Genomic DNA, 72,089 nt, shown 5'->3' with positions numbered 1-72,089 from the left:
ATCAACCTGTAACAAGTATATAGCTAACTGTAACCATCCAGAATGTTACAAAATCAATACAGATTCAACATGTAACAAGTATACAGCTAACTGTAACCATCCAGAACGTTACAGAATCAATATAGAATCAACCTCTAACAAGTATATAGCTAACTGTAACCATCCAGAATGTTACAGAATCAATACAGAATCAACCTGTAACAAGTATACAGCTAACTGTAACCATCCAGAACGTTACAGAATCAATACAAAATCAACCTGTAACAAGTATACAGCTAACTGTAACCATCCAGAACGTTACAGAATCAATACAGAATCAACCTGTAACAAGTATATAGCTAATTGTAACCATACAAAATCAATACAAACATATTACAGACACAACCTATGACGCATATAGAGCTAACCAGATCTAAGTTGAACTAGTCTTGTCCATTGTGCTGTCCTAGCTGCATAAATGCGATCCCACCCTTCAACGCTATGTTCATGGTGTTGTTTCCACCATTGTATTACATGGGGGACTGGAAAATTAGGAGATAAATTTAAAAGAATATAGTGGCGACAGTGCGTACCCAAATGAGCTATGCAAATCTCTCGTTCTGGTCTTGTAGTGGTGGAAGGGGCATAAAGTGGTAAAATAGTACCACAAAAACTAGAGTTATTTCCACCCACGTAACCGAAAAACATTACAGCAGCATTGTATAATGTAGCAATCACAAACATGTCATCATAAGCGAGCATCCAATGCTCCTGCGAACAAGCTCCACCGTCCCAACTGATTCTATTAACTACTGCATCAACACCGTCAATTAACACAGATTCATACCGAGAACGGTTAGCAATTACTTCATTCCTAAGGTGATGCCTAATTGATTGCCACTTCTCTTCGGTGCCAAAAATGTAGGAAAAAACAACACGGAAGCCACAATTTCCATCACCGACTACGTCGCAATATGTTTCAACATAGGGCTTAATGATCCCGATTATTTTGTCAGAATGAACGAAATCATTAACTTCATAGTATTTCCATCTACATTGAATCAAAATAAGATATTATAAACCGCACATAACTTACGATAAGTGTAAATGGATTAGATATTGCAAAACTGTATTACCTGAGGAAGCAAAATTATGAACAGATGATGAAGAGCTTTTCCTACCACTTCTACCTCGGCTCCTAGACGAACTACTAGAACGAGCACGTCCACGCCGAGGTTCGTTGTACTCCCAGGCACTAGGCATTCGTTTTGTAGATTTACCCGCCTTCGGTCGACCTCGAACATTAATTTTCACATCAGGTTCGGTGTAATGTGCTTGATCAGGGTGTAGTTTATCATGTATAAGTATTGAAATGTTTCGCAGCAAGGCTGGGTCACCTTTAGAGACCTGGTCGACTAAGGAATTAAAATATCTCTGATCCTCTGTCTGATCATGACACCCTTCAGTTTCCTGAGTCTGACCATAATTAATCAAAAGTGTTCTCCAGAACACATAAACCCTCGCAACACTGATCATAACGCCAGACTCATAAGCTTGTTTGATCTCGCATGCACATGGTATCTGGTGAGAGGTTCTCAATACACATCCACAACGCGCATTCACTTCATGGCTCAAACTTCTCATGCGTTCTAACTCAACATTGATCAGTTGCATACAGTGGTGTGAAACGTTGCATACCAGGTAGTTAAATGGGAATCCGGAGTAAAAGACTCCTTTACGAAGCCTGGACTGCTCAAGCATGTACCTAATAAAAACATAAACATACTATCAGTTGACTGAGATTTACAAATACATGATAAGAATACAAACATCTTCCAATAGAACTTATTGAAAATACCTGATATTAGTTGATTGGGCTTCTATCTGCTTATGAACCTTCTGCCATACCGTATCCAGCGATCCTGTGGCTGTATTGAGCCATTGCTTTAAACTCGCATGCTCGCTCTCCACACGACAAGTGGTTGTGTTGCCAAAATGTAAGAAATTTTTCGTCCATGCAACAACAAACTTCTCCTTATGCACCAACCACGTCTCCTCAACGTACGAGATAAGAGTTTGGTACCTGCTCATCGAATCATGCAACTTGCCCAGATTTTCCTCGTACTCCTCAATGGATAAAGATTCAATTAATGTTCTCCATTTTCCATTCTTGAATTTACCGGCAATTGATTTGTCTCCCATAATTCTATACGCCCGATCTTCTACATCCTTGTTTATATGCCAGGTGCATAGCAAATGTGCTGTATGTGGGAAAACCTCCATAATCGGTTTCAACAACCCCAACTCCCTATCACTGGCGATAACAGTCGAGTTGAGATCAAACCCAATCAAAACCCTCAGCCGCTGCAGGACCCAACGGTAACTTCCTTCAGTCTCATCTTTAATGATGGCATATGCGATCTTGAAATTGTTATTGCAAGGCGTCATCCCAACAATTTCAACAAATGGCATTTTGTACTTGTTGGTTTTATACGTGGAATCAATGCCGATGTACCAGTGATAAGTCCTGAATAAATCTACTGATTCTGGATGTGCCATAAACACATGTGTAATGACGTTGGAATCACCCTCAGTTTGCGTATAATGAGCATACTTGTTCTCGAGAGCGACATGGTAGAACTGACTAGCCAAGTCTCTACCTTTAAACCCATCCTTCCTCATCTTATCTCTATAGTTGTAGACGTGTTTAATTGTTGTGTTGTCTTCAGGATGCTTTTCCTTAACGGCTGCTAAAATAGCACAAGGCTTTGCTTGAGCCGAACTCATATCACGAATGATTGATTTAGATGCGATACTAAGACCGCTCATCTGCCGACTTCCCTCTGGATACACACGCATCGAATGATTATGCTAACCAGCTAATCCAGCCTTAGCCTTTATCCCCCAACCAGTAAGGTCTGGCCGTTGATAGACTTTAATCTCAAATTTACACATGCACGCTTTAGTTTTAGTTTTTCGTATTAACCCTGCGTCATCTGTTTTCCCTCTGTAGCGTTCACCCCGTGAACATCTCAATTGCTTTTGCTTTCCACCATTTTTTCGAAGATATTATAATCTTAAACCCAAGTCGAATAGTTACCTGTTTTGCCCAAGTAACAACATCTTCACACGAAGGGAAAATAGTGTCCGTTATAAAACGAGAACTGTAATCAATGCCGTCGGGTTGCCAATCTTTTAACGGTTCCTGAATATATAAAAAATGTATAAAATGTATTAATAATACGCACAAAAATGTTAAAATATGGCATTCGGTTGCATAATAGGTATTAACAATACATGTAAAAATTTAAAAATATAAATTTAGGGCTAAGTCGGGTTAAAAATTACAATTCCGAGCTTATTCGGCCATCGTATAGGCTAAACGGACAGGCTGCCCGGTTAAAATATAAAAAATTGGGCAAATTATGCCTAAACGGGCAGGACACGCTGTTCGTCCGATGGCCGAACGAGTGGCATGCGCTGCTCGTTCCGCAGGCCGAACAGGCAGCGCGCTCTGCTCGTTCGGCTGGTGGAACGAGCGGCGCATGCCACTCGTTCCGTAGGTCGAACGAGCTGCGCATGCTGCTCGCCCGCACGGCCGAACGGACAGTTCGTCCGTTCGGCCGTGCGGGCGAGCAGCATGCGCCGCCCGTTTAGGCCAAATCGTGTTAAAAAAAATTTAAAAATTATAAAACGAAATTTTAATTAAAATGTTAGATGTAGGATTACCTCGTGTACGAAATCATGGTCTTCGGGAATGCTCGGGTCCATTTTCGTCCAATTTGAGTTTTTTGGCTTGGGAGAGAAAGAGAGGAAAAAAAATATTTTGGTTTTTGAGTTTAAATTATGAGAAGGGCATAATTGTCAAACTAGTGCGGTGGTTGGAAAAAATATTGCGGTATATAGCAATACTCTTTTGGAAATCGTTCAACTGCAGAACTAACAAACAGATCTCTCTTGAGTTCGCGGCTGAGCCGTTTCTTTGTCTCCTCTTTATCGAAACGTTTTCTCTTTGATCCTTATGCAAATTGGGCAATTTCATTTCTTTTTTTTTCTTTTTTTTTGTCAAACTTTCTATTAAATTCCAATATCAGAGGACTTCATTTCTTGTCCAGTCTATGACAAGTATGATTATTATTATTTTTTTAGAGAAGTATGCTTAATCTTTTTATTTTAAGAATATGATTAAGTTTTTTAAAAATTCAAATATTAGAAAGTTCCCATCTTGGATATTATTTTTTAGGGTAAAGTTCAAATAAAACCCATGTGGTTTCACTAATTTTCAGATAAATGACTGTGGTTTACTTTTTGTCAAAACGAGTATTGAGGTTTCGCACTTTTAATAATGCTATTAAAACTATCTTTAACAACCTGAAAATGAAAATTTTCAAGAATTAAAGTTGTTCAGTGTCATATTTTCTATGGAACTACATTTTCGATTTTAAAAAATCATCTTTTTTGGAACTTTCTCTCTCTGAACATTAACTTTCTCTCTTTACCAAACATCATCTAAATAATCTCGAAATAAAAAAATTGAAGAATTAAAATTGCTTAGAATATTAGTAGTTCTTAAAATATGTCATTTTTGAAATCGCCAAGGGTGATTTTAATAGTATCAATCGAAAAATTCCTTATTTTGCTAAAGTTGAAAACCTCATCCTCGTTTTGACAAAAAGTAAACCACGGTCCTTTATCTGAAAATTAGTGAAACCAGAGGGATTTTATTTGAACTTTACCCTATTTTTTATAAGCAAAAGTGTATCAAGGCTACATGACACAAAACCGGGACAAAAAAAACACCAGGAGCTCTTGCTTTAAATCTTCCCTACGTTCTGAGGCATCTCTTTGAGGATGTGCACTCCAGGGCAGAGAATCTGCATAGTTGGCTATCCAATTAGCACTTCTATTTCCTTCTCAGTAGACGTGACGAAGAGAAATCTCTCACTCCTTACCGATATAAGCTCCACAATGACCCTCACTAGAGAGGCGACCTCGTTGGGAGAATAAAATATTGAGAAATAAGGTCGATGCAGATCTTGCTATCAACTTCAAAATGACTCTTTTATACCCAACGACCAAGCAAGTCTCAAGCTACTCCGCCTTAACCACTGAGCAGACACCCATATTCTTAACAAATCCTTGAACCCAATCACTTTTGCTATCGCATATAAGACCGTCAGTCGCAGCTAAGAATTAGCTCCCTTTAACAACACCATCTATATTGAGCTTGACCTAAGTGGTTTCGGAGGACTCCGCCCAATCAAAACCTCTTCTTTAATGAGTTTGTGCGCAACCAAATCATTGGAGAAAGTCTAATTATTATGAATGATGTCATTAATAATCATCTTAATGCTTTCCTAAGAGCTAGGTGAGCGGATACGTAAACATGACCAGAAAGACCTGGTTTTTCTTCCTCATAAGCTAAGCCAGTTGAAGAAGAGAATCCTATCCTTATTAAAGTCAGAGGTTTAACTGTGTCGTGAATGGAGTCTTGCTAAGGATACGGATGCGTTAGTGGCAATTGGCCCTTCTTTGTGTGCAAGCCACTAAGTCAAGCGGAATGAGGAAAAGAAAAAGAAAAGAATTGACTAAAGAGAACGATAGAAATAAGGAGTTACCTAATATAAAGAAATGACTAAGGATAAGAAGTTACGAATAGAAAGATAAGTTGAAAGCAAGGATGTTAGTAACGAAAAGAAGAATACTACCTTCGTTTTTAGAAGTTCTTCCGAAGCGCTTTGAAAGAACTCAAGTTCAAGGCAAAATCTCTAGACATGATCCGAGGAAAGCCCTCCCCTCCCTTCAATATTTTTTGAATTCTTATCTCAATCGATGGATCATACATTGCACATCCTAAGAAGCGGAGCCTAGGGCTGCTCTCTCCCTCTCAATTAGAATTGTTATGAAGAGGAATTCTTCCCTAAAGCCGAGACCTAACTAACATATCTAGTTTATCCCGCGGATTCCTCACCCTCAGGAGCACGAAGTAAGGAATAAAGCAAGAGTTACAAAGTAAGGAATGAAGTCTGTGTAAGCCCTAGAGTCCCCATATGGTTCTTCTTCTGGTGTAAGAGGTTAGTTCTGGTTTAGTCAAGTTCCGTAAGCTTGATTGACTCATATACACTATTTATTACTCCATCTCTTTTGGTTTCGAGAGCCTCCCCCTCCCTGTCCTTACTCGTCTTTTGAAAGGTGTCATCCTGGATTCTTTTTTCGTATGCCGGGGAAAGTTCCGCACCTTTCTATAGAAATTTTTTCTAAAATTTTTCCTCGGGTCTCCCTATAAAATAGAATGAAAAGCCCGGGTGGAAGCACAAAAAAAAAGGAGGAAATATTTCATCGAATTTATAAATATTAATTTATAATTCTATTATTAAATCACAAAAAAAAATCTCTTTTTTAGAACTACTGATATGTGCAATTAGTATAGAATAAGAAATAAAATATCTATGTTTTCTAATAGTATCTAAAATCGACCCAACTTGTCAATGTTAGGGGTAAAATTGCCCTTAGCTACCAGCATTATGGGTAAATTTGCACTATTTTAGACGTTAATAGTAAAATTATTCATAGTTGTAAACGTTATGATCATTTTTTCACATTTTCCCTTTTATAATTTCATTGTTTATTAATTTAAAACATGTCAATTTTAGACATTTTAAATCCGAACAGCAACAGTTCAATATAATTTTACCAAACACTAGTAATTAAACAGCTAATAACAAACAGCTAACAACTTACTGCAACTGCAAATGCAAACAGCTAACAGCAATAACAACAACTATTAGCTAACAGCTGAACCAAACAGGCCCTTAATTGTCGTATGCATAAATTGGATTATTAGAAGATGATTAAATCTTGTTAGTTCAGCAGAGTGAGTAATGGAATTAAACTCAACTTATTCAAATTTTTATTTTATTTTATTTAAATTTAAACTATAAAAGAAAAAACAAATGCAGGCACGACCAGTGGAAATTATGCTCCGAATTCCGAAAATTATATACTCCCTCCTTCAGTATAATGAGAAATCCTTTGAATAGAAAATATCGACACACACAACACAACAACCACCATTTGGCGTACAGTTGAAGTTTATTTGGGAAATTCGAAAGTTTAACTTCCTTTCCAAAAATTTCATCATTTCTTCTTCATCTGTTCTACTTCATTCGTCTTTGCTCTTTCTGCTCAGGTATGTTTCTCTTTCTTCTTCTATTCTATCTGTAAGTACGCGTCAGATTAGCGTTTGTTTTTGTGTTTCTGGCTTCAAATTCTTGGTGTCATTTATTTTATTTCTGTTATCTGTAGATTTGATGGAGCTTAGTTTTAAAAGTGATAGATTATATGTCTCCGATTGTTGCGGTTTTTGATTTATCAATGCAACTTAGTTTCAGATTGAAGTTTGCTCTTGTTTATCTTTTCCTAAATTTTATTAACTATGGAGTTCAAAATTCCAAAGGAAGTAGGAAACCCTACTAGCTACTTAGTAATCGGCGTTTGTAACCGCTTGATCATGGCACATGCATTTTATGATTACAGAAATTTAAGGACTGAACTGAACGACTGTTAAATTTGATAAAATGTTGTGCATTCTCATCATTAAGTTAATGTATTTCTGTAGTTTGAATCTTTCGGTCTCAAATGAGTCGGATTGGTTGATTGGAAAACTTACACTTGATTTTGGTTCAGGTTAGGAGATTGTTGCTCAAGCTCAATGCATTTCCTATATACCCTCCTCTCTCCCTATTTATAGGCCTCTGATTTTTTAGAGACGCCTTTGGGAATGTAACCATCATTGATTTCAGCGAAGGTCAATTAAGCAAAAATGAAGAAAGGGCTTCTGAGTGTTCTTATTGTGTTTCTTTTTGTGCTGATGGTTCTAAGAGCATGTATGATGAAAAATCGTTTTAGGGAGAACATTGTTGAATCCGATTGGTATGAATTTATCTAATCCTCTTGAATTGACTGATCTTGGACCTTCACCTGCATTTTATAGCCCAAATTCTGCTAGTCATGTGGTTTCTACAGGAACGGTAGTATCTAGTCTCTTTATCAGAAGGAACTTTTCCTATGAAATTCAGAATTCATTACTGACATGGCACCATATGAGGCACTTGGTAAACTATTCACAAGGTCTTACTAATGCAATGGGGGTTATTACGAAAGCTCAAGGTGCCTGGGAAAGCCTCGTGGACTATTTTATGAAGAGGGAACAAGGAAATGCGAATAAAAGTTCGCTTCATGATGTGAAAGAGAAAAAATGCCCTTATTTTCTCAACATAATGAATGACACAGAATTTGGAGATGATGGTTATAAGTTACGGATTCCTTGTGGCTTTATTCAGGGTACTGCAATTACAATAATAGGCATTCCTAATGGTCTTCTTGGTAGTTTCCAGATTGACTTATTAGGGGAACCACTCTCAGGAGAGCCTCAGCCTCCCATTATTCTGCATTATAATGTTCGACTTCTAGGTGATAAGTTAACTGAGGATCCTGTGATTGTTCAAAACACATGGACAACAAACCATGATTGGGGGGAAGAGGAGCAGTGCCCTTCATCTGTTCCTGAAGATAACAAGAAAGGTATTGAATTTTTCATCTCTTCTTATTACCACTGCACCAAACATTAATGTTTTGTATCATTCTTTACCATCAAAGTATTCCAATTTCTCAAGTAGAAATGTTAATGTCTTTGGGCATATAGGAATTTTTAACTTGATGTTCTTGCTTCTCTCCTAGTCTTTTTCCTTATTCTTTCAGTGAAATACTACTAATACATGGGAAAATATTCAAGCTTCAATATTTGAAATGACATATATGGTAATGAATAGAAAATGAACTGAAACTTTTCATTTTAGTCTCCTTAAAGAAATTATGAGATTAAGAAGGAATTAATTGATATAGATTTATCTTACATTTGTAGCCTGCTCCTAGTTTTGAGCCATATATAATAAACTATGATCAAGGCATATTATTGGATATTTCTCTATTCCGGCCTATAAATGTAAAGAGGTATGCACTATTTTTATATATATTTCTCAGTTCTGAGCTTCCTTTTTCTCATGTAGAGCAGTTGATAAGTTGAACCAGTGCAATGAATTGGTGGGTAAAGATTATAAGTTTAGCGGATCCTCAAACATTTCTGTTATGACACTTAGTGTGGGAGAGGAAGGGATTCAGATGACAGTTGATGACACTTAGTGTGGGAGAGGAAGGGTACTTGTCTAAGAACAGATCTAGAGTTAGAAGGTATTTCCCATTTAAGCAAGGGTACTTGTCTGTTATGACACTTAGTGTGGGAGAGGAAGGGATTCAGATGACAGTTGATGGAAAGCACATAACATCTTTCGCTTATCGTGAAGTATTTCTACTGTTTTCCTCTTAGTTAGCATTTCTATCATTTTATTGGAATGTATACTTGCTTTTGCTCATTCTTTTCATGTGATGTCTATAGAGTTTGGACCCATGGCTCATTAGTGAAGTAAGGATATCTGGAGACTTGAAATTAATAGCGGTACTGGCGAGTGGATTACCCTCATTTGAGGAATCAGAACACATTGTTGATTTGGAGTCACTGAAATCAGCTCAACTGGTGCCGCACCAGCCACTAGATCTCTTTGTTGGTGCGTTTTCTTCTGCCAATAATTTTGAGCGCAGGATGGCTGTTCATAGAACATTGATGCAATACCCAGCAGTAAAGACAGGAGAGGTTGCAGTGCGCTTTTTTGTTGATCTGGTTAGTGCTATTATGGTTCATCTAATTTCATCATGCTAGACAAGATGTTCAAGTTGTTTTCATTGTTGATTGGGCTTCCTTCCATACATCATGTGCAATTTTCTTGGACTGATTATGATATCTATTCAGTTTTATCCTAAAAAGCTATAGTCTGAGTCTCATGATTAACCCAGATAAAGTATAAATTTGAATGAAATCATGTTTTGTAGCACAAGAACCAGATGGTCAATGAACAACTCGGAGATGAGCTACAAACATACGGAGACATTCAGCTGTTGCCTTTTGTCGACTATTATAGCCTTATAACATGGAAGACTATAGCAATCTGTATTTTTGGGGTAAGTTTTCACTTATTTGTGTATGTAGAATGTGGTTTTTTGTTTGCTCATTTTGTCTTTTTGACAGGCAGAAATTGTTTCGGCCAAGTATGTCATGAAAACAGACGATGATGCATTTGTTCGAGTAGATGAAGTTCTTGCTTCTTTGACTAAAACAAATGTGACAAATGGGCTTCTTTATGGTTTGATCACCTATAATTCCCAGCCTCACAGGAATGCTAACAGTAAATGGTACATCAGCCTGGAGGTAACTTTTTGCAAAATATCTGTTGATTTACTAGTTTTTTTTTTCACTTTTCTGTAGCATGTGTTGCCTTACGTGCTGCTTGTTCTTTAATTTCCCTTGAGTAAAGGAATGGCCTCATAATTATTACCCGCCATGGGCACATGGTCCTCGCTATGTGGTATCAAATGACATTGTGAAAGCTGTTTATAGGAGACACAAAAATGGTCATTTGAAGGTATGAATACATGAGACTATCATTTGATATACATCTCTAAATTTAATAAATTTTGAGCTGTTGTTTTCCTGTCCATTTCCTTGTAATCTTCACATAGAAAATACTTTCTTGAATCATTGAAAAGTCTTATTGTCGCAGTAGGACCATTCTCTTTTGATTACAGGGCCATTAGCATGTTAACGTATCTTTTGAAAATAAAATCACATTGTGCAAGCTCAAATAAATTAATTTCCTTCCCTTTTAAGTTATGATGGAAGCATAAATACTTCTGTTTCAATATTTAAAGTCAAATTCACATAATAACTTTGAACATCTCCCAATCACTCATCAGTTATTGCATTACATAATGTAGACCATGTCATGCATAACTTTATGATGGTGTTAAAGTGAATAGGCAATGATGAATGCAGATGTTCAAACTGGAGGATGTAGCAATGGGAATGTGGATAGAAGAGATGAAGAGAGAGAGTCTGCAGGTTATTTATGTGAATGAAGAGCGATTTTGCAGTGAGGGATGCAATGATGGTTATGTTGTTGCTCACTGCCAAAGCCCAAGAGAGATCCTTTGCCTACGGCAGAAATTGCAAGAAGAACATAAGCCTATCTGTTGTTCTGCCAAATAAACAGATAAGATCTTTATGGCTCGAGTACTAAATATGTACATGAAACACATATAGAAGGCATAGGTAAATTGAAAAAACAGCAAAGAATTAGGTAACTTGGACTTGTTACATGTTTTAGTTGTTAAGTTGTGAGGTAATCCTCCTTTTTGAAGTGCCTTTTATGGTGCTACTATAGGTCCAATTTTCTGAATATGGTATAGATCACTATTACTTGTAAATGTCCAATTTTGTATTAGGTATTCCATACAAATAGGTGTATCTCTTTTTTCTTCTTCGATAAAGTAGGTGCTTTTCATGACTTAATTGCTGGACTTTTGACATGCCATTCTACATGAACCTGAACCTGGACCTGAACAAAGCAAAATAGTATTAATTCTAGCATTTCATTCTCAACTACCATAATAGTGTGGCATTTCAGTTTCTTCCTTACAATATTTGTAATGCTTTTTCCATTTGGCAAACAATTTAAGACAGTAAATTGTAATTTCTCTCTAATAATGCAATTCTAGCATGAACTATAGTTTGCAAGTTCTTACCATATTCAGTTGTTCTGTTTCTCATCATATCTGCTGTTCTGTTTCTATATTAGGGAGGAACTGCTACGTTATTACAGTTTTTGTTAGCATAACAACTTAATAAAATGAGCAATTAAACAAACTTCATAAATTTTAAGTTGATAATTAATATTTAATAACATACAAAATTAACTAACTGTGGTGAAGCTCTTAGCCTAGTGGTTGAGAGCTTACATATGCCTTGGAGGTCATGGGTTCGAATCACATCCGGGTCTGGTGGGAATTTTTCTTTCTTCTTTAATGTAAGCGCATTGCGCAAATTTAAAAAAAAATACAAAATTAACTAACTAGAGTTAACTGTAAACATGATTTTAAATTTCACCGACCAAAGACAAAAACCAAAACTGTGTAGACCACCGGGTCAAATTGGTCGCTATCACTTTTAGCCCATTTTCTTTTCTTTTCTTCCATTCACATCTCACATTTTTCCTATAAATACCATACATTGACATAGATTTTGAGCACTCAAACAATTAATACTTAATTGCTAATTTGAGAGATATTCTCCCATAGATAGTTGTGAGGCTTTGGGTGTATTAAGGTTAAAGACTTTTTAGTGTTATTTCTCAATTCTTTTGTGCCATTTTCATTCCTCTAGTGAAATAATTTTCGGTCTCCTTCGCCCATCGAGCGGACACACTGTTGAACCACGTAATCTCTATGTCACCTGATTGTTCTCTTTTATTTTGTTGTCAATTTATTTACCCAAATTAAATATTTCGTTCCGCTGCCAGGTTTTCCCTAACAAATTAGTAACAGAGCCAATTAATACTTATTTTGGGATCTACAATGGCGACAACAAAATTTTATATCGAGGAGTTGATCGTACCATCAGTTTTACCTTATGGCAAGTTAAGATGAAAGCTATTTTGACACAAAATGGATTGCACTACTAGCTAGTAGACGAGTTACCTGCCACGGTAACAAAGGAGAAGAAACAAGAATTGGAGGAGAAAGCTTTAATTGCCATTTAGCTATGCTTGTCGAACGAGGTCCTGCGAGAAGTCATCCATGAGAAGACTCCTAAAGACTTATGGGAGAACTTGAACCTCTCTACATGTCCAAAAACCTCACCAGCAAGCTTGTTGTGAAGCATCATCGCCATATGCTCAATATGGCGGAAGGTACATCCCTAAAGTCACACCTTGATCATTTTAGTTCCATTTTGCTGGATCTGGAAAATTTAGATATTAAATATAAAGAAGAAGACAAAGCTCTTTTATTGTTATGCTCTCTACCTCTGTCTTTAAAAAAAACCGGGAGACCATGATCCACAGTAGAAACATTCTAACCATGGATGAGGTTAAAGGGTGTCTATTTTCAAAATAAACAAAGAGCCTTCTATGATAGAAATGACGCTGTAGAAAGTCTGGTCATTAGAGGAAGATCTACTACACGAGATCCTATCAGCAGAATCAACAACAATAACAATCGATCCAGATCTAAATCAAAATCTAAATACAATAATTTGACATGCAATTACTATAAAAAGTAAGGGTACATCAAAGCTTAATGTTTCAAACTGCAAAGGAAAAATAAAGAAAAAGTCCATAAAAAAGACAACCTTGTCGAAGCTAGTGTCGCTGAAGATAAAGTAGATTGTGAAGTCTGTGATGTGTCCGGCGATGGTGCTAGATCTGGACAATGATGGATCCTTGACTCTGCTTGCTCATTTCATATTTGTCTCCACAGAGATTGGTTCTTCTTTTATGAATCCGTAAACAGAGGAGTTGTATGGATAAGGATTCTCCTTGTATTCAAAGCAATAGTAATAGAAACCTTTATATTCCTATGTTATGACACATCTTGCTGCAGTTGATATAGTCCATCTATCAAGAATCCTGTAGCAAGAACTTTGCTAGAATCCAGGTCCTACAAAATACATTTCTCAACTCCAATTTGTACTCCATAATTACAATCTACTGATCACCTGCCTACAGAGAGTAGGTTAGGAATGTAGAAAGCATGTCGCAATTGTAGTGTCTCATTAACATCAATGACACCAGTATGTGTAACAGATTGTCTAACACCATATGGTAAATACACTTTTCTAGGTGTATGTTGTTGGGGTTTAGTGTCCTATAGATAATTGTTCTAGGATATAAACCAGCTGTAAATGAAATTATTCTTTATGTCATTTGTTTTAATAAGATATGGTTTCTAAACTGTATAAAGGCAATTAGTTTTAAGAACTAAATAAGTCTAAATAAAAGGAAATTCCTAAGTTTATTTAACGTGATTATAAAGTGTTCATACAAGCATGAAGTGAGACAAAACATTATAATAAACTAATAAACTTAAAACCACCCCAAGTCAAGTAATATGTTTTGAATAGGGATTGACATAATACTGTTGAAACTTGCATGTAACAATGTTTTGTGTCGAGACAGAGAGTTGATCTCACAAGCTTCAGATATACGGACAGTTACATGAATCCATTGAAAGAGTTCATTAGGATTGGGGACCCGACTTGAGATAACAGGATGGGTAGATTTATCCTTGTCACATGTTCATCTCATTGGTATTAATAGGTATAAGTAATCCTCAGACTCAAAGGAATGTTAATTAGTGATTATGGATTATGAAATGTGAGGCTTTGATCCTGTTCTAACACGATCCATAACAGAGATGACTCTGGGGTGTGTTAGGCAGACGTTGGGTTGTTGAAACACCTTTCCACATGATTTTGATTTGACAAAATTATTTAAGTATATGATTAAAAATATTCTAAACACACTAAGTTTAAATGCTTTGATTTAATTACACTAATGTGTTTGTTCAATGTTGAGTAAATTAATTTATAAGACATAAAAGATCAAAAGGGTAAAGCCCATTAGTGAAAGTTAAGCCCAAGTCAACAGATCAAGATCACCCGGCCCGTGTGAACAAAACGATGTCGTTCTGATTAAAACGCAGCTCAACATGAAGAAGGATCTAGAAGACTTCATTCTACTACTTCGAAACGAAGCTGCTGAGTTGAACAACAAGAAGTACAAGACAGCAGTTGAGCAGAAACAACTTCCAGACAAAGTATTTCCACTTCGGGTAAAGTTCAGAAGACACAGAAAGCTGTCTGGAAAACTTTTCCATAAATGGTGAAACATTCTGTTTGACTGACCAAAAGCTGCTCAGCACTGACCGAAGACAGAAGATGCAACAATCTGATTGGCCAATGACACTGAGCATGTACTGAGTGACAACGACAGGAAGCCGTTTCCCTCCAACGGTTATTTCGAAATTCGAAATCACTGATGCCTCAAGTGTCACTATAAATAGGTCTTCCAGTTGCTTCATTCGATGTAAATCTTCAACTAGCTATTACGCTGACCAAATTCACACTTGAAGTTCTGTGAGAAAAAGCAAAGCAAATACTTACACCAATTTCCATATTATTGTGTAAAAGTCTAGAGTGATTCTCCAATCATCTAAAGTGTCTTAGCAATTGTTGTTTAGGACAATCTCATTATCATTTCTAGAAGTATAGAAAGGAGAGACTGAGTACTCGGTTATAGTACTCAGCAGTAGTATAGGAGTGAGTAGAGGTATAGAGGAAGGTACTCTTGTCATACTCAGCTTCTAGTTGTAAAAGGTTTTGTGCTCTACCTTTAAAGAGCTCAGTAGAGAATTCAAAAAGCTCGGAACGAGTTCCGGGGACAAGATGTAGGCGTAGAGGCCAAACCTGGTGTTAGACGAGGTGCCGCGGCCTAATCTCCCGGGCGGACCGGGGGGTGGACAACCTCATGGCAACATAAGCGGTGATTGGCGCCGAAAGCAACCAATTGTGGAATCAAGCTGCTCGGCAGGACCGGAGCTCGGAGATATGGAAGAGTCGCCACCCACGAATGGGAAAATGAACACCGATCCCTTGCGGGAGACCGGTGTGGGTTCGGGAAACTTAGGTACGAGCCGAGAAGGCTAGCTCCTTTCCGGAGAAAGGCTACTAGGCACCCCGACATCGTCCGGTTATGAACCACCGGCCTCCTACTCAGCATGTTAGGCGATAACGAACTAATCGTATACTTCTTTAAGTTTAAAATTCATTTGAAACCCTTTTCTTTCTCTTTTTAGAAACCGTTTTGAGCATATGTTATTGAAAAGCCACGTCAGTAAAGAATCACCCATTTACGTTATACATACACAGAGAGGGGAAAGAAAGAAGTGATTTATTTACGACTTATTTACATGTCATGTTGTGTGTTTATTCTATGCTAACTTATTTCCCCAAAACGAGTTTATTTACATGGTTCGCATCTTAATCGCCGTTGGAACGATTTAGGTGCGTTTCAAAACCCCGTTTGATGAAGTTCACCCGAATCGCCGTTGGAACGACTCGAGCATTTTGAAAACGTTAAGATAAAAACCTTTTAACAAGAAAACGTGGTTAAACATACAAGTCAATTTTATTTTGTACAAATCCTTTGAGAAAATGGTTCAAAACTCTATTATTCGCAAAGAAAACGATTTTAATTACAATGTTCGCTCGATCCGTCGTTGGAACGGACTAAGGTTTTAAAACGTGGTGTTTTGAGAAACAATTTGAAATATTAACAAGAATAACTCTATTTATTTACATTAAAAACTCATTAGTTTAAATAATTCAATTGAAAACTCTCTTTTTGTGATTTATTTTCCCCACTTATTTAATGGACTCTTTACTAATTATAATTACCATAATAAACCCATTTAAACCACCATCTATACTCAAACAAAGTCCACTTGAAACATGTACCCATGATTAAGCCCAAAAGAATAAAGAAAGTAATTCTAACATATATATATATATTTAAATCAAAAATAGAATATGAAAATAAAAGTGAATACAAAAGGAACTATATGTATATAAAAATAATAGGTACAATATATCTATACTTTGAAAATGTGAAAATAGTAAATAAATCCTATAACTAAGAAAATAATACTTATCAAAAATGATTTCATTCGATAATCACTAAAATAACCCAAATATTCCAAAACTATACATATACATAACTAATATAGTTTTAAATACCAAAAATACCATATACTAATACATATTAATTATTTTCCAAAATACCAAATAACTAATATTTAAAACATAACCCAAATCAATGAAAAAGGAATACATATATATATACTCATACTTATATTGTAAAATAGAATAAAAATAATATACAAATATTCTAAAATAATTATATATGCTAAAGTTCTAAAATAATTTGAAAAACATATATTACATAACTATACATATATATACCAAGGATTAAAAGCTTAAAAGTTAAGAAAAATGAACTGAAATGGCATTTTTTACGTTTTGGCAGATTTACCGACGGAAAATCCGTCGGTAAACAGCATTTAGTGACAGAATAGGTAAATTACAGCAGCACTCCTAAATGTTTCCAGATTTATTCAAAAGCTTTAAATTAAATCTAATTCAATCGTTTTGGATTTCCGAACTACCAAAAATGGATCATAGTCGAAAACGGAAATTCCTAAAACGATGTTTTTATTTAAAACATTATTTGAAAATTTCTTTTAAATTAAAAACTTATAATTACAACGTTTTCGATACCCGAACTATCTTTTTATCGGATCACGGTTCGTATTGGGATATCAAAACGAGGTTTTTATTTTAAAACAAAACCGAATTTTATTCAACACGAAATGGAAATTAAATAAATACGCTAAGTAAATAAAATGTGACAAAATAAATAAATAACTAAATGAATAAAAACTATAGCATAAAAAAAAAATAGAAGAAGAGAATAAATTAAATAAAATAAAGAGTCTAGTCCTCGGATAATACCTCGAATTCGGTATCTGACAGTCGAAGCCGATTGATTCCACGAACCACGATCTTCCGTTTTTTATGAAAATTTAGTAAAAATTGAACTTTAGGAAATTTGGAATTTTTGAGAAAAAAAAATATTTTTCTCAAAAAAAATCACACTCTCTCTCTAAAAATGTTTAGAGTGAGAAAGTTCTCCAAAATTCCTTTTTCCTCTCTCTCCCTCCTCTTTTTTGCATGGGGATCCGTGCCTTTTATAGGCAAACGGGTCCCCGGACCAATGGGCGACGCCCAAAAGAAATTGGGCGTCGCCCATTGGGGTTGGGCGGCCGCCCAACAATCGTTGGGCGCTAGGTTGGGCGCTCGCGCCCAACCTCCGTCGGGCGTTCGCCCGACGTGGTTGGGCGCCCGCCCGACGACCCTCGGGGCGTGCCTCGAGCCATCGGGCGTGCGCACCCCGCGGCCGCCGAGCGCGCGTCCCGTGCCGCCGGACGCTCACATGTCGCGGCCGCCGAACGCGCGCTTCGCGCTACCGGGCACGTGCGCTCAGCGGCCCACAAGAGCGCGCCCCGTGCCACCGGACCCGGGCATTGCTCGGACATCGAGAGCGTGCCACTTGCGGTGCGTCCGACGGACGCCGAGCGCACGTCCCGCGCCGCCGAGCGGGCGTTCGACCATTGTCGTCCGCGTGTCGGATGCCGCTAAGCACCCGCGCCGTGCCGCTAATTTTCCTTCGCTTATTATTCTTTATATATTTTTTTTGTTTTTCAAAACTTCCGGAATCAATCACTTCAACCGTCTTGTTTTCAGGTTTTCGTCACAGGTCCTCCGACTCAGAGTCTACACCTGGATAAATCTGCTGAGTAATATCTTTCCAGGGACAGGACGTAGGCGTAGAGGCCAAACCTGGATAAATCTGCTGAGTAATATCTTGAAAACTGACTAAGTAAAGAAGTCACGTTGAGTTGTGTGAATTAAGTATCTGAGTTTAGGAATAGACTCAAGTGCTATCTCCTGACTCAAGGAAAGAAACTGACTTAGTCACCAATTGACTAAGCTAGTGTCTTAAATTCACCCAGCACGCTGTGTAAACCTTTTCTCTAAGAAAAGAAGTCAGCCTTAACGAACAAAATTTTAAATAGTTCCTCCCCCCCCCCCTTGGAACTATACTTATTACATTATAAGGGACCAACAAGTGTTATCAGAGCTTAAAAGCTCACTGAACAAGATATAACTATCTTGAGCTGATCCCCACAATGGCTGAGAACAGCACTCGGTTTCTCCCAGGAAATCAGACAACTCAGATTCTTCCTGAGAGACTGTCCATTACTCGACCCCCTCTATTCTTCGGGTCAAACTACACCTTTTGGAAGAACAGAATGAAAAACTTCATTCAGGCAACAAATATGAGTGCATGGCTTTCAATAGTCCAATGCCCATTTGTTCCTGTTGAAGTTGTGGCTGGCCAAACAGTTGTCAAAGCTGAGGCCAAATGGATAAAAGATGATTTAAAGAAACTGCAAAATCATGCTTCGGCTATAAACATGCTTCACTGTGCGTTAGATGCTGCAGAGTACAACAAAATTTCAGGTTGTGAGTCAGCACAGGAAATCTGGAAGAAACTAGAGGTCACCTATGAAGGAACCAGCAAGGTTAAGGAATCCAAGATGAACCAGCACATGAGGTTATACGAGCTATTTGAAATGAATGATGGTGAAGGAATCTCTGACATGAACTCAAGGTTCACCAACATAATCAACGAGCTCAAGAGACTTGGCAAGATCTTCACTGAGGAAGAGCAAGTCAAGAATATACTAAGGAGTCTTCCCAAAAGCTGGCAAGCCAAGAAAACTGCTGTTGAGGAAGCTCAAGACTTGACCACCTACAAGTATGATGAACTCATTGGCTCTCTGCTGACCCATGAGATCTCAATAAAGAACTTTGAGGTGAAGGAGAAGTCTGAAGACAAGAAGCAAAAGTGTCTTGTCATGAAAGCTGACTCCACTTATGGGAGCTCAACAAATGATGAAGAAATGGCTATGTTCACTAGAAAAATGAAAAGGCTGTTCAGAAAGAATGACAAATATTCTAAGAAGCCTTACAAGAAGTTTGATAAGTACAAAGCTGAGTACAGCGACAGCAAGTACAAGAAAGACAGCTCAAAGCTAATCACATGCTTTGAATGTCATCAAATTGGCCATATCAAGTCAAACTGTCCTGCCTTAAGGAAGGATAAGAAGAACGACAAAAAGGCTATGGTGGAAACCTGGAGTGACAGTGATGAGTCATCATCATCATCAGAAGCTGATGCCACTGATTCAGCAAAGATCTGTTTTATGGCAGATGAGCTATCTGAGCCGTGTACTTCTGAGCACGCTGACCCATCCATTTCATCTGACGATGAGGGACAATCAACTGAGGTAATATCACTACCACTGCTCAGAAATGAAATGATTAATGCCCTGAGTGATCTCTACACACTTGTGAAAAAGAGTAACAAGAAGGTTAGAGCACTCAGCAGGCGATGTGATGAGATCGAAGAGGTTAAGCTGAGTGACCTTCGATATCTCCTCCAAGACAACTCAACTTTGCACAACAACATAGAAACTATGCACAAGTTTGTCTCTGAGGTCCAGTTAGATTCTAAGAAACTAAGAAATGACATCACATCTATTCAGAACCAACTTAAGGTTCCGAATAAAAGAAATATTCCTCTGAACACTCAGTACCGAAGTACTGGTCAGCAGAGATGGAATCCTCAGCGGAATGTCCAGTGTGACTTCTGTGGGAAGAAAGGACACACCACAAAGGTGTGCTGGCATGCTCAGCATTGGGGAGCTGACCAGTCAGTAAAATTTCCTAAACGGAAGGTCAGTTGTGACTTCTGTGGAAAGACTGGACACACTGTCCAAGTATGCCGTCATAAAATGAAATATGATGCTTTACCTGTTGAACCTAACAAATAAGGACCCAAAAAGAATTGGGTACCTAAAAATAACTAGCTATATTGCAGGTAAGCCTGAGGTGTGCTGAGAAGTAAAAAATGTGGTATATTGACAGCGCATGCTCGAGGCATATGACTGGTGATGAAACTCAATTCATCACACTTGTACGTAAACGAGGTGTAAGCGTAAGCTTTGGAGACAACAAAAAGGGTAAGATAGTAGGGTCAGGAACCATTAGTGGTAATCCTACTATTGAGTCAGTCTCCCTAGTCAGCGGACTCAAATATAACTTACTCAGCATAGCTCAACTATGTGACAATGGGAGAAAAGTTATATTTGATAACACTGGATGTAAAATACTAGAGGGAAAAACAAATGAGTTAATCTTAACTGCCCCTCGTATTGATAATGTCTTTATGCTGAACCTAGAAAAGAAATTTTCAAAAACTGTGTGCTTAGTGTCAAAGGAAGAAAATTCCTGGCTATGGCACAGGAGACTTGGTCATGTGAGCATGGACCTCCTGGCCAAATTAGCAAGAAAACAATTGGTTGAGGGATTGTCAGAACTTAAATTTGAAAAAGATCAATTATGCAATGCTTGTCAGTATGGAAAACAAACTAGAAAATCTTTTCATAGTAAAACCATTGTCTCAACCAAGCGTCTATTAGAGTTACTACACTTGGATCTCTTCGGACCAATCCAGCCGCTGAGCTTGGGTGGTAGGAGATTTTCCTTAGTCATTGTAGATGACTTTTCTCGGTACACTTGGGTCATCCTGCTGAGTAGCAAAGATGAAACCTTTGAGACGTTTTCAACATTAGTAAGAAAACTTGAAAATGATAAAGACCTAAAATTAGCTCACATCCGAAGTGATAATGGTGGAGAATTCAGAAACCAACAGTTTATTGAATTCTGTGAAGCCAGCGGCATTGACCATAACTTTTCTGCTCCTAGAACTCCTCAACAGAATGGGGTAGTTGAAAGGAAAAACAGCACCTTGGTTGAAATAGCCAGGACAATGCTGAGTGAGAATAGGCTTCCAAAGTATTTTTGGGGAGAAGCTGTCAACACAGCGTGCTACATTCTTAATAGGGCTCTAGTTAGACCTATATTAAAGAAAACCCCCTATGAACTTTGGAAAGGACGAAAGCCCAATATTGGATACTTTCGTGCCTTTGGCTGTAAATGTTTTATTCTAAATACCAAAGGCAGCCTTGCTAAGTTTGATTCAAAAGCTGGCGAAGCTATCTTTTTGGGCTACTCAACAAACAGTAAAGCATACAGAGTTTTCAATAAACGAACTCAAGTCTTAGAAGAGTCAGTACATGTTGAGTTCGATGAAACTAACCCTGCAGGAAAAGACAAGGAGCTGACTAAGGATGATCCATACTCAGTATCCGCTGTCCAAGAAACAGCCGCTGAGTCACTGCCTCAAGGGCTCACCAAAGGTAAAAGTGAAACTCAAATTGTTTTCACTGACCAATCTACACCTGCAGATATTGTTGAAACACGAACAGCTCAAGACATCAATCTACCAAAAGAGATCAGAATACCAAGAGGACACTCAAAAAGTGCCATTCTTGATGCTGCTGAGAACACCCTGATGACAAGAAATCAACTCAGGAGATACCTCAGCAACGTAGCATTCGTCTCAGTTCAGGAACCAAAGAATTTCGCTGAAGCTGAGCACGATGAGTTCTGGATGAGTGCAAAAGACCATAGGAAAAAGACCATAGGAAAAAGATGGGTCTTCCGCAACAAGCTGGATGAACAAGGGAACGTAGTCAGGAACAAAGCAAGACTTGTAGCTCAGGGCTACAGTCAGCAAGAAGGTATTGACTATGGTGAGACTTTTGCCCCAGTGGCAAGGCTATAGGCTATTAGAATTTTATGTGCATATGCAAGTTATATGAACTTTAAATTATTCCAAATGGATGTTAAGAGTGCATTCCTTAATGGAGTTATAAACGAGGAAGTCTATGTTAATCAGCCTCCAGGGTTTGAGGATCCCAAGTTCCCAAACCACGTTTGTAAACTCAAAAAGGCTTTGTATGGCCTCAAGCAAGCACCACGTGCTTGGTATGAGAGGCTGACCAGTTTCCTGCTGACTAGAAATTATGTCAGAGGTAAAGCTGATACAACCTTATTCATTAAGAGAAAGGGTAAAGATACCATGCTGGCTCAAATCTATGTTGATGATATTATTTTTGGTGTCACTAACGAGTCAATGTGTAAGGAATTTAGTAAGCAGATGCAGACTGAGTTTGAAATTTCAATGATGGGAGAACTCAACTTCTTCCTTGGACTTCAAATCAAACAAGGGAAAAATGGCATCTTCATCAGTCAAACTAAGTATGCCAAGGAGATATTGAAGAAATATGAACTTGAAAATTGCAAGCCAATATCTACTCCTATGGGCACTGACACTATCCTCTGCGCTAACGAGAATGGTAAGTCAGTAGACAACAAATTATACCGAGGTATGATTGGCTCTTTACTCTACTTAACTGCCAGCAGACCGGACATTCAGTTCTCAGTATGTTATTGTGTTAGATATCAATCTAACCCTAAGGAATCTCATTACGTAGCTGTAAAAAGAATCCTTAGATATTTGAAAAGCTCAGTGAATGCAGGTTTATGGTATCCCAACACTTATGATTTCACACTCATTGGATACACTGACGCTGACTACGGACGAGACAAGCTTGAACGAAAAAGCACCTCAGGAGGTTGCCATTTCCTTGGAAGCTGTCTTGTGTCTTGGTTCAGTAAGAAGCAATCGTCAGTAGCCTTGTCAACCACTGAAGCTGAGTACATTACTGCTGGAAGCTGTGTTGCTCAAGTCCTTTGGATCAAGCAACAGTTAGAAGATTATGGTGTTCAAACTAAAACAATTGAAGTCAAATGTGACAACAAGAGTGCCATTGACCTATCAAAGAACCCAATCCAGCACAGCAGGATGAAACATGTCAGTATAAGATATCATTAAATCAGAGACCATGTACTCAAAGGGGAGATCAAGCTGACCTATGTTCCAACAGATGAACAGCTTGCTGACATCTTCACAAAGCCACTAACACGTGAGCAATTCAACATACTTAGAGAAGCCATTGGTATGTTTAATCCTCTTTCATAAATTCCAAAGTATAATGTGCGATATATGCATGCTGAGTTGATTATCATGCTGAGTGTTTTATGCTAAATGAATGAATATCACATGCTGAGTAAATATGCACACTGAGTGGTTATCTCAAACTGAGTAACCAAACACTCAAACTATCCTTTTGCATAAAAAACTGACTACTCGGAATATAGAACGGTTAGAATTCTAACATTGAGTAAAAGATCTGTTGCATTTAATGCCAAAGCACGCGAATAGCCACCTAGGGTTAATATTGGTAAAAGTTAGGGACCTTATCATGTGTTTTTCAAAATAGATGGACTAAACAGTGTGTTAGGTAAAAATTAGGGGACTAATAAATTATTTACCCAAAGAATTATGATAGTTTAAACAAATTAATGTTGCTTTTGGCAGCTCTAACTCTAGTTCAAACTTTTCATCTCTATTTTTTCTAACCATTACTTCATTTTCTAGACTCCAAAAATATATTCTCTAATTTATTTCAATTCACATAATATTTTTATTAATATTATATTAAAATCTTTCATAATATCCCACCTTAAAAAAAACTTTATTTGTTTTATTTTTTAAGAAATAGTAAAATACTCTCCAATACGATAGAGAGGTAAATAGTGATTCTCTATTTTTTCAAATCACTATTACAATCTCTGAAATGAAAAAAAAAATTGGCTATGCTTGGTTTTGAAAATGACATGAATATATTTTCTCAGTATTCATTCCCAAACTTTATAAAAATGGACTTTGAGATTTATCCGAAATTAATGGGCCAAAATCCTAATGAATAATTGATTTTTTTAGCTCAATTCACTGCCTTTACGGCCCACAAAAATAAAATAATAAAAAAAATAGGCAAATTATATGACACTAGAATCTTATCAGTAATTAATTAGGTGTGATTCTTTAAATTATATTAATGACAAATTAGTATGCGATTCACAAGAAAAATTAATAAAATTAATATATTGTTACTTCCAACGATAGTTTAGAGTTTAAAGTTTTAGGGTTTTGAATTTAGGATTTAAGACTTTGGGTTTAGGGTTTAGTCAAATTTTGTTTTTTTTCTAACAAAAAAGATAAAAAAAAAAGACTTAGGTGAGTTTGATAAAACTTAAAATTAACTGTTGAAAAAATAAATATTAAATTTTAAGTGTTGAATATTATAAATACTGAAAGTATTAAATAGTTTAATATATATTAAAAATAAATATTGAATTCAAAAATATTACTCCCTCTCTCGTTCATATTATTTGTTAAAAAAAAAGATTTTTTTAATTCATATTATTTGTCACTCTAGGTTTTCAATGTAAATTTTACTCATTTTACCTATATTAATAAGTTTAGCAATTAATTAAATTTTATATTTATTAAATTTATATAAAAAAATTAGGTTTAGTGTCTAAAATACAGGGCCAGACCCGATATTATCCTGATATTTCTCAGCTAGAAAATTCTACTCTATTTATATTTAGGCAAAAAGCATAATTAAACCCTTGAACTTTACCTATTTTAAGGATCAAGTCCCTGGTCAATTATTTTTTCATATTGAGTCCCTGATCATTAATTTTGTTATGGATTTGATCCTTATTTAACTTTTCCATCCAGTTTAGGAGATGAGAAGATCAATTTAGCGGTTCTAATTTTGAAAATCACAAAATGAGAGATGAGAAAATCGAGTTTGAAAAAATACACTGGAAGTTAAGTTCTATAAATTTCATTTTAATTTTTAATTTTTATCTCTCCTAGTTAAGGAATTCTTATTTTTATTTGTCCATGTCAACAAACCGAATCGCCTTAACGATGTATGCAGTCCAAACTCGACGAAAAAGTTAAATAATAGTCAAATCTATAAAAGAATCAATGATCAAGAGCTTAATATGAAAAAATAAATGATCAATAGCTTAATTTTTAAAACACCCAAAAGTTCGGCCAAAATTCTTAAATATATCATATTTATTTATTTACCTTTATGACAGAAAAACTGAAAATCGAAATTAAGATGACAATAATTTGAGAATTCAATTTCAAAGCTGAAACAGGAAGAAAATCAAACCACACCAAATCAATAATCTTCCATCTAATCCAACATCCTTCTAAAAGTTGGATTTGGTTTGGATTAAATCCTTACGGGTTGGTTAAAAGCAATCCAATAAATTAATAAATTAATTATTTTTGGATTAAACTAGATTGGTTTGACTTTTTTTAGTACCCTTAGATTAGATTTTAAGGATATCCAACCATGAGCTAGATCAGGCCCCTACTCCCGATATGAAAATAATTATACATCATTATTATATCAGTACATGTTAGCGCAGTTATACAGTGGAAGGGAAAGCCTAAATCAGACCCCTTCTTTCTTTCTTTTTTTCTTTGAAAAAAACCCTTGTTCAAATTTTTGGTAGCTAAAAATAAAATTCCGTCTGGAAGGGAAAGCCTAAATCAGACCCCTTCTTTCTTTCTTTTTTTCTTTGAAAAAAACCCTTGTTCAAATTTTTGGTAGCTAAAAATAAAATTCCGTCCGTAATTTAATTATTTTCAAAAAAATTGACACATTTGGTAGAACAATGGAATTAACCACGAATTAAAAAAATCGCATTTCTTGTAACAAAAAAAAAAATCGCATTTCTTACTAAATTTTTATCCATTAACCTCTCAAGTATTTGGTTATGTTCTTGTTGTGAAGATTTAGATTCCCATTAATCATGCTATTGATTTCTAAATCAATAGTTAAGTTTTAATTATTCAATAAATAAATAATTAAATTCTAACTATTAATAGTTCAGATTTTAAAAAGGGTAATTTTATGAAGAAAGTAGGTATAAAAAGGAGTTGGTGTCTAGCTTTCCCTTGCAAAGAAAGAATATATATGACCAATTTGTGGTTCTTCATTCATTGATTATCTCTTGCTCTATTACTCATTTATTTCAAAAAAGAAAATGACAACAAATCGGAGGCAGTCAACAACAGAAGATATAGAAATAGTGTCATCAGAATCTAGAATCTGGAAAAAACTCAATGAGTATTCAAATAGAATCATTTGAGAAGCATTATTCTCCTCGTTTTCTTCAGAAAGATAGCTGCTAAGTTAATAGCTACATATATTATGGTCTTTATCACTTGTGGAACATCATCCTTAACTCAACAAGGAACAATTTCTAAGTTAGCTGCTTCAATGTCAGGAGGACTTATAGTTACTGTTATGATTTATATTGTAGGACACGTCTCTGGTACTCACATGAATCCTGCTGTTACTCTTGCTTTTGCTTCCCTTGGACATTTTCCATGGAACCACGTCAGTCTATATTTATTTGTGCTAAAAGTTTTGAGTTTTGGATGTAATCAGGTATTATGAGATTTCTTTATTATTGTACCAACAATGTCGTAGAACTGAATAAAAAAAACATGGAATCATACAATAATGTTAACTGCTGATTGAATTTCATGAAATTTGTTTGTGTACATCAGGTGATTGCTACAAGACACTTACATAATGGTAACGTGGGGCCATTTTTGTAACTTTGAGTATGTGGAAAGTAGCAGCTTAACACCTTCCGGCCACACAACTGAACACATCACATTATCAAAATGTTTCAGATCAATCCAATAAATAATTTCCGACACAATTTATCAATAATAATGCTAAAAGATATATCATATACCTGCTGATGGCCACATTTTGAGGCCACCAGCAAATACCTATCTCTTCTAGCCACATGACATGTTCATGAGGCAATTCGACTGACACGACATAAAAACGCAAAATTAGCATAGCTTATGAACAGACGCAATGCATAATTCTTTTCAGTTCAGTTATTGGATTTTTTTTAATGCAGGTACCATTTTATGGAGCAGCACAAATAACAGGATCAATATACGCTTCATTTACATTAAAAGTTTTACTTGAACCTATAAAAGATGTTGGGACTACTTCACCTTCTGGTTCAGATGTTCAAGCTCTCATAATGGAAATGGTTGTAACATTTACTATGATGTTTGTAACTTCAGCTGTTGCAACTGACACTAAGGCTGTAAATATCTATTACTACCCTTCCAAATTCACCTTTTCCCAATACTGCACAATAAAAAATAATCTCTATTCAGTATTCATTCACAGAATGTTTTTGTAATTTTTGCAGATAGGAGAGTTAGCAGGCATAGCAGTTGGTTCTTCTGTATGCATAACCTCCATCCTTGCCGGGTAAGCCATAGATACTACTTATATATATATATATACATATATATATATATATATATATATATATAGCCAAAGCTATGTAACTAATGAGGTGTAGTGATGATGAGGCCAGTATCTGGAGGATCTATGAACCCAGCAAGGACACTCGGACCAGCAATTGCCAGTGGACACTACAAAAGTTTATGGGTCTACTTTGTTGGACCGGTGGTAGGAACATTGCTTGGAGAATGGTCTTATAATCTAATTAGAGTCACTGATAAAGCAGTCCAAGCAATTTCTCCTCGTTCTTTTTCACTCAAAGTTCGCAGAATGAGACGCAACGGTTAGCAAGCTACCAACAATGACCCTCTTGATACCCTGTGATGGCATTACATGTAAACAAAAGTAGTGCAAATGAATATAAAAGAAGCATGTTTTAAATAGGTTGCCAGCCAAGCGCTAATCTCTCTTTCCAGCTAAGATCATTCGAGCTTGATCATGATGCTTCTGAGCAAGCTAATGTATATTTCAAAGTAATAGTTAAGCGCCAAGACCTATACACAAGAAGGCAGTGTTTTAAAGTCATTCAATCCAAAACCATCTGTTTTCAAGATCAACAAATGGAAAAAGTGTGTCATGGCATCTACATAGTATTCCAAGGACACCTTATAATATGCACAATCCAGAGTACAATTTGCATGTATGCTATCGAACAATTTCTAATAAATATCAAGTTGATATTTGAAAGTTACAAGTACGTGCAAATCAGGCCTATACAAAATAAATAATAATGGAATTGCTCCTTACATTGATTCATACTGCGAAAAACCATGTTCAGAATCATGCTGCCTTTTGACACACCACAAAACTGCCTGGATTGATTGTTATGCTTTTGGTGCAGTTGTCTGTTTTGTATATTCCAACCAGTCGATCCGCCAACTCGAACATGTTATTTCTAAGGCTGCACATTGCAAGTCACTTGAATTACATTTAAAAAAGAAGTAACCGTGTAATTATAGCCTCAAAAAGGAAAAACTTGGAGCTGACCTTATGATAATAAATTGTGCATCCTTTGTCCGATCCTTCACATAATGCCCCACAATAGAAACATTCTTGAAATCTGACAATCCATATGAACTATGAGTAAGAGAAATAAAATAGTAAAAGAATGAGAATGTAAACATTCAAGAGTTCAATGAAAGTTACCCAAAGCAGCATCAATTTCATCCATCACATACAATGGCGTAGGCTTGTAATGATGAAGTGCAAAAACAAGAGCCAGGGAGCTAAGTGTCTGAAAATAGTTAAGAGATTCAATTTTACTATAATTCAAAATAAAATAAAATAAAAACACTATTTGATTTTTTTTAAAAAGCTGTTTAAATGAACAACTATTGTTAGCAATGTTTTTCCAGCTCTTCTTTGGTGGCCTCACGCTGAAAACAACTCCTTCAGAGAAAGGATCCAAAGAATCAACAAGTTCGAGTTCCGCATCACCTCCCAGCATAATCATCTATATCAAAGACATAAGTTCCAAAAACAGGTAAATTCAATCAAAGACAGCACCAAGCCACCAACCAACCAAAACATTCAGTAGTTTAACATAGTTTATAGTCATGCAAAAAGATGAAAGAAGATAGAATAGAACATGCATTTGACATACATGTATACAACCAGTTCTACACACTAAATGATAATTTCACCAACCTGATACATTTCCTTCAACTTTAATGATATTGTATTAAATCCTGCCATGAACTCATCCAACCTGAAAAAAGACCCAATTTGACTAACAATTGCCCACTGGGAAGAGATAAAACTGGAGTATGCATAAAACAGGAGATGTGCTTGCCTTTTCTTCCGCCATTCATCATGCTGCCTTTTGATATCATCGCGCTGTTGGGTGACCATGTTTAGCTCCTCCACTCGCTCGTTATACAAGGAGACTTTTTTACGATATCTGTTTTACCAGTGTTTTTTGGTGATGCAAATAGAAGTGAATTTTTTTTATGAAGTATCAAACAGATCTTAAACTTGTAAGCAACCATCAAGGTGGCCCAAAATGAACTTCATGTAATCCAGATTCACCAATCAAATTAAGGCATATATCCAATTTACCAAATTATTTGACCAAATATGACAAGTTGATGGAATTCATTTTGGGACATGTATATCATCGCGTACAAATTTAAGGACCAATTTGATACTTTATCCTAAAATTTTAGCATAGGAATATCCAAATACCAAGTTAAAATAAAAATTCGTACTCTGCAATTGAATCAAGATTTGGATTCATCTCTTTCAGTTGTGCTTCTATCAATGTTACCATTTCAAGAGCCCTTCTAAGATCACAAGCTTCAGCAAGAGTCTCATCTGCCAACGTCATTTGAAGCTTTTCAGGATCCACCAGATCCTTTTGAATTCTGCAAACAAAAATTAAGCATGCTTCGGTTTGATATAATGCTTCAAAAATAGACAACTAACAATTCAACATACTGTTCCATATGGTGTGTCAGAGCATTCTGCAAGTCATCAAGCTTTTTCTTGTAACCCTTTCCCTTCATATCCAACTCCTTGTAACCTTTCTTCATATCTGATAATTTGTAATCTGCATCAACCTGTCCTATGACAAGATGCAAACTAACTGATCCATTCCAGTCATTTGACCAAAAGAAAAGACATTAGCCAAAGAATTTGATGTGGCAAAGTACCTCTGATGCCCGCAGCTCATCCACAACTTTTTTCACATTTTCATACTCAGTTTTGGCTTTATCCAGCACTTCCGTATGTTCATCAATCAGCTGCAGAAAAGCCAAGGCATGTATCAGCAGGCAAAACTTATCCTGATAAGTCAGACCTTGTTGAAACTTAATTTAAGGAAAAAGTCAAACCTTCTGTGTCTTTTCATGATTCTCCTGAACTGCAAATGCCCGTTCTTCTATTTCTTTGAAAACATTTCTCAGTTTTTCCTTCTCTTCAACAAGCCTATCCTTCTCCTTCTTTGAGTCCTCAATGCCCTTTGTTAACTTCTTTATCATTTTCTGATTTGTCTCAATTTGTACCATGTGACGGTTGATATCCGTGCTAGTCTTATCAATATCCTGGTGGTAAGTAGCTTAAATTAGAACAAACAAAATTGGAGCAATTTAGAGATTATGAAGTCATGTTAGTTCTTACCAGCTGAATTTTGTTGACCTTTGTTTTCTGTGCTTTCAATACTTCACCACCAGCATTCTCTATTTTATTCTGGAGTTCCACAGCCTATAAAAAAAATAAATATATGTATATATATATATATATATATATATATATATTATTTAATGAATTAAATTCGACAGTAGCAAAACTAAATGATATATGGAATTTTGGTTCAAGTCAATTGCAAGTCAGGAATAAATTCAAAGATTTAAGAGAGTCAAAAAATTAAGCACAAATCAGTAATAAAACAGACAAGGTTTGTTATCTTGGTTTCCAGAATGTTTAGACTCTGCATATTTCATATACCTTCTCCTTCAAATCTTTAGACCCCTTTGTCAGTCTATCGATCTCCTTTTCCTCTGAAGATATCATTTCCTTAAGCTGCCCTAGCCTGTCAAGTTCATCCTTATTTGGCTGAGATGCTGCCTTTAGGGAACCAAGTTGTTTTTCCAGATAACCATGTTCTGAATGTAAACTGTCAATCTGTTTGAGAGTTAGTTTAAAAAAACTAAGTTCTATCAGCAACAGCTAAAGCAAACTCATGTAAACTTAACCAGAAAAGCTACCTCTTTCTGACATTTGGCTAATTCCATTTCTAAGTGCGTAATTGCTTTCTCTGACGCCTGGTAACTTCTTACTGCATCAACAATTAATTGACGGATGCCATTTAATTTATCAACCATAATAGAAAGCTCCTTCTCTGCACTTGCAACAGCTTCACCAGAAACACTCACAGCTCGGATAGATGAGCCCATTTTACCACCACGCGGCTTACTTCCTCCACCACTCATCGTACCAGATTTTTCGAAAAGGGCCCCGTCAAGTGTAACTACACGTCGAAACTCCATATTTCCACCATAGGCAATCCGTGTAGCCTATAAATTCAGAATCAATAAAGTTGAGCTTTCTTCTCCAGATTAAGCTTAAACAGTATATCTGAAGACAACATAATTATGCTCTCAAAATACCTTCAAAGACTATGGAAACTATTCATAACATGAGATGAAGCATATTAGAATTCATTACATTTTGTATCGTTAACAAGGGATTCTATTTGTAGTTTACTTATGGAAGTACCTAGAAGCTCATGCATAAAAGGTTATTCTTACCTAGCAGATTAAAGTGCGTCAGTATTATTCATTAACAAGGGATTCCATTTGTAGTTTACTTGAGAAAGTACCTAGAAGTTAGTGGCATAAAAGTTCATTCTTAATAGCATATAACATCTTGTTGAGTAAATTAGTGTATTTCATGCAGGCTCAGCAGAGACTTGGTTACAGTTGACTTGTCCTGTGTTTCAATAATCTTTAGTTTTTGAAGTAATTAAAAGAAAGCCAGAAAATAAGTTAATAACTTAATATATAGACTCAGTAAGCAGTATTCTATTTTGACAGGCCAGCTTCTATAGCCGCAACCAATGCAAAACAATTCAGATCAATCAAAAAAAGCTTTCACCCCTTTACAGATTGTCAGCCATATAAAATTTCTTTTTCTCCATTCCCTTCATCTATAGATGACATCAAAAAAAGTTCTTCTTAGGGCTGAAACAATTCAAGCCAGTGACAAGGCCTGATAGTTACTCATTCAAGCTTGTAGATGATTATACACAACAAAATGTCAAGCAAAATTGAGGCTTTTTCCATAAACATGTCAAACTTGAATAATGAGCAGCTTGTTATATGATTACTTTAATCATTGCAATTTTTAATCATTATATTCGAGGTTTAAAGATGATACTTATCTAAAAAATTCTTCTCTAACCATGCCCTTTTTCATCAAAATACTGTTGTGAAAACCATAGTAATAATTTGTATGCCCGTATCAATAATATATTTTTAAATAAACCTACACCTAACTTAGAATTTAAATGTATTGATAAAGATTTTGACTCGTTTAGACATGTGAACCATATATGGATATAGATATGTTCAACTCAGCTTAGCTCAACTTATTCTAAGTACTTAGCTATAGGGCTGAGATTAGAACAACTTATTCTAATTCAAAACCCTAAAAAAATCCTATCCATGCGCCTAGGTGCACTTCAGACAAGGCGCACCGCCGCCACAGGCCTGCTGAACATCGTCTGCCTCTCTGCTACAGAGGTGCTAAGACCTGGGCCTAGGGTCAGGCGTGCCTTTAACAACTATGAGATTAACCATGTTAAAGCGATTAGACATGTATTTTGGAACTTTTCTAGCAATCATACAAAAAGAAAATAATTAGTATGAGCTTGCATAAAGAAGCTTGAATACCTGATCTAGATCGTTTGCTACGACAGTGTTACCCAAAGCAGCATAAAATGCAAGCTTCATTCTTGCATCTTGAACTCTTACTAGATCAAAAAGACGTGGAACCCCTTCAGGAGTGCTTACTTTATCCTTTAATTTTGGTAGGAGGTCAACTTGCTTCTCCTGCATTGAGGAAATGGAAAAAATGAAATGAAAAGTAAAAGTATCTAAAGCACAAAGCAACTATAATCAATTTTTAACTCATGTCTAGGAAGTCATAGCAATCAAATATGACCACCCAATACCCTTTCCTGAAATTTTGAGTTACTGGTGAAAGCAAGCTAAATATTATTAGACCATCACAAATACTTGGATGCAGAAAAGCAAATGACAGGATCTACACCATTGTTGCATTAACTAGGTGATTCTCTTTAGTACATGCTTCGTTGAACTATCAACCTATTTGGACAAAATAGTCACAGCTATTCACACAACATTTTAGAAGCTACCAAATAAGTTCATATTGTCAAAATTCAAATCTTTGACAGAAACTATTAAGTAAAGCAAGATGTCAAAGTTGTAGCAACAATAGTTGTCAAATCCAGGTTTTGTGAATTATGACTCATGAATCGTAAGATTCGGTTCAATTTCATAATACTATATATATTTTTTTATTTATTTATTTACCTTGTTGAACTCAAATTATTATCAAATATTAGTCTAAAAATACAATTTTAATGTCAAAAAAGAAATCATATCAACCAATTACTTGAAATTCAAATCTAATGCAAATGTGATCCTAAGCGTAATGATTGAATGGAACTAGTTTGAGTTGATAACCTAATAAATAACAATCGGACTAGAGGAGAGTGACTTTAGTAGTTAGTATTTTTGAAGTTTTTGATGAACAGTGATGAGGATCCGGCTCGAAATAGAGACAAATCAAATCGAATAGAATCGTATGATTCAAATCGCGAATCATAAGCTTCTGTTAATAATTTAGGAGATCCGGCTCGAAATACAGCTGAATAGAATCGTAAGATTCTTATAAGAGTGGTAGCAACAAACATACTTAATCTTTAATCATCAAATGTCCAGTTAATCCTAAGTTTTGTACCCATGGTCATAGCAATAAATTGACTAAGCAAGCACCTACTGCCTAAGCAGTAAGGCATAACAATCTCAAAATGTTTAATGAAATAAGTACTGTCACGAATGCAGTCAATACCAATATCATGAAAGTTGCAACTCCAAGATTCTCCCTTCGTAGGAGCTCAACACATGCTTGGGCTGTTGCAGTTGTCTCTACCACAATGTAATCAAGTCCTGAACAGGCTGTCGATACGGCAACATCATATTTTGCTGCAAAGATAAAATTTAAACACAAATGTGAATCCACTACCACACATTCTTTTAGCAAATCAGTACTTTCAAAGGGATAAGAAGAATAAATGTTTTCATGTGGAGAGGGAAAAGCTTATAAAACATGAAGAATTAAAATCTATAAAGAAAGAGGAGACTGGAGTTTCAGCAGGAACTAAAATTTCCAGCTACATACATTAAGGAAAGTTTTTGCAACCAAAATGTTCGCATATAGTTTTTCACAGGAGATGGAAAACACACATGCAGTATAAGAAAATCAATCCTTGAAAACTTATACCTTCAATCCACAATAGTAAACTAAATCCAGTATCACTATATCATAGTGAAAAACATAAGTTACTAAGAAATTACGAACTTCTTCCACTTTATGAGCTTCTGATGCCTTATGTTGGTGCTTTTCTATATCAGTTTGTAGTTTTGCGATATTTGAAGCTTTTTTTTCAATTCTTTCCAAAATATTACCCATCTGCTTCTGCGCATCTTCAAAAGCAGAACGACTAGCTTCATGCTGAAACAGCAAACGAGCACATTTAAACAAAAATTTCACCCGGAAAGTAATTTAAGGCATCTAATCAAATAGAAGATAAAAAATGGTACAAATTTCCAAAATTTGATATGGTATTACTTCTGCTACCAGTTTTAACAGACAGGAAATTTATAAGTAACAAGTTAAAACTATGACCCTAACTCCATGCAATGCAACAGTTTGAAAAGAATGGATGTTTCTTCCTGAGGTCAGCTCACTATAGGTCTAGTACCCAGATTTAAATATCCTTTTGGTTTAGTATCCAGACTGACATATCCTTGTAAATGCTAGAAATCAGAGAATATTCTAAGCACATCACTAACATATCAAATGACAAAATAAATCCACCACCTTATCAGTCAAGAGCTTCGATTCAGTACATGCAACATCAAGCTTTCCCTTGTGATCAATGACCTGTCTTTCCCATGGTTCTAATTCAGCACGAACCATTACAAGCTTAGAGCGATATCCTTCGGTTTCAACTGTTTATCAACCAACTATAACAAATATATTTAGCTTAAAATTCAGTGTATTGCTAAGAAAATCAAAGAACAAAAAATCAAGACACTCTTCTAAGAACTTAAATTCCATAATGGCACAAGTTCTTCACAGACTAGAAGGAGAGAGAAACGCACAGACACATACAAAAAAACAAAGCACAACTTCATGCCAAATAGAAACTGTAACCGTTTAAAATCACAAAGAATAAAAGTAAACAAGAGAATTCTATGTCAAAGTCACACTCAAATAGAGAAAATAGTTCTCTCACCCTCAAATCATATTTTACATTCACTCGATCTAATGACCAAGTATAGCCAAGCTTGCGCTTGAGTTTTAACTTTAGTCGATTCTTGTAATTTAATCAATTTGGAATCTGTACCCTAACTTTTCACATTCATACTGATTCTAGCTAATTGACAAAAATACAAGTCACATGTTCATAAAAAACCGAAACTCTGAGCATATTTTCAGGTGTAACTTTTACTTGTTTCTTTCACAAAAATTCGATTTAGCTATTTTCTACACATTTAAACAGCAGTGTTAAATAAAATAGTTGATATATTTTCATTCTCAAGCTTACAGAGAACACCAATAATAAAAGGAAAAGATAGAACCTTTAGACTTTTCTACAATATCATCTAGTATTCTCTCCTCATCCAAGAATAATTTCTGCAGGTTTGGAATGTTCTCCTCAAGTTTTGGAATCAAATCTGTTGAGTTCTCACACTCCTTGGTTAAGTCTTCAATCTTTGCCGAGTCCTGCAAAGGATGAAAATATGTTAGATGCTACATATTTTCAATGGCTGAAAAAATCATCTTTCACCTACCTTTTCAAGTTTGTCTTCGAGTTTCTTAATCTTCTGCTTCTTGTGCTTCAAATCCTCCCGGTATTTAACATCTTGCCTTTCAAATTCCTTAAACTCTTCTTTACAATTTCTGAGATCATTGTTAAGTTCCTGAACTCAAGACAAAGAAAAAATAACTGCTTGTTAATAAAACAAGATTAAATATATGCATAGCAAAGAGCGCAAACATAGACAAACGAGTATTACTGTATTATTGTTTCGGAAGCGGGGATTGACAATGATTATTAAAGAGTCAAATGAATGCCATACAAACCTCTTGTCTTTTCATAAAATTCTTGTGCACTGCCTCAAGCTCCTTCAATGATTTATGACTTTCTTGAATCTTCGCCCTAAATACATCAATAAGATCTTCAATATATTACAGATCTAGTGAATGAATTTAATGCAAATCTAGCTAGTCATAACCAAATAACCTTTCAGCTTTTAAATTTTCTTCAAGGCTAGACACATTTGTTTGCATATCAACCATTTTTGCACTGTTATCTTCGTAAGCTAATCTTGTAGCTTTCTCTTGCCATTTTAAAAATGATAATTCTTTCAGCATATAGGCCTCTGCCTCATTCTTCACATCCTATTCCACAGGAAAAAAAGAGAAATTAATTAAGAATATATATTAAAATAACAACAAAAGGTACACAAACCTCCAAGCCATCCCTTTCTTTCTCAGCCAACTTAACCATCTGCACCACTCCGGACCTTTTCTCGTTAAGGGATTCCAACCTATAAAACCAATGCAAGCATAAATACAAGTTAGAAATGGCTTGTATGGAAACAAATTTGTAAGGTTATTTACAGCATATTGTTAGCTACAAAATGCAGTTATCATCCTCGAGCTATTGATATGCCAAATATTTGTTGAAGGGATTGAAACACAATTTAATTGCCACTGCTTCATCAATGGAACATGCATTTGCATCTGCAGACTAAGTTTCCAAATTTTACCAACTTGGCAGCTTAATTCAAGAATTTAAGAAACTAGACACCAATCATGTCACATAGCCTTTAAGTGATTTACTTAGTTTTCAATTGTATTCCAAGGAAAATGAAAAGAATAAATTAATACATGCAAAACCAATTTGGTTAACTTGCTATTACTTCCAAATTTTCTTTATAGAATAGGAAATTACTTGAGTTTATAACTTTTCATTTGGATCCCATACCACCGCATCATTGCTAGCCTAACAAACTTGCCATAACTCTAGCTAGTCACCACCATCATGAACCCACTATATTTGATAGCCAATATTATAACAGAAATAAAAGAATTGCACCAAGGTCAAGACAGTCTTGATTAACCATCACCGCTATCCAGTTACAGTTTCTACTACTCCACCTATCATCACAGCAGTATATCTATGACTTTGATCATCAATCTTGCAGCTACAATAACCTCACAACCAGCAGTATACATCGCATCATAATAACTATTTTATCCATGGTTATTCAAGGCTATTAAATGATGGATTAAAAAAATCCATAAGACATCCTAATTCAAGAATTAACAACCTGTGACGGTATGAGTTCAGATCACCCAGTATCAATTTCAATACTGAATTCTTGCAATCAAGAGATGAACTTCCCATAATAGAGTGCTTTACAAAACTAACAAGTATTGTTTTTATTTTGCACATACACAGATTATGTTGATCCTTATCAAGAATTAGAATTTGAAACTTGGAATCAGCACCATGAGTCATTCTTCTACATTTATAGAAGGTCAACATACTCACTCTTTGGATGATTCTTCAATCTTCTGTACATACTTGTCAGTCCCAATTATGTCTTCCATATATTCAAGAAACCCTTCATCATTGGGTCCTTGAGCTTTGGGTTTCATCAATGAAACCTGCTCAACTTCACCCTATAACAGCAAGCAACAAATTTTTTTTTAACCAGTGAAAACTAACTTCTTACTCGAATTAAAACTGCTATGTTGCAAGTACAAAACCTGAAGAATCAGAAAACGGTTATTGTCAAGATCAACCCCCTTCCCTTTCAGCTTTTTCGTGACCTCCGTAAAATTACTTGCACGATTGTTGATGTAATATTTAGATGAATTGTCTCGAAAAGCAACCCTTGTAATTTCAAAATCACTTCCTGGGACAGGTTCATAGTTGCCATCATCCTATAATAAGTATGAACTTAGTTTGAAATGAATATGAATTGACAATCTAATTTTATTTTGGTTACTGAGACATTATAAAGCAAAAAAAAAAAGAGATAGTGAGACCACAACACTTCCTCACCAGGGAAAACCTAGAAAACCAAAGAGACTGGTTTTTTTTATTCTTAGACTTCAGGTTTGAGTACCCTTCTCCATTATTACTTTAATAACATTTTTTATTCTAATGGTTGTGAACCTATTTTTATCCGCAATAATATTCACGCTAAGATTTCCTCGGACATTAATGATCATATTTTGAGGCCATTTACACCAGATGAAGTCAAGTCAACGAGTTTTTTAATGAATCCAGACAAAAGTCATGGCCCTCACGATTTCAACCATGGTTTCTATCAATGTTACTGGGATTTAATTGGGGCAGATGTTGTGGCTTCTTGTCATAGGTTGTTAAATTTGGGTTCCTTTCTGGATGATATTAATGCTACTACTTTGGTTCTTATCCCAAAGAAGTCTAAGCCTGAAACGATCTCTAATCTTAGGCTGATTTCCCTATGTAATGTAATTTACAAAATCCTTTCAAAGGTAATTGCAAATAGGCGTAAAAACATCATTCACCTCATTATCTCTCCATATTAGTGCCTTATATAAAAAAGGCTCACCACTGATAATATTATGTTACTCTTTGAAGTTAATCACTTCCTAAATCACTTCCCCTCGAGATTGATATGTCCAAGGCATACGATAAGGTGGAATTGGAGTTCTTGTCCCAGATAATGCGAAAGCTCGGTTTTGAAGACAAATGGATTAGTTTGGTTATGCAACATGTCACTAAGGAACTTATCAGATTATTAGTGGCAACCATATTTTCCCAAGCAGAGGTCTTCGCAAGGGTGACCCGGTCTCACCTTATTTATTCTTGATCTATGTTGATGGCCTTTTCTTCTCTCTGTCTAAACTTGAAGAAAGAGGTACGCTTCATGGCTGCCGGATTGCCCGTACCGCCCCATCCATCTCCCATCTCTTTTTTTGCTTACGACAATTATCTCTTTCAAAGCAATCAGGGCGAAGTGTGAAGTTGTGAAACACTGCTTTTTTCAATACGAGAAGGCGTCAGGCCAGAAAATAAACTACTCCAAGTCCTCAATTTCTTTCAGTAAAAACTGCTCTAGTCAAATTAGCTCTCATCTGAGAACCTTTTTTGGCATCTCATTGGTTTTTGTCCCCAAAAAGTATTTGGGCCTGCCACCGCTAGTCGGCCGGAACAAGTCTCAAGTGTTTAAGTATGTTGAAGGTAGAGTATCTTCAAGGTTAAGGAGTTGGAAGTCGAAGTTTCTTTCTAAAGCGGGCAAGGAAGTGCTTATTAAATCTATTATCCAAGCTCTACCATCCTATGCAATGGGCTTATTTTTACTTCCAAATTTGTTGTGTTTAGATCTTGAGAAGATGATGAACTTGTTCTGGTGAGGTATGAATGGCGATGAAGGCAAGAGGATTTGCTAATAATCTTGGGATAAGTTGTGTGCTCCAATGAAGTTAGGGGGAATGGATTTCCAAAATTTGCATCATTTTAATGTGGCCCGCGGAGCAAAACAAGGCTCGCAACTCCTCACGTGTCCAGATTCTCTTATGGCTCATGTGTATAAAGCTAGGTACTACACCACTACTTCCTTCCTAGAAGCTGATATCAATAATAACCCGAGTTATATTTAGATTAGTATCCTGGCCTCTCTTCCCTTAATCTCTCCGGGTGCTTATCGTGTTGTGGGAAGACCTCTGGTTGCGTCTCCTAAATAATCCTTTTGTTGGGAGTGTTCGATTGGAAGGTCTCTTTATTCATACGATTGATAGCCTTCAATCTTTAGTTCACAATGCTTAAGATGATGAGCTGATTAATGATCGGGATTACGAACTCATCAAAAAAATTCCATTAAGCACTAGGCGTGTTAATGATGCTTAGAGCTGGTGGTGGGACTCAAGGGCCAATTTAGTGTCAAGAGCGCATATTTGCAGTTAGGTTCAGTTCATTATGGTGACACCCCAACCACAGACATTGACAAGAAGTCCATGTGGTGCTTTCACACCCCACATCCCAAAGGTTCGAAATCTTTTTTGTCGCGCCTTATTGAACTGTCTGCCTACCCTCGATGCTCTTAAAAATTGTCATGTGCAACTTGATAATGGATGTCCCTTTTTGTATGTTTGCTATAGAAGATATGTATCATGTTTTAGTTGGTTGCACATATTAGTGCTTTCTTTGACAATTTCATAGATTTCTAGAAGTATGTAAACCTTAAGCACCCAAAGCAGGCATCTAGACTCGTTGTTGTAATCTGCTGGCCGTTGTGAACGAACCAAAATGACAGTCTGGAATCATAAGTTTCAGCTTGCTCATGTCCTTTTTTAGCACTGCGATCTCCTTTTTCTCCAAGTGGAAACTTGGCCAGATAATTACTAGATGGTGCTCAATGCTCTGTTAACGGTGCTGCGACTTGGACTCCCTGCCAACTGGTTTTATAAAGGTTAATGTCGATGGAGCAATTTTTTAAAGAATGGATTGTACTGGTTTCGGTTTTGTAGCTCGAAACCCGGTTATTTTGTCGTTGCTGGAAATGGTGCCATCTCTTGCCATCATGATCCCTTTTTGGTGGAATCCCATTGTGGTCACCATTCTTGCTTTAGTGTCATCTCCAAAAACCAAAATAGCATCATCAACAGACAATGGAGTCAAGTGGTCTGTGAACTTGCACAAAGACACAACTAGATCATCCAATACATCATCCAAATGGTAGGAGGCAGAAATTTTGGCAATTGCCAAGTACCCTTCAACGCATGTTTTTAGAACCACCTCATGTTCTGTCTGATCAAAAACCACTGACATAGCAGCAATTGTAGGACCTGACAGAATAGTAAACATGTCATGGTCAAGGAGTGCTCGAGAATCACAGACAATGAAAGGACTAGTAATTTTTTATTTGTGTTGTACATTAATCCAGCGACCTGATGTCATCAATGGAAAACCAGAACCTTGCTCAGGAATCATCTGAATTTCACTCTCACAGATAGAGCGATAGAGATCAGATAGGTATTCTCGTGGAAAATCATTTCCACCATTGGTGCGTCGATTATTTCGGATGAAATCTTCTTCGGTCATCTTTTTCTTAACCTGTACATTGTGTTGATCTGTGTTCAGCATTATAAGTGAATATGACATCACGAGAGCAGCATCCTTGTTTGCCAATATCTGAGGTGACTGCTCATAATATCTATCAGCAAATGCTTCGAGCACTCTCTGTATTTTCTGAGATTCTCCAGGCAACCTGAAAGTTCCTAAGAAAAGACGCAATGCAGTATCCATGTTTATGCCCCGAAAATCAAAAGTTCTAACAAATTCCTAAAGCACCTGAATACAGAATTCATCATGATTTCCAAGCTTTATCAGGCTAAGGCTCAAGCTTATCAGGCAGCAGATTTATTCCTTGGAGAAATTCTAGACCCTTCTTAGGATCCCGGTTAAAGTGATCCACTCCAACCATCAACCTCCTTTTAATGCGTCTCATCATACGAACATGTGGAATCCAATAATTAGGGTCGCTATAATTTTGACATTTCATTGTCTAGAATGATTTATACCCCTCAGAATCTTCTGAAGCTTCTTCTGAAAGTGATAACTCATTGCCTAGCCTATCACCCATATCCTTAATCATGGATATCAGACCATCCAGTGCAACAATATGCATTGCAGACAAAGGTCCATTTACCGGAAAGGCGTTTTTTGATAATAAATTAGCAAGGTCTTCAAAGACATCACAGCAGGTAATGTCACAATCAAACTAGCATACATTTCAGCCATGAAAGTTTGCTGCCTGCAGAGATCAACCAGAGCCTCCATAGCAACCTCCTGCAGTTGGTATGACGATCCATGCTAGCTTTGTGCTATCCTCATAAGCACATTAGAGAAGAAAGCTTCTAACTGTACTTTCAACTCAACCCGCAAATGATGATACAGATTGAGAACAATGCTACATACTGTTGAAAGAATTAATGGACTCATTGATAAACCAAACTGCATCAAATTACGGAACAATTCGCCTTGAATTAATGACAATAATACTGGGTGTTTGCTGAACGAGGGGCCACCCAATTCAATAGCTGAATTAATTAAAGCCAAAGCAAATAGAGGAACATCTTCATCATATGCTATCGGATTCGATCTGGGACCAATCTCAATATGTTCAATGAGATTCAAAAGAGAGCATAGGAAAGAAAATATTTCCACCACACAAGGTACTCCAAAAGGATCCATCATAAGTTTTTCACCATTTTCAGCAGTTTCCATCCCATTACCAGCATCTATCTTTTCTTCATCCTTGCCATGCTGTAATTTTCCTATGAGATCACTAGTTGCATCAACAGTTGCGGATTGACCATCAGATTCAACCCTTACATTCCCATTATCTAGCAGTTTACTTCCAAAAGAATCATCCTTGCTCAGTGCATCAACCTGCAGTGAAAAAATACATATATATCAACTTCATGTACTGAGGAAGGCATTGATGTGCTAACCTCAGTAGCTAATAACTCAAAAGGGTATTTAAATGTATGCATATTCTACTCAACTTGGAAGTTACATCACCCATTCAGGGTTTAAACAAGTCGATTGCTACTACTGAGAGATTACATAAACATCTATTGGATAATTCTGTTGAGATCCCTAACCAAAAATTCTTTACTCGTGACAGATGGCAAGCATATACATCTACAGCCATGAAACATGAATAATCATAAGATCTTATGCCTGACTTGAACTCCAAACTGCTTAACTAAAAGACCAATTTGATTATTTCACAATCACTACAGTTTTCTTACTGGAAAAATCTCTTTGTTGAAGCTGCAGTTACCTCAGATTGAAGGAGGTAAGTGGCAACCCCGTGTAAATAATGGAGTTTTATCACAATCAATGAATCATAACACACTAGATATCCACCTTGTTTCTGTTTGTATTTTTAATATTGTGTAAATATTTCTGCGATTTATAAAATTCCAGCATGATATCAACGAATAATAAAATAAAAAAGTGAGCATTTAATTCTTACCTCTCCAGGAACAGAAGAGCCTCTATCAACCAATTTGTCCCCATTGTTGTCCATATCAGGTAGGTGTGAAAATATACATCTGACCAATTCATGCATGGTGTGGCATGCAATCCTCTGGAGCAATTCTCCTTTAGAACTGGCTTCATGGACTACGCGAAAGCATGTATTTACTATATTGCATACATGTTGATTATTCAACTTTGATGATGCTCTACTTTTCATGCAACCCAAAAGAACCTGATGGATTTTCAGCAGCGCCACTTCTTCAGATGCGGGATCAGTCACCTCAAATCTAGAGGTGGTGACAGCATCCACAATCAGATGCATAGCCTCAGCAACTTCCACAGTATCAACATCAAGCATATCAAGGGTTAATATTTTGTAAACAGAAGACAAAGCAACCCCTGTAATTGGTGCACCAGTTTCATCAGATCGAATTACATCCAAAAATGGCATGAGATAGATGGTTGGATCAATATTGTCCCACTTATCTTGCCATGAAAAAATCTGTTTCCGTAGTTCTTTCAAGGAATGAATGAGAGAGTGCTCCAATTGATCATCATCTGTCACATAGCGGATGCCCCACCTTACGTTTCTCTGCATCACAGCCAAAACTGCTCCAATTTCAGAATTAACCATGCATGCAAGAGAACCTTTGGTAGCTTTAACAGGACAGCCCCTAAATTCTCTGTCAAATGGATAGGATCCAGACTGCAAATTCAGATGCCCCATATTGACCGCAGGTTCTTTATGTTTGTGCTTGAACCATGCAGCAACTACACATACAAGGTACCAAAACCTGGCATATTTGTACCATTTACCATTACTGAAAAAGGTAATCCGCACCTAACAATTAATAATCATGTATACAGATCTTAAAAAACTTAATATAAATGAAAATGTAGAGGGCAACACAAACATTTACAGTAGCTGAGGATTTCAAAATGATTTATCTTAATCGAAGAATTAGAATCACAATTTCGATGGAGCTACTACTTTCTCTTTTTACATCTAAAGATTAACAATAACCTTCCAAAAACTCTTTCATCCAATCAAAGTCTAAATGATATCAAAACTATAAATATTGAGAATGAAAAACAATAAAGAAAAGCAAGAGAAAGGCATTATGAATTGTGATAGGGAATGGGTCCACAAGCTCAACATAGCACCAATAGGATTCAAGTGTCAACATTTGTAATCACTAAGACATTGCCAAGTAGACAACATAAAATGCCCAATTAGGATATTCTTATCTTTCCTTTCCATCTTCCAATTTTGCCTTGATCTGTAATTATCTCTGGCTGGCACCACAGCAAAGCAATTTAATCTCATGGATTAAACTTAAAAAGAAGAAAAAAAAATTCATTGTATAATGAGCAATCCTCTATTCTACAATTAGATTCACACTATCGTCTCGCTAGATGAAACCAGCAGAGTCGTGTCAGGTGCGGAAGGGCCTCCTGATTTTATGTGCTTCGCCTGCATTTGCTCTAATTCATCATCTGGAAACACTTCTGATTGCAAAGATGGACATATATTCTTCACATGCAACCATGTTAATTGCCAAAAACTATCACCACCAATGTCATCACTTGGCATGAGTAGTCCTGTTGTCTTCATCACCAGCAGGATGTTCTTGAGAAGCTCAGGAACTAATTCATGTATCTTTTCACCGCGTTTTTCTCGAAATTTTGCCTTCATGCATCTCTCCATGCGGTTAAGAACTCCTAGCCACAGTCTACAAAAGGATGGTTGGTGTGACAGATCCTGCAGTTGCTGTAAGTACGCTTTTGTCATAACTTTCATGGCTAAGACAAGTGATTCTTCCAGTTGCCTGTAATTCTTCGAAGAGCTGTCTAGCGAAATGTCTAAGAGATCATCAAGCAATGTGAAGATCACTAAATCAAAACATTGAAACCACAGGGCATTTGAAAAGTGAATTGCATCCACTTCTGCCATACACCTTTGTAACATCAAAACAGCATGGTTCCTCACTTCTTCTCTATGATCCAGACATACTTTCCTCAATCCTTGCACCAGCCTCAACCACATTTCTCCAACATCTTCACTGACTTTCACAGCAACCTCTCTCCTTACTGAAACTTTAGCTTCAGAATACCATCTTCTCAGACAAAAAACAGAACCTGACATCATATCTAGGGAAGAAATAGATCGTTCCACATCCCCCAATCGGGACTCGGCAAACTGTCTTGCAGCATCAACACACAGAATATAGTTAGATGGCAAAAGGTGTGCCCCATCAGCCATGATGAATGCAAGTGTTTCAAATCCAGTTTCTGATGCTTCTGGATGACGAGCGGTGATGGATAGAAGGGAAGTGATTGTGCGCCAACCCATATGGGATCTGATGTGAACAGCATTTGCTTTCACAAGACGCATTACTTCTTGTGTAATGGGTTCACAATAAGCATCAGCAACCCGAGCATCAAGTTTCAATATCAGCTGAAGTGACTTGAGGAGCTCATCTGCCAAGTTTTCCTTGTAGGGAAGCAACCGCTGACATATCCTTAGGAGCCCAAACACAGCCTTTTCCACCACAACAGATGGCATTGTGGTTGACTGAACAACACTGTTTATATACTCATAAACTTCTTGCCATATAAGCAAAATCCTATCCCGATTATTAAGTGTAACTGCAACCAACAGCTCCAAGCAAAACACTGCAGAACCTTCATCTTCCGAGGAACTAGTTCCCTTGCAATGACGGCTTGCAGCTAGGATAAGTGACCTCACAAGCTGCAATAACGATTCAGCCTGAAGGAACTTACTCTCTGTAAATATGCTGTCAATGTGGCAACTTTCTATTGTTTCACGAGTTCGCTGATGAGCTGCAAGCTGTTCCTCAGTTGGCAGTGACCTTGGCTCTTCTACATCAAAGGATAAGAACAGGCTAAACCGGCCCATCAAGCCAGAAGATTTTCTAGGAGTGATGCCAGATGGTGTATTTGATGTCAAGGAAGGACTTGGTGAGGGCTTTGTCCTCTCCAGGTCATAAGACGACTCCATATCATCAGTTGCATCACTAGCAAGACGAGCAGGCAAGAGGCCAAGCTTATGGAAGCTCAAGACACAATCTAATATGTTTTTCCAACCATTGCGGATATAATCACCATACCTATTTACTATGGTGAAAACCGTTGTGGTCGCCATTCTTGCTTTAGTGTCATCTCCAAAAACCAAAATAGCATCATCAACAGACAATGGAGTCAAGTGGTCTGTGAACTTGCACAAAGACACAACTAGATCATCCAATACATCATCCAAATGGTAGGAGGCAGAAATTTTGGCAATTGCCAAATACCCTTCAACGCATGTTTTTAGAACCTCCTCATGTTCTGTCTGATCAAAAACCACTGACATAGCAGCAATTGTAGGACCTGACAGAATAGTAAACATGTCATGGTCAAGGAGTGCTTGAGAATCACAGACAATGAAAGGACTAGTAATTTTTGATTTGTGCTGTACATTAATCCAGCGGCCTGATGTCATCAATGGAAAACCAGAACCTTGCTCAGGAATCATCTGAATTTCACTCTCACAGATAGAGCGATAGAGATCAGATAGGTATTCTCGTGGAAAATCATTTCCACCATTGGTGCGTCGATTATTTCGGATGAAATCTTCTTCGGTCATCTTTTTCTTAACCTGTACATTGTGTTGATCTGTGTTCAGCAGTATAAGTGAATATGACATCACGAGAGCAGCATCCTTGTTTGCCAATATCTGAGGTGACTGCTTATAATATCTATCAGCGAATGCTTCGAGCACTCTCTGTATTTTCTGAGATTCTCCAGGCAACCTGAAAGTTCCTAAGAAAAGACGCAATGCAGTATCCATGTTCATGCCCCGAAAATCAAAAGTTCTAACAAATTCCTGAAGCACCTGAATACAGAATTCATCATGATTTCCAAGATAATCTCCAAGAAGATTTTTATCTAATCCAGCTGTGTACCGAAAGAAAGATGCTACACTCTGAGGCTCAAGCTTATCAGGCAGCAGATTTATTCCTTGGAGAAATTCTAGACCCTTCTTAGGATCCCGGTTAAAGTGATCCACTCCAACCATCAACCTCCTTTTAATGCGTCTCATCTTACGAACATGTGGAATCCAGTAATTAGGGTCGCTATAATTTTGACATTTCATTGTCCAGAATGATTTATACCCCTCAGAATCTTCTAAAGCTTCTTCTGAAAGTGATAACTCATTGCCTAGCCTATCACCCATATCCTTAATCATGGATATCAGACCATCCAGTGCAACAATATGCATTGCAGACAAAGGTCCATTTACCGGAAAGGCGTTTTTTGATAATAAATTAGCAAGGTCTTCAAAGACATCACAGCAGGTAATGTCACAATCAAAACTAGCATACATTTCAGCCATGAAAGTTTGCTGCCTGCAGAGATCAACCAGAGCCTCCATAGCAACCTCCTGCAGTTGGTATGACGATCCATGCTTGCTTTGTGCTATCCTCATAAGCACATTAGAGAAGAAAGCTTCTAACTGTACTTTCAACTCAACCCGCAAATGATGATACAGATTGAGAACAATGCTACATACTGTTGAAAGAATCAATGGACTCATTGATAAACCAAACTGCATCAAATTACGGAACAATTCACCTTGAATTGCTGACAATAATGCTGGGTGTTTGCTGAACGAGGGGCCACCCAATTCAATAGCTGAATTAATTAAACCCAAAGCAAATAGAGGAACATCTTCATCATATGCTATCGGATTCGATCTCGAACCAATCTCAATATGTTCAATGAGATTCAAAAGAGAGCATAGGAAAGAAAATATTTCCACCACACAAGGTACTCCAAAAGGATCCATCATAAGTTTTTCACCATTTTCAGCAGTTTCCATCCCATTACCAGCATCTATCTTTTCTTCATCCTTGCCATGCTGTAATTTTCCCATGAGATCACTAGTTGCATCAACAGTTGCGGATTGACCATCAGATTCAACCCTTACATTCCCATTATCTAGCAGTTTACTTCCAAAAGAATCATCCTTGCTCAGTGCATCAACCTGCAGTGAAAAAATACATATATATCAACTTCATGTACTGAGGAAGGCATTGATGTGCTAACCTCAGTAGCTAATAACTCAAAAGGGTATTTACATGTATGCATATTCTACTCAACTTGGAAGTTACATCACCCATTCAGGGTTTAAACAAGTCGATTGCTACTCCTGAGAGATTATATAAACATCTATTGGATAATTCTGTTGAGATCCCTAACCAAAAATTCTTTACTCGTGACAGCTGGCAAGCATATACATCTACAGCCATGAAACATGAATAATCATAAGATCTTATGTCTGGCTTGAACTCCAAACTGCTTAACTAAAAGACCAATTTGATTATTTCACAATCACTACAGTTTTCTTACTGGAAAAATCTCTTTGTTGAAGCTGCAGTTACCTCAGATTGAAGGAGATAAGTGGTAACCCCATGTAAATAATGGAGTTTTATCACAATCAATGAATCATAACACACTAGATATCCACCTTGTTTCTGTTTGTATTTTTAATATTGTGTAAATATTTCTGCAAGTTATAAAATTCCAGCATGATATCAAGGAATAATAAAATAAAAAAGTGAGCATTTAATTCTTACCTCTCCAGGAACAGAAGAGTCTCTATCAAAAAATTTGTCCCCATTGTTGTCCATATCAGGTAGGTGTGAAAATATACATCTGACCAATTCATGCATGGTGTGGCGTGCAATCCTCTGCAGCAATTCTCCTTTAGAACTGGCTTGATGGACTACGCGAAAGCATGTATTTACTATATTGCATACATGTTGATTATTCAACTTTGATGATGCTCTACTTTTCATGCAAGCCAAAAGAACCTGAAGGATTTTCATCAGCGCCACTTCTTCAGAGGCGGGATCAGTCACCTCAAATCTACAGGTGGTGACAGCATCCACAATCAGATGCATAGCCTCATCAACTTTCACAGTATCAACATCAAGCACATCAAGGGTTAATATTTTGTAAACAGAAGACAAAGCAACCCCTGTGATTGGTGCACCAGTTTCATCAGATCGAATTACATCCAAAAATGGCATGAGATAGATGGCTGGATCAATATTGTCCCACTTATCTTGCCATGAAAAAATCTGTTTCCGTAGTTCTTTCAAGGAATGAATGAGAGAGTGCTCCAATTGATCATCATCTGTCACATAGCGGATGCCCCACCTTACGTTTCTCCGCATCACAGCCAAAACTGCTCCAATTTCAGAATTAACCATGCATGCAAGAGAACCTTTGGTAGCTTTAACAGGACAGCCCTTGAATTCTCTGTCAAATGGATAGGATCCAGATTGCAAATTCAGATGCCCCATATTGACCGCAGGTTCTTTATGTTTGTGCTTGAACCACGCAGCAACTACACATACAAGGTACCAAAACCTGGCATATTTGTACCATTTACCATTACTGAAAAAGGTAATCCGCACCTAACAATTAATAATCATGTATACAGATCTTAAAAAACTTAATATAAATGAAAATGTAGAGGGCAACACAAACATTTACAATGGATGAGGACATACATCATATTAAGGCTTACAACCCCGACATTTATATTTTATTATGGCATATCAGGATCATCGGGATATTGTTTGGTCAATAGCTTAATAGAAGCAGTGTTGTGATACAATTCAAGCCACGACAGCGATGATAACACAAGTCACATGCGAAAAAAATCAGCATGAGTTCTAAATTTTCTATGCAACCCATATAATCCCCTCACAAAACCTGTAACTCTCATGACTTTAAGGTGGTAGGACAAAGTAAACAAATTACTGATATCACCATTGCTATGTGTGCCCTTCCCTTCTGCCAGACTATCCCACAAATAGAAATCAAACATAAAAAACAAGCAACAAACAAAGTCCTTTATTATCATCTCTCTAAAATATAATTTCAGTTTTACTAATCTAGTTAGGGGTGGGCACGGTTCGGTTAACCGGTCCATGAGGTAATAAAATTAACCGAACCGAAACTATCGGTTTTTTAACCAATGAAACCGAAACCAGTCCATATATATCGGTTAACCGTACGAACGGTTAACCATTAATTTCGGTTTGGTTTTTCGGTTAACGGTTTTTAACCAGTTCTCAACGGTTAACTAAAAATCAACGGTTAACCATAATTTTTATCCGAACCTAAATTAAATAGAAAACCTTTAAGATAAGTAGTCATGATATGTGAGCTGTAGTTGTATAAAATGTTTATACATAACATAATTAATCAAGAAATATATAGTATAAGTCAGTTTTGAGATATAATTTACACGAAACTAGCTAAATATACCTATATGATGTGCATTTCATCATTAATACGATGTGCATAAACTAGCCAACTAACTATATCATAAATTTTAAAATTAATATGGTGAATTGAATAGTATAAGGTCTTCATTAATTAAGAAAAAAAGTTGTATAAGCAATCATCAAACTCTTTCATCATTGCTGAACAATTTCATAGCTAAATAATTCAAAGATAAACTCTATTATCAAATTCTTGAATTAAAAAGATTCATCAAACTCTTTCAAAGATAAACAATTTCAACTATCAACTAGCTATACAATTTCATCATTACTGAAAATATTCTTACAAAACCAACAACATTGCTACTTCCTTCTCTGTCTGCAAACTCTTCAAACCAGACATTGAACAAAAAGATAACGAATGATAGCAAACCTGGACATTAGCAAACCCAGATATTGCTAGTTACCTTAATCAAGGATGACGGTGAGAGATCGGAACGAGGGAGGTGTGAGACGACGGTGGTGCGAGACGGAAGGACGATGGTGCGAGATCCAACGAAGATGGTGCGAGATCGGAAGACGGTGTGAGGAGATCGGAAGGGATGACGAACGATCGTGTGAGGAGGAGAGACGGACGGCGTGTGTGGAGATCGGGATAAGGAGGAACGATGGTGTGAGGAGAGATGAACAGACGGCGGCTTCCTTTCTTTGCTTCTTAGATTTTAATTTTTGAAGAATAGACAGAATAGGGTTTTTTTTGAAAGAAGTCAGAATATTTTTGGGTTTTATTTAAAAAAGAAGGGTTTGTTTGTCTTTTAAATATATTATGATATATGTTTATAATATATGTTTATAATATTTTAATTTTTTTAAAATATATATTTATTAAACGGTTCGGTTAACCGCTAACCGCGGTTTTTGAACACTCTAACCCGAAACCGAAACCGAAACCGATACCAGTCTATTTTTTAAACCATTAAAAAACCACCGATTCGGTTAACCGCTTTTTCCGGTTCGGATTATCGGTTTTCGATTCGGTTACCGGTTTGATCGATTTTTTTGCCCACCCCTAAATCTAGTGGAGTCTAATGCTTGAAGAGTGAGCTGAACGAGAACATCTTAGAAAAATTTCACTCAAATAAAACATAGAAGAGATCTCAATCTGCAGTGCCAAATTCAACAAAAACAAATAATTAATTGAAAATTTATTTAGCCTCCATGCCTTAAGCCTTTTCCACAAGTAACTACAGTCAAAACTCAAAATTAAGGATTGTTGCATTGAACCCATAAACAAATCAATTTTATAGATCCTGGATGACAATCAATTTGCAAAATAAATCAACTAAACAACGCCCAAATTTCAAACCGCGCGGAACAAGATCCGATTCAACAAAACAATCAATCAAATGCCGATTGAAACAGAATTGAACATTCAATCAACTAAATACTATCCAAACAATACATAATGAGGCATAATTAATTGAACCAATAGATCAAGTGGGTGAATGAGCACCTTGAAAGATCCTCGAGAATTTCGTGAGTTCAAACAGATTTAAAGAAGTTGGGATCAAACGAAGAAGTGTAAGGTGGTGCAGAGAATTGGTTTTCACTTTAGCACAGACAGGAAATGGGTGTTTCCATTCCCTACTTGCGTCTGATTTCAGGGAATTTGATTTTTGAAGACGAAGGGAATGATTTTGGAAATCGTTCAACTGCAGAACTAATAGACAGATCTCTCTTGAGTTCGCCGCTGAGCCGTTTCTTTGTCTCCTCTTTATCGAAACGTTTTCTCTTTGATCCTTATGCAAATTGGGCAATTTCATTTCTTTTTTTTCCTTTTTTTTGGTCAAATTTTCTATTAAATTCCAATATCATAGGACTTTCATTTCATGTCCAGTCTATGACAATTCCTTTTACTATAGTATGATTATTATTTTATTTTTTTGAGAGAAGTATGCTTAATCTTTTTATTTTAAGAATATGATTAAGTTTTTTAAAAATTCAAATATTAGAAAGTTTCCATCTTGGATATTATTTTTTAGGGTAAAGTTCAAATAAAACCCATGTGGTTTCACTAATTTTCAGATAAATGACTGTGGTTTACTTTTTGTCAAAACGATGATTGAGGTTTCGTACTTTTAATAATGCTATTAAAACTATCTTTAACGACCTGAAAATGAAAATTTTCAAGAATTAAAGTTGTTCAGTGTCATATTTTCTATGGAACTACATTTTCGATTTTAGAAAATCATCTTTTTTGGAACTTTCCCTCTCTAAACATTAACCTTCTCTCTTTGCCAAACATTATCTAAATAATCTCGAAATAAAAAAGTTGAAAAATTAAAATTGCTTAGAATATTAGTAGTTCTTAAAATATGTCATTTTTGAAATCGTCAATGGTGATTTTAATAGTATCAATCGAAAAAGTCCTTATTTTGCTAAAGTTGAAAACCTTAGTCCTCGTTTTGATAAAAAGTAAACCGCGGTCCTTTATCTGAAAATTAGTGAAACCAGAGGGATTTTATTTGAACTTTACCCTATTTTTTATAAGCAAAAGTGTATCACAAGGCTACATGACACAAAACCGAGACAAAAAAAACACCAGGAGCTCTTGCTTTAAATCTTCCCTAAGTTCTGAGACATCTCTTTGAGGATGTGCACTCCAGGGCAGAGAATCTGCATAGTTGGCTATCCAATTAGCACTTCTATTTCCTTCTCAGTAGACGTGACGAAGAGAAATCTCTCACTCTTTACCGATATAAGCTCCACAATGACCCCCACTAGAGAGGCGACCTCGTTAGGAGAATAAAATATCGAGAAATAAGGTCGATGCAGATCTTGCTATCAACTTCAAAATTACTCTTTTATACCCAACGACCAAGCAAGTCTCAAGCTACTCCGCCTTAACCACTGAGCAGACACCCATATTCTTAACAAATCCTTGAACCCAATCACTTTTGCTATCGCATATAAGACCGCCAGTCGCAGCTAAGAATTAGCTCCCTTTAACAACACCATCTATTTTGAGCTTGACCTAAGTGGTTCCGGAGGACTCCACCCAATCAAAACCTCTTCTTTAATGAGTTTGTGCACAACCAAATCATTGGAGAAAGTCTGATTACTATGAATGATGTCATTAACAGTCATCTTAATGCTTTCCTAAGAGCTGGGTGAGCGGATACGTAAACATAACCAGAAAGACCTGGTTTTTCTTCCTCATAAGCTAAGCCAGTTGAGGAAGAGAATCCTATCCTTGTTAAAGTCAGAGGTTTAACTGTGTCGTGAATGGAGTCTTGCTAAGGATAAGGATGCGTCAGTGGCAACTGGTCCTTCTTTGTGTGCAAGCCACTAAGTCAAGCGAAATGAGGAAAAGAAAAAGAAAAGGATTGACTAAAGAGAACGATAGAAACGAGGAGTTACCTAATATAAAGAAATGACTAAGCATAAGAAGTTACGAATAGAAAGATAAGCTAAAAGCAAGGATGTTAGTAACGAAAAGAAGAATACTACCTTCGTTTTTAGAAGTTCTTCCGAAGCGCTTTGAAAGAACTCAAGTTCAAGGCAACATATCTAGACATGATCCGAGGAAAGCCCTCCCCTCCTTTCAATATTTTTTGAATTCTTGTCTCAATCGATGGATCATACATTGCACATCCTAAGAAGCGGAGCCTAGGGCTGCTCTCTCCCTCTCAATTAGAATTGTTATGAAGAGGAATTCTTCCCTAAAGCCGAGACCTAACTAACATATCTAGTTTATCCCGCGGATTCCTCACCCTCAGGAGCACGAAGTAAGGAATAAAGCAAGAGTTACAAAGTAAGGAATGAAGTCTGTGTAAGCCCTAGAGTCCCCATATGGTTCTTCTTCTGGTATAAGAGGTTAGTTCTGGTTTAGTCAGGTTCCGTAAGCTTGATTGACTCATATACACTATTTATTACTCCATCTCTTTTGGTTTCGAGAGCCTCCCCCTCCCTGTCCTTACTCGTCTTTTGAAAGGTGTCATCCTGGATTCTTTTTTCATATGACGGGGAAAGTTCCGCACCTTTCTATAGAAATTTTTTCTAAAATTTTTCCTCGGGTCTCCCTATAAAACAGAATGAAAAGCCCGGGTGGAAGCACAAAAAAAGAGAGAGGAAATATTTCGCCGAATTTATAAATATTAATTTATAATTCTATTATTAAATCACAAAAAAAAATCTCTTTTTTAGAACTACTGATATGTGCAATTAGTGTAGAATAAGAAATAAAATATCTACGTTTTCTAATAATATCTAAAATCGACCCAACTTGTCAATGTTAGGGGTAAAATTGCTCTTAGCTACCAGCATTATGGGTAAAATTGCACTATTTTAGACGTTAATAGTAAAATTATTCATAGTTGTAAACGTTATGAGCATTTTTTCACATTTTTCCTTTTATAATTTCATTGTTTATTAATTTAAAACATGTCAATTTTAGACATTTTAAATCCGAACAGCAACAGCTCAATATAATTTTACCAAACACTAGTAATTAAACAGCTAATAATAAACAGCTAACAGCTTACTGCAACTGCAAATGCAAATGCAAACAGCTAACAGCAATAACAACAACTATTAGCTAACAGCTGAACCAAACAGGCCCTTAATTGTCGTATGCATAAATTGGATTATTAGAAGATGATTAAATCTTGTTAGTTCAGCAGAGTGAGTAATGGAATTAAACTCAACTTATTCAAATTTTTATTTTATTTTATTTAAATTTAAACTATAAAAGAAAAAACAAATGCAGGCACGGCCGGTGGAAATTATGCTCCGAATTCCGAAAATTATATACTCCCTCCTTCAGTATAATGAGAAACCCTTTGAATAGAAAATATCGACACACACAACACAACAACCGCCATTTGGCGTACAGTTGAAGTTTATTCGGGAAATTCGAAAGTTTAACTTCCTTTCCAAAACTTTCATCATTTCTTCTTCATCTGTTCTACTTCATTCGTCTTTGCTCTTTCTGCTCAGGTATGTCTCTCTTTCTTTTTCTATTCTATCTGTAAGTACGCGTCAGATTAGCGTTTGTTTTTGTGTTTCTGGCTTCAACTTCTTGGTGTCATTTATTTGATTTCTGTTATCTGTACATTTGATGGAGCTTAGTTTTAAAAGTGATAGATTATATGTCTCCGATTGTTGCGGTTTTTGATTTATCAATGCAACTTAGTTTCAGATTGAAGTTTGCTTTTGTTTATCTTTTCCTAAATTTTATTAACTATGGAGTTCAAAATTCCAAAGGAAGTAGGAACCCCTACTAGCTACTTAGTAATCGGCGTTTGTAACCACTTGATCATGGCACATGCATTTTATGATTACAGGAATTTAAGGACTGAACTGAATGACCGTTAAATTTGATAAAATGTTGTGCATTCTCATCATTAAGTTAATGTATTTCTGTAGTTTGAATCTTTCGTTCTCAAATGAGTCGGGTAAATTTCATCAATGGTGTACAACCTTTGCCTCATTTCACACTTTGGTGTACAACCTTCATTTTGTCTCACTAATATGTACGACCTTATAGGTGACCTCACACTTTGATGTATAACAGGTAAAAATGACCGGTCAACGTTTGGTCAACGCGCCACATCAGCATTTTTCATCTACCCATTAAAAAAGTGGGACCCACTTCTTGTTCAATTATTAAAATACCCTTCCCCTTTATACAATTACTAAAAAACCCTTATCCCCTTCCTTGTAACCCCTCTCTCTCTCTAAATCCCCCCCTCTCTCTTTCTCAAAAACTTTCAATCTCTCTTAATAGCAACAAAACAATTCTGGGATTGAATCCATTGACATTACCACACTTTTTTTCAACATTTAACAACCTCATTTTCATCTAATTTCCCTCCTTTATTTATTGTTCTTCAGGATCAAACTCGTCTCTCCCGGTTTAAAAAACAAACAGTCCACTAACCTTAAACCACTGCTCAACCGATTTCTCAACATCTCCTAACTCAACCAAGCTCAGCGATTCAAAAGAAATATCAAAATCTGGTGTTGTAACTCAGATAATACAGCACCAGATTCTGAAGAAGCAATATAGAAGATAACAAAGAAATAGAAAATGAATAGGTCGAGAAAAAGAGAATGAAGATAGGAGAATAAGACAAGATATTGCTGATAAAACTATCGAAGAAGCACCGAAAATGAACCTGGTGAATATAGAATAAGATATTTCTGATAAAACGGTCGAAAAAGAAGCACTGAAAAATAAACCTCCTCCTTCAAAGAAGGGAGAGGAAAAAGAACCACCCAAGATGATGACTGTTCTTACTTCAATTTGGTTTTTGGAATGAGGTAACCTGGTAACGAAATGCTAGAAAAAGAGAACGAAAAGAAGAAAAAACCAGAAGCAGGAAAGCTGCAGATCTCCAATGAATTGCATAATTAAAAAAACCAAATAGACTCAAAACTGGGATCTTATTAAGGAAAAGACGCTCAACCAGTAGCTCTTTGGTACATAAAAACATGTTATAAATTTGTAATTGTAAAGATGGTTGATTGATAATTTTGAATTAACAATTTTGTGCAGAGAAAATGAAAGGTCTAACATGGATTTAGAAAGTACAAATTCATTATTGTATTTGAAAGGAAAGATTGAAAGTTTTTTAGAGAGAAAGGGAAAGATAGAGAGGGGTTGCAAGGAAGGGGATAAGGGTTTTTTAGTAATTGTATAAAAGGGAAGGATATTTTAGTAATTGAATAAGAAGTGGGTCCCACTTTTTTAAATGGGTATATGAAAAATGCTGAGGTGGCGCGTTGACCAAGTGTTGATCGGTCATTTTTACCTGCTATACACCAAAGTGGGAGGTCACCTATAAGGTCGTACATATTAGTGAGACAAATTGAAGGTTGTACACCAAAGTGTGAAATGAGACAAATGTTGTACACCATTGATGAAATTTACCCCAAATGAGTCGGATTGGTTGATTGGAAAACTTACACTTGATTTTGGTTCAGGTTAGGAGATTGTTGCTCAAGCTCAATGCATTTCCTATATACCCTCCTCTCTCCCTATTTATAGGCCTCTGATTTTTCAGAGACGCCTTTGGGAATGTAACCATCATTGATTTCAGCGAAGGTCAGTTAAGCAAAAATGAAGAAAGGGCTTCTAAGTTTTCTTATTGTGTTTCTTTTTGTGATGATGGTTCTAAGAGCAGGTGTGATGAAAAATAGTTTTAGGGAGAGAACATTGTTGAATCCGATTGGTATGAATTTATCTAATCCTCTTGAATTGACTGATCTTGGACCTTCACCTGCATTTTATAGCCCAAATTCTGCTAGTCATGTGGTTTCTACAGGAACGGTAGTATCTAGTCTCTTTATCAGAAGGAACTTTTCCTATGAAATTCAGAATTCATTACTGACATGGCACCATATGAGGCACTTGGTAAACTATTCACAAGGTCTTACTAATGCAATGGGGGCTATTACGGAAGCTCAAGGTGCCTGGGAAAGCCTCGTGGACTATTTTATGAAGAGGGAACAAGGAAATGTGAATAAAAGTTCGCTTCATGATGTGAAGGAGAAAAAATGCCCTTATTTTCTCAACATAATGAATGACACAGAATTTGGAGATGATGGTTATAAGTTACGGATTCCTTGTGACTTTATTCAGGGTACTGCAATTACAATAATAGGCATTCCTAATGGTCTTCTTGGTAGTTTCCAGATTGACTTATCAGGGAAACCACTCTCAGGAGAGCCTCAGCCTCCCATTATTCTGCATTATAATATTCGACTTCTAGGTGATAAGTTAACTAAGGATCCTGTGATTGTTCAAAACACATGGACAACAAACCATGATTGGGGGGGAGAGGAGCGGTGCCATTCATCTGTTCCTGAAGATAACAAGAAAGGTATTGAAGTTTTCGTCTCTTCTTATTACCACTGCACCAAACATTAATGTTTTGTATCATTCTTTACCATCAAAGTATTCTAATTTCTCAAGTAGAAATGTTAATGTCTTTGGGCATCTAGGAATTTTTAACTTGATGTTCTTGCTTCTCTCCTAGCCTTTTTCCTTATTCTTTCAGTGAAATACTACTAATACATGGGAAAATATTCAAGCTTCAATATTTGAAATGACATATATGGTAATGAATAGAAAATGAACTGAAACTTTTCATTTTAGTCTCCTTAAAGAAATTATGAGATTAAGAAGGAATTAATTGATATAGATTTATCTTACATTTGTAACCTGCTCCTAGTTTTGAGCCATATATAATAAACTATGATCAAGGCATATTATTGGATATTTCTCTATTCCGGCCTATAAATGTAAAGAGGTATGCACTATTTTTATATATATTTCTCAATTCTGAGCTTCCTTTTTCTCATGTAGAGCAGTTGATAAGTTGAACCTGTGCAATGAATTGGTGGGTAAAGATTATAAGTTTACCGGATCCTCAAACATTTCTGTATCGTCATCGACGTCTAAGAACAGATCTAGAGTTAGAAGGTATTTCCCATTTAAGCAAGGGTACTTGTCTGTTATGACACTTAGTGTGGGAGAGGAAGGGATTCAGATGACAATTGATGGAAAGCACATAACATCTTTCGCTTATCGTGAAGTATTTCTATTGTTTTCCTCTTAGTTAGCATTTCTATCATTTTATTGGAATGTATACTTGCTTTTGCTCATTCTTTTCATGTGATGTCTATAGAGTTTGGAGCCATGGCTCATTAGTGAAGTAAGGATATCTGGAGACTTGAAATTAATATCGGTACTGGCGAGTGGATTACCCTCATTTGAGGAATCAGAACACATTGTTGATTTGGAGTCACTGAAATCAGCTCAACTAGTGCCGCACCAGCCACTAGATCTCTTTGTTGGTGTGTTTTCTTCTGCCAATAATTTTGAGCGCGGGATGGTTGTTCGTAGAACATGGATGCAATACCCAGCAGTAAAGACAAGAGAGGTTGCAGTGCGCTTTTTTGTTGGTCTGGTTAGTGATGTTATGGTTCATCTAATTTTATCATGCTAGACAAGATGTTCAAGTTGTTTTCATTATTGAGTGGGCTTCCTTCCATACATCATGTGCAATTTTCTTGGATTGATTATGATATCTATTCAGTTTTATCCTAAAAAGCTATAGTCTGAGTCTCATGATTAACCCAAACAAAGTATAAATTTGAATGAAATCATGTTTTGTAGCACAAGAACCAGATGGTCAATGAACAGCTCGGAGATGAGCTACAAACATACGGAGACATACAGCTGTTGCCTTTTGTCGACTATTATAGCCTTATAACGTGGAAGACTATAACAATCTGTATTTTTAGGGTAAGTTTTCACTTATTTGTGTATGTAGAATGTGGTTTTTTGTTGGCTCATTTTGTCTTTTTGACAGGCAGAAATTGTTTCGGCCAAGTATGTCATGAAAACAGACGATGATGCATTTGTTCAAGTAGATGAAGTTCTTGCTTCTTTGACTAAAACAAATGTGACAAATGGGCTTCTTTATGGTTTGATCACCTATAATTCCCAGCCCCACAGGAATGCTAACAGTAAATGGTACATCAGCCTGGAGGTAACTTTCTGCAAAATATATGTTGATTTACTATTTTTTTTTTCACTTTTCTGTAGCATGTGTTGTCTTACGTGCTTCTTGTTCTTTAATTTCCCTTGAGTAAAGGAATGGCCTCAGAATTATTACCCGCCGTGGGCACATGGTCCTGGCTATGTGGTATCAAATGACATTGCGAAAGCTGTTTATAGGAGACACAAAAATGGTCATTTGAAGGTATGAATACATGAGACTATCATTTGATATACATCTCTAAAAGTTAGGGACCTTATAATGTGTTTTTCAAAATAGATGGACTAAACAGTGTGTTAGGTAAAAACTAGAGGACTAATAAATTATTTACCCAAAGAATTATGATAGTTTAAACAAATTAATGTTGCTTTTGGCAACTCTAACTCTAGTTCAAACTTTTCATCTCTATTTTTTCTAACCATTACTTCATTTCCTAGATTCCAAAAATATATTATCTAATTTATTTCAATTCACATAATATTTTTATTAATATTATATTAAAATCTTTCATAATATCTCACCTAAAAAAACCTTTATTTGTTTTATTTTTTAAGAAATAGTAAAATACTCTCCAATACGATAGAGAGGTAAATAGTGATTCTCCATTTTTTCAAATCACTATAAGAATCTCTGAAATGAAAAAAAAATTTGGCTATGCTTGGTTTTGAAAATGACATGAATATATTTTTTCAGTATTCATTCCCAAACTTTATAAAAATGGACTTTGAGATTTATCCGAAATTAATGGGCCAAAATCCCAATGAATAGTTGATTTTTTTAGCTCAATCCACTGTTTTTACGGCCCACAAAAATAAAATAATAAAAATAAAAATAGGCAAATTATATGACACTAGAATCTTATCAGTAATTAATTAGATGTGATTCTTTAAATTATATTAATGATAAATTAGTATGTGATGCACAAGAAAAATTAATAAAATTAATATATTGTTACTTCCAACGTTAGTTTAGAGTTTAAAGTTTTAGGGTTTTGAATTTAGGATTTAAGACTTTGGGTTTAGGGTTTAGTCAAATTTTGTTTTTTTTCTAACAAAAAAGATAAAAAAAAAGACTTAGGTGAGTTTGATAAAACTTAAAATTAACTGTTGAAAAAATAAATATTAAATTTTAAGTGTTGAATATTATAAATACTGAAAGTATTAAATAGTTTAATTGTATAATATATATTAAAAATAAATATTGAATTAAAAAATATTACTCCCTCTCTCGTTCATATTATTTGTTAAAAAAAGATTTTTTTTAATTCATATTATTTGTCACTCTAGGTTTTCGATGTAAATTTTACTCATTTTACCTATATTAATAAGTTTAGCAATTAATTAACTTTTATATTTATTAAATTTAAATTTATTTATAAAAAAAATTAGGTTTAGTGTGTCTAAAATACATGGCCGGACCCGATATTGTCCTGATATTTCTCAGCTAGAAAATTCTACTCTATTTATATTTAGGCAAAAAGCATAATTAAACCCTTAAACTTTACCTATTTTAAGGATCAAGTCCCTGGTCAATTATTTTTTCATATTGAGTCCCTGATCATTAATTTTGTTATGGATTTGATCCTTATTTAACTTTTCCATTGAGTTTAGGAGATGAGAAGATCAATTTAGTGATTCTAATGTTGAAAATCACAAAATGGGAGAGGAGAAAATCGAGTTTGGAAAAATATACTGGAAGTTAAGTTCTATAAATTTCATTTTAATTTTTAATTTTTATCTCTCCTAGTTAAGGAATTCTTATTTTTATTTGTCCATGTCAACAAACCGAATCGCCTTAACGGTGTATGCAGTCCAAACTCGACGAAAAAGTTAAATAATGGCCTAATCTATAAAAGAATCAATGATCAAGGGCTTAATATGAAAAAATAAATGATCAATAGCTTAATTCTTAAAACACCCAAAAGTTCAGCCAAAGTTCATAAATATATCATATTTATTTATTTACCTTTATGACAGAAAAACTGAAAATCAAAATTAAGATGATAATAATTTGAGAATTCAATTTCAAAGCTGAAACGTGAAGAAAATTAAACCACACCAAATCAATAATCTTCCATCTAATCCAACATCCTTCTAAAAGTTGGATTTGGTTTGGATTAAATCCTTACGGGTTGGTTAAAAGCAATCCAATAAATTAATAAATTAATTATTTTTGGATTAAACTAGATTGGTTTGACTTTTTTTAGTACCCTTAGATTAGATTTTAAGGATATCCAACCATGAGCTAGATCAGTCCCTTACTCCCGATATGAAAATAATTATACATCATTATTATATCAGTACATGTTAATGCAGTTATACAGTGGAAGGGAAAGCCTAAATCAGACCCCTTCTTTCTTTCTTTTTTTCAAAAAAACCCTTGTTCAAATTTTCGGTAGCTAAAAATAAAATTCCGTCGTAATTTAATTATTTTCAAAAAAATTGACACATTTGGTAGAACAATGGAATTAACCACGAATTAAAAAAATCGCATTTCTTGTAACAAAAAAAATCGCATTTCTTACTAAATTTTTATCCATTAATCTCTCAAGTATTTGGTTATGTTCTTGCTATGAAGATTTAGATTCTCATTAATCATGCTATTGATTTCTAAATCAATAGTTAAGTTTTAATTATTCAATAAATAAATAATTAAATTCTAACTATTAATAGTTCAGATTTTAAAAGCGTAATTTTATGAAGAAAGTAGGTATAAAAAGGAGTTGGTGTCTAGCTTTCCCTTGCAAAGAAAGAATATATATGACCAATTTGTGGTTCTTCATTCATTGATTATCTCTTGCTCTATTACTCATTTATTTCAAAAAAGAAAATGACAACAAATCTGAGGCAGTCAACAACAGAAGATATAGAAATAGTGTCATCAGAATCTGGAAAAAACTCAATGAGTATTGTTCCAAGTTAGCTGCTTCAATGTCAGGAGGATTTATAGTTACTGTTATGATTTATGCTGTAGGACACGTCTCTGGTGCTCACATGAATCCTGCTGTTACTCTTGCTTTTGCTTCCCTTGGACATTTTCCATGGAACCAGGTCAGTCTATATTTATTTGTGCTAAAAGTTTTGAGTTTTGGATGTAATCAGGTATTATGAGATTTCTTTATTATTGTACCAACAATGTCGTAGAACTGGATAAAAAAACATGGAATCATACAATAATGTTAACTGCTAATTTAATCAATCACCATTGGATATAAACTTATTATGAAATTATGTTTATTCTGATTGAATTTCATGAAATTTGTTTGTGTACATCAGGTGATTGCTACAAGACACTTACATAATGGTAACGTGGGGCCATTTTTGTAACTTTGAGTATGTGGAAAGTAGTAGCTTAACACCTTCCGACCACACAACTGAACACATTGCATTATCAAAATGTTTCAGATCAATCCAATAAATAATTTCCGACACAATTTATCAATAATAATGCTAAAAGATATATCATATACCTGCTGATGGCCACATTTTGAGGCCACCAGCAAATACCTATCTCTTCTAGCCACATGACATGTTCATGAGGCAATTCGACTGACACGACATAAAAACGCAAAATTAGCATAGCTTATGAACAGACGCAATGCATAATTCTTTTCAGTTCAGTTATTGGATTTTTTTTAATGCAGGTACCATTTTATGGAGCAGCACAAATAACAGGATCAATATACGCTTCATTTACATTAAAAGTTTTACTTGAACCTATAAAAGATGTTGGGACTACTTCACCTTCTGGTTCAGATGTTCAAGCTCTCATAATGGAAATGGTTGTAACATTTACTATGATGTTTGTAACTTCAGCTGTTGCAACTGACACTAAGGCTGTAAATATCTATTACTACCCTTCCAAATTCACCTTTTCCCACTACTGCACAATAAAAAATAATCTCTATTCAGTATTCATTCACAGAATGTTTTTGTAATTTTTGCAGATAGGAGAGTTAGCAGGCATAGCAGTTGGTTCTTCTGTATGCATAACCTCCATCCTTGCCGGGTAAGCCATAGATACTGTAACTTTTATATATATATATATAGCCAAAGCTATGTAGCTAATGAGGTGTAGTGATGATCAGGCCAGTATCTGGAGGATCTATGAACCCAGCAAGGACACTCGGACCAGCAATTGCCAGTGGACACTACAAAAGTTTATGGGTCTACTTTGTTGGACCGGTGGTAGGAACATTGCTTGGAGCATGGTCTTATAATCTAATTAGAGTCACTGATAAAGCAGTCCAAGCAATTTCTCCTCGTTCTTTTTCACTCAGTTCGCAGAATGAGACGCAACGGTGAGCAAGCTACCAACAATGACCCTCTTGATACCCTGTGATGGCATTACATGTAAACAAAAGTAGTGCAAATGAATATAAAAGAAGCATGTGTTAAATAGGTTGCCAGCCAAGCGCTAATCTCCCTTTCCAGCTAAGATCATTCGAGCTTGATCATGATGCTTCTGAGCAAGCTAATGTATATTTCAAAGTAATAGTTAAGCACCAAGAACTATACACAAGAAGGCGGTGTTTTAAAGTCATTCAATCCAAAACCATCTGTTTTCATGATCAACAAATGGGAAAAGTGTGTCATGGCATCTACATAGTATTCCAAGGACACCTTATAATATGCACCATCCAGAGTATTTGCATGTATGCTATCGAACAATTTCTAATAAATATCGAGTTGATATTTGAAAGTTACAAGTACGTGCAAATCAGGCCTATACAAAATAAATAATAATGGAATTGCACCTTACATTGATTCATACTGCAAAAAACCATGTTCAGAATCATGCTGCTTTTTGACACACCACAAAACTGCCTGGATTGATTGTTATGCTTTTGGTGCAGTTGTCTGTTTTGTATATTCCAACCAATCGATCTGCCAACTCGAACATGTTATTTCTAAGAAAAGACATTAGCCATTCCAGTCATTTGACCAAAAGAAAAGACATTAGCCAAAGAATTTGATGTGGCAAAGTACCTGTGATGCCCGCAGCTCATCCACAACTTTTTTCACATTTTCATACTCAGTTTTGGCTTTATCCAGCACTTCCGTATGTTCATCAATCAGCTGCAGAAAAGCCAAGGCATGTATCAGCAGGCAAAACTTATCTTGATAAGTCAGACCTTGTTGAAACTTAAAATTTAAGGAAAAAGTCAAACCTTCTGTGTCTTTTCATAATTCTCCTGAACTGCAAATGCCCGTTCTTCTATTTCTTTGGAAACATTTCTCAGTTTTTCCTTCTCTTCAACAAGCCTATCCTTCTCCTTCTTTGAGTCCTCAATGCCCTTTGTTAACTTCTTTATCATTTTCTGATTTGTCTCAATTTGTACATTGTGACGGTTGATATCCGTGCTAGTCTTATCAATATCCTGGTGGTAAGTAGCTTAAATTAGAACAAACAAAATTGGAGCAATTTAGAGATTATGAAGTCATGTTAGTTCTTACCAGCTGAATTTTGTTGACCTTTGTTTTCTGTGCTTTCAATACTTCACCACCAGCATTCTCTATTTTATTCTGGAGTTCCACAGCCTATAAAAAAAATAAATATGTATATATATATATATATATATATATATATATATATATATATTATTTAATGAATTAAATTCGACAGTAGCAAAACTAAATAATATATGGAATTTTGGTTCAAGTCAATTGCAAGTCAGGAATAAATTCAAAGATTTAAGAGAGTCAAAAAATTAAGCACAAATCAGTAATAAAACAGACAAGGTTTGTTATCTTGGTTTCCAGAATGTTTAGACTCTGCATATTTCATATACCTTCTCCTTCAAATCTTTAGACCCCTTTGTCAGTCTATCGATCTCCTTTTCTTCTGAAGATATCATTTCCTTAAGCTGCCCTAGCCTGTCAAGTTCATCCTTATTTGGCTGAGATGCTGCCTTTAGGGAACCAAGTTGTTTTTCCAGATAACCATGTTCTGAATGTAAACTGTCAATCTGTTTGAGAGTTAGTTTAAAAAAACTGAGTTCTATCAGCAACAGCTAAAGCAAACTCATGTAAACTTAACCAGAAAAGCTACCTCTTTCTGACATTTGGCTAATTCCATTTCTAAGTGCGTAATTGCTTTCTCTGACGCCTGGTAACTTCTTACTGCATCAACAATTAATTGACGGATGCCATTTAATTTATCAACCATAATAGAAAGCTCCTTCTCTTAGGAGCGGCCTCTTGCCAATTAAATTGGCAAGGGAAGGCTTGCCCCCAATACACCCTTGTGGTGGGACCCCTCCCCGGACCCTCGCTCAGCGGGGACGCGTAATGCGACCGGGCCGCCTTTTTTTTTAATAGAAAGCTCCTTCTCTGCACTTGCAACAGCTTCACCAGAAACACTCACAGCTCGGATAGATGAGCCCATTTTACCACCACGCGGCTTACTTCCTCCACCACTCATCGTACCAGATTTTTCGAAAAGGGCCCCGTCAAGTGTAACTACACGTCGAAACTCCATATTTCCACCATATGCAATCCGTGTAGCCTATAAATTCAGAATCAATAAAGTTGAGCTTTCTTCTCCAGATTAAGCTTAAACAGTATATCTGAAGACAACATAATTATGCTCTCAAAATACCTTCAAAGACTATGGAAACTATTCATAACATGAGATGAAGCATATTAGAATTCATTACATTTTGTATCGTTAACAAGGGATTCTATTTGTAGTTTACTTATGGAAGTACCTAGAAGCTCATGCATAAAAGGTTATTCTTACCTAGCAGATTAAAGTGCGTCAGTATTATTCATTAACAAGGGATTCCATTTGTAGTTTACTTGAGAACGTACCTAGAAGTTAGTGGCATAAAAGTTCATTCTTAATATCATATAACATCTTGTTGAGTAAATTAGTGTATTTCATGCAGGCTCAGCAGAGACTTGGTTACAGTTGACTTGTCCTGTGTTTCAATAATCTTTAGTTTTTGAAGTAATTAAAAGAAAGCCAGAAAATAAGTTAATAACTTAATATATAGACTCAGTAAGCAGTATTCTATTTTGACAGGCCAGCTTCTATAGCCGCAACCAATGCAAAACAATTCAGATCAATCAAAAAAAGCTTTCACCCCTTTACAGATTGTCAGCCATATAAAATTTCTTTTTCTCCATTCCCTTCATCTATAGATGACATCAAAAAAAGTTCTTCTTAGGGCTGAAACAATTCAAGCCAGTGACAAGGCCTGATAGTTACTCATTCAAGCTTGTAGATGATTATACACAACAAAATGTCAAGCAAAATTGAGGCTTTTTCCATAAACATGTCAAACTTGAATAATGAGCAGCTTGTTATATGATTACTTTAATCATAGCAATTTTTAATCATATTATATTCGAGGTTTAAAGATGATACTTATCTAAAAAATTCTTCTCTAACCATGTCCTTTTTCATCAAAATACTGTTGTGAAAACCATAGTAATAATTTGTATGCCCGTATCAATAATATATTTTTAAATAAACCTACACCTAACTTAGAATTTAAATGTATTGATAAAGATTTTGACTCGTTTAGACATGTGAACCATATATGGATATAGATATGTTCAACTCGGCTTAGCTCAACTTATTCTAAGTACTTAGCTATAGGGCTGAGATTAGAACAACTTATTCTAATTCAAAACCCTAAAAAAATCCTATCCATGCGCCTAGGTGCACTTCAGACAAGGCGCACCGCCGCCACAGGCCTGCTGAACATCGTCTGCCTCTCTGCTACAGAGGTGCTAAGACCTGGGCCTAGGGTCAGGCGTGCCTTTAACAACTATGAGATTAACCATGTTAAAGCGATTAGACATGTATTTTGGAACTTTTCTAGCAATCATACAAAAAGAAAATAATTAGTATGAGCTTGCATAAAGAAGCTTGAATACCTGATCTAGATCGTTTGCTACGACAGTGTTACCCAAAGCAGCATAAAATGCAAGCTTCATTCTTTCATCTTGAACTCTTACTAGATCAAAAAGACGTGGAACCCCTTCAGGAGTGCTTACTTTATCCTTTAATTTTGGTAGGAGGTCAACTTGCTTCTCCTGCATTGAGGAAATGGAAAAAATGAAATGAAAAGTAAAAGTATCTAAAGCACAAAGCAACTATAATCAATTTTTAACTCATGTCTAGGAAGAGTAAATCAGAAATTACGAACTTCTTCCACTTTATGAGCTTCTGATGCCTTATGTTGGTGCTTTTCTATATCAGTTTGTAGTTTTGCGATATTTGAAGCTTTTTTTTCAATTCTTTCCAAAATATTACCCATCTGCTTCTGCGCATCTTCAAAAGCAGAACGACTAGCTTCATGCTGAAACAGCAAACGAGCACATTTAAACAAAAATTTCACCCGGAAAGTAATTTAAGGCATCTAATCAAATAGAAGATAAAAAATGGTACAAATTTCCAAAATTTGATATGGTATTACTTCTGCTACCAGTTTTAACAGACAGGCAATTTATAAGTAACAAGTTAAAACTATGACCCTAACTCCATGCAATGCAACAGTTTGAAAAGAATGAATGTTTCTTCCTGAGGTCAGCTCACTATAGGTCTAGTACCCAGATTTAAATATCCTTTTGGTTTAGTATCCAGACTGACATATCCTTGTAAATGCTAGAAATCAGAGAATATTCTAAGCACATCACTAACATATCAAATGACAAAATAAATCCACCACCTTATCAGTCAAGAGCTTCGATTCAGTACATGCAACATCAAGCTTTCCCTTGTGATCAATGACCTGTCTTTCCCATGGTTCTAATTCAGCACGAACCATTACAAGCTTAGAGCGATATCCTTCGGTTTCAACTGTTTATCAACCAACCATAACAAATATATTTAGCTTAAAATTCAGTGTATTGCTAAGAAAATCAAAGAACAAAAAATCAAGACACTCTTCTAAGAACTTAAATTCCATAATGGCACAAGTTCTTCACAGACTAGAAGGAGAGAGAAACGCACAGACACATACAAAAAACAAAGCACAGCTTCATGCCAAATAGAAACTGTAACCGTTTAAAATCACAAAGAATAAAAGTAAACAAGAGAATTCTATGTCAAAGTCACACTCAAATAGAGAAAATAGTTCTCTCACCCTCAAATCATATTTTACATTCACTCGATCTAATGACCAAGTATAGCCAAGCTTGCGCTTGAGTTTTAACTTTAGTCGATTCTTGTAATTTAATCAATTTGGAATCTGTACCCTAACTTTTCACATTCATACTGATTCTAGCTAATTGACAAAAATACAAGTCACATGTTCATAAAAAACCGAAACTCTGAGCATATTTTCAGGTGTAACTTTTACTTGTTTCTTTCACAAAAATTCGATTTAGCTATTTTCTACACATTTAAACAGCAGTGTTAAATAAAATAGTTGATATATTTTCATTCTCAAGCTTACAGAGAACACCAATGTACAAATAAAAATCTATAAGCTCACGTATTGAGAAAGTAAATGTTCAAATTGATTAGGCTATTTTTCTCTTCTTTATTTTATTTTATTTTTGGAAAAACTGGTAGAAACGTGAAAATGTTACATAACAAGCAATAAAATAAAATTGAAAGGATTGTCTAACAATGAAATGTACAAAAGAAATGGAATTTTCCCTTGTATCAATTGATGTTGCCATCTATTGACTTGTTGTTAAACACACAGAAAAGATCTAGCTGCTATAAAACCACAACTTCGGAATGTGAAAATTTGAAATTACAATTTAAAAACAGAGCAATCTTTTCATTTCACAATAAGAAACCTAATTAAAAAAACCATAGATGGATATTTATAATATGAGTTTCAATCATGGCTTTGAGGAAGAATTTGCACATGGGAAGAACTAAAGTCACACTAATAAAACCAAAATATCCTTCAAAATAACAAGATAGAACTCTATATAGCCTCACACCTAACTACAAGATAATTAAATTTCCGAACTTATTAGAATATTTCAAACTTCAACTGTCAAATAGTTGGAACGAGTGAGAATCTCACATCAGAAAAATATGAGTCAAGTGAATGATATATATGTTGAGCATGACCTAATTAACCTAATATCTAGTAATTTTGTGTTGGAATGTAGTGTTTAGTCCACGAGTGTTTTTCCTCTGGTCTTAAAAATTTAGCATCAGAGCATGATACGACAGGGGATGAACATGGAACGTGATAGTTTGAGAATCTCATATTGCAAAGATACAAGTCGAGTGAGAGTTATATAAGTTGACTTGAGAATGACCTCTCAACCTAATACCTTGAAATTTTGGGTTGGAATTATGTACCGTCAAGCCCATGAGTGATCATCCCAACATAACATCCAATATCAAAGCCCGTGGTTTGACATTGGACAAGCATGGAGCCAAGTTGAGTTTGAGCTGAGCAAAATGGCAACAAGAGCAGTGAACTCTTGTTAGTTATGTTGTAGGTTTCAGAGAGGATTTCGTTCAAGGGGGAGCAAGACCCAAATCCAATATGCAAGAGATTCAAAATTGCATGCTTGAGGGGAAGATTGTTGACAGGTGTGTGTGAGTGAGAGTTATGTAGTCATGACTCAACTCAATATAAAGTTTAAGTTAATTATAAAATGGGCACATTTGGTGCAATTCACATCCAAAATTAATAAGGTATTGTTTGGATGCAAGTGAGTAAAATCCTGCATATTAAAAAAAAAAAGTATAAGCCATGTAAAGGATATAAGTTGAAAAAACCTATTAACCTTAAGGTTATGTGCTGAAAGAGCTGTCAAACCCATGAACATGCTTCTTAACATGGTCAATGGTCCATATGCAGATTTATCCCAATTGACAAATGCTCCTCAGTCCTAACATAAACAAAGTAGGAATACCAACAGCAAACAAGCACCCTAAACCCCATGCATCTAGATCCCAGACCTACTTCATTTGAAAAAACTCAACAACCATAATATGAGCATATTAAAGTGTTTGAGAAAGCATAGGTTACAAAGAAATTTAAGGCAAAGCATATTCAATAATTGAAATAAAAAATATATAATTAAAATAAAAGGAAAAGATAGAACCTTTAGACTTTTCTACAATATCATCTAGTATTCTCTCCTCATCCAAGAATAATTTCTGCAGGTTTGGAATGTTCTCCTCAAGTTTTGGAATCAAATCTGTTGAGTTCTCACACTCCTTGGTTAAGTCTTCAATCTTTGCCGAGTCCTGCAAAGGATGAAAATATGTTAGATGCTACATATTTTCAATGGCTGAAAAAATCATCTTTCACCTACCTTTTCAAGTTTGTCTTCGAGTTTCTTAATCTTCTGCTTCTTGTGCTTCAAATCCTCCCGGTATTTAACATCTTGCCTTTCAAATTCCTTAAACTCTTCTTTACAATTTCTGAGATCATTGTTAAGTTCCTGAACTCAAGACAAAGAAAAAATAACTGCTTGTTAATAAAACAAGATTAAATATATGCATAGCAAAGAGCGCAAACATAGACAAACGAGTATTACTGTATTATTGTTTCTGAAGCGGGGATTGACAATGATTATTAAAGAGTCAAATGAATGCCATACAAACCTCTTGTCTTTTCATAAA

At 35.8% G+C, this 72,089-nt stretch overlaps 4 protein-coding genes and 2 pseudogenes across 7 annotated transcripts; 3 read left to right on the top strand and 3 right to left on the bottom strand.

Moving 5' to 3' along the window:
- The first annotated feature begins 7,801 nt into the window (after positions 1 to 7,801).
- On the top strand, positions 7,802 to 11,137 carry LOC136208045 (beta-1,3-galactosyltransferase GALT1-like; annotated as a pseudogene).
- Positions 11,138 to 27,419: 16,282 nt separating this feature from the next.
- Positions 27,420 to 38,558, bottom strand: LOC136208044 (structural maintenance of chromosomes protein 4-like). Its single transcript, XM_065998887.1, has 27 exons — positions 38,463 to 38,558; positions 38,201 to 38,298; positions 37,944 to 38,138; positions 37,781 to 37,861; positions 37,079 to 37,157; positions 36,851 to 37,008; positions 36,691 to 36,766; positions 36,399 to 36,527; positions 36,186 to 36,330; positions 35,422 to 35,552; positions 34,822 to 35,052; positions 34,648 to 34,711; positions 34,390 to 34,523; positions 33,186 to 33,344; positions 31,488 to 31,808; positions 31,240 to 31,416; positions 30,913 to 30,996; positions 30,627 to 30,836; positions 30,447 to 30,536; positions 30,232 to 30,353; positions 30,003 to 30,158; positions 29,588 to 29,695; positions 29,443 to 29,503; positions 28,942 to 29,248; positions 28,783 to 28,855; positions 28,543 to 28,696; positions 27,420 to 27,633 (listed from the first exon to the last, which is right to left on the bottom strand). The coding sequence occupies exons 1-26, from the start codon at positions 38,556 to 38,558 to the stop codon at positions 28,576 to 28,578; spliced, it is 3,606 nt and encodes a 1,201-aa protein (XP_065854959.1). The 3' UTR covers positions 27,420 to 27,633; positions 28,543 to 28,575.
- LOC136209649 (ARF guanine-nucleotide exchange factor GNL1-like) lies at positions 38,425 to 48,433 on the bottom strand. Its single transcript, XM_066001188.1, has 4 exons — positions 48,296 to 48,433; positions 43,653 to 44,451; positions 42,649 to 43,060; positions 38,425 to 38,562 (listed from the first exon to the last, which is right to left on the bottom strand). Exons 2-4 carry the CDS (start codon positions 44,382 to 44,384, stop codon positions 38,558 to 38,560), a joined length of 1,149 nt encoding a protein of 382 aa, XP_065857260.1. The 5' UTR covers positions 44,385 to 44,451; positions 48,296 to 48,433; the 3' UTR covers positions 38,425 to 38,557.
- Positions 44,759 to 51,728, bottom strand: LOC136209644 (ARF guanine-nucleotide exchange factor GNOM-like). Of its 4 annotated transcripts, none has more exons than XM_066001182.1 (3): positions 51,429 to 51,728; positions 49,300 to 50,145; positions 44,759 to 48,707 (listed from the first exon to the last, which is right to left on the bottom strand). In XM_066001182.1, exons 2-3 carry the CDS (start codon positions 50,029 to 50,031, stop codon positions 45,054 to 45,056), a joined length of 4,386 nt encoding a protein of 1,461 aa, XP_065857254.1. In that variant the 5' UTR covers positions 50,032 to 50,145; positions 51,429 to 51,728; the 3' UTR covers positions 44,759 to 45,053. The 4 variants fall into 4 exon arrangements, with proteins under 4 accessions (XP_065857254.1, XP_065857253.1, XP_065857252.1 ...); XM_066001181.1 differs by having other exon boundaries at positions 49,300 to 50,125; XM_066001180.1 differs by having other exon boundaries at positions 49,300 to 50,098.
- Positions 51,729 to 58,084: 6,356 nt separating this feature from the next.
- On the top strand, positions 58,085 to 60,740 carry LOC136208043 (beta-1,3-galactosyltransferase GALT1-like). The gene is made up of 6 exons (XM_065998886.1): positions 58,085 to 58,847; positions 59,338 to 59,561; positions 59,655 to 59,936; positions 60,146 to 60,274; positions 60,342 to 60,521; positions 60,627 to 60,740. Exons 1-6 carry the CDS (start codon positions 58,085 to 58,087, stop codon positions 60,738 to 60,740), a joined length of 1,692 nt encoding a protein of 563 aa, XP_065854958.1.
- A 2,486-nt stretch (positions 60,741 to 63,226) lies between these two features.
- LOC136208042 (aquaporin NIP2-1-like) lies at positions 63,227 to 64,871 on the top strand (annotated as a pseudogene).
- Positions 64,872 to 72,089: the final 7,218 nt, after the last annotated feature.

The sequence above is a fragment of the Euphorbia lathyris genome, chromosome 10 (genome assembly GCF_963576675.1).
Source record: "Euphorbia lathyris chromosome 10, ddEupLath1.1, whole genome shotgun sequence".
In the NCBI taxonomy this organism is placed as follows: Eukaryota; Viridiplantae; Streptophyta; class Magnoliopsida; order Malpighiales; family Euphorbiaceae; genus Euphorbia; species Euphorbia lathyris.
The sequence above is the reverse complement of the archived record's forward strand: the minus strand, read 5'-3'. Positions and strand labels throughout refer to the sequence as shown.

Coding starts and splice junctions, on each gene's coding strand:
- LOC136208044 (XM_065998887.1), bottom strand. CDS start 38,558: ATGGCAACTATGAACCTGTCCCAGGAAGTGATTTTGAAATTACAAGGG. Junction 29,696..30,002: donor AATCTTGATTCAATTGCAGA/GTACGAATTTTT, acceptor CTGGTAAAACAG/ATATCGTAAAAAAGTCTCCT. Junction 29,504..29,587: donor GATGAATGGCGGAAGAAAAG/GCAAGCACATCT, acceptor GTCTTTTTTCAG/GTTGGATGAGTTCATGGCAG.
- LOC136209649 (XM_066001188.1), bottom strand. CDS start 44,384: ATGGGGCATCTGAATTTGCAGTCTGGATCCTATCCATTTGACAGAGAA. Junction 43,061..43,652: donor GCTCTTCTGTTCCTGGAGAG/GTAAGAATTAAA, acceptor TTTTCACTGCAG/GTTGATGCACTGAGCAAGGA.
- LOC136209644 (XM_066001182.1), bottom strand. CDS start 50,031: ATGGGGCATCTGAATTTGCAATCTGGATCCTATCCATTTGACAGAGAA. Junction 48,708..49,299: donor ACTCTTCTGTTCCTGGAGAG/GTAAGAATTAAA, acceptor TTTTCACTGCAG/GTTGATGCACTGAGCAAGGA.
- LOC136208043 (XM_065998886.1), top strand. CDS start 58,085: ATGAAGAAAGGGCTTCTAAGTTTTCTTATTGTGTTTCTTTTTGTGATG. Junction 59,562..59,654: donor CATCTTTCGCTTATCGTGAA/GTATTTCTATTG, acceptor TGATGTCTATAG/AGTTTGGAGCCATGGCTCAT. Junction 60,275..60,341: donor TAACAATCTGTATTTTTAGG/GTAAGTTTTCAC, acceptor TCTTTTTGACAG/GCAGAAATTGTTTCGGCCAA.